The 71,102-nt window shown below is 49.2% G+C and overlaps 1 protein-coding gene and 1 pseudogene across 1 annotated transcript; both read right to left on the bottom strand.

Annotated features, from left to right (window-relative positions):
• Window positions 1-6,654: 6,654 nt before the first annotated feature.
• Window positions 6,655-7,111, bottom strand: LOC140523422 (protein mago nashi homolog pseudogene; annotated as a pseudogene).
• A 14,410-nt stretch (window positions 7,112-21,521) lies between these two features.
• TPCN2 (two pore segment channel 2) lies at window positions 21,522-56,300 on the bottom strand. Its single transcript, XM_072639390.1, has 25 exons — window positions 56,057-56,300; window positions 47,281-47,345; window positions 45,890-45,966; window positions 44,403-44,580; window positions 43,680-43,796; window positions 42,288-42,394; window positions 40,981-41,053; window positions 39,498-39,597; window positions 38,515-38,580; window positions 37,530-37,594; window positions 36,094-36,191; window positions 34,892-34,973; window positions 34,330-34,416; window positions 33,657-33,776; window positions 33,414-33,473; window positions 32,225-32,353; window positions 31,325-31,374; window positions 28,768-28,867; window positions 28,075-28,146; window positions 26,775-26,851; window positions 25,484-25,565; window positions 25,311-25,393; window positions 24,511-24,592; window positions 23,082-23,176; window positions 21,522-22,354 (listed from the first exon to the last, which is right to left on the bottom strand). The coding sequence occupies exons 1-25, from the start codon at window positions 56,184-56,186 to the stop codon at window positions 22,276-22,278; spliced, it is 2,274 nt and encodes a 757-aa protein (XP_072495491.1). The 5' UTR covers window positions 56,187-56,300; the 3' UTR covers window positions 21,522-22,275.
• Window positions 56,301-71,102: the final 14,802 nt, after the last annotated feature.

Here is a 71,102-nt window from a genome sequence, read left to right as displayed (position 1 = left end):
GAAAATATAAGGGTCACAGAGAAAAGACCTTCCGCCTCCCCACGCCACCCCCCTCCCTTCCACCCTCCCTGCCATTATCCTGCATCTTTTCCCCACTTGGCATTTCCTACACCTCTTTTCTGATAACAGCAGTGGGAGAGACAGGAGCAGGCTGGGGATCAGCAGAGCTGGTCAAGTCAGCTGTCAGAGCCTCAGTTTCCTATTCTATCATAGAGGTGGAGAGGAGGGGATTCAGTGATCCCCAGGGTTCCTTCTTACTGTCTCTCTGAACTTGGATAAGTCATTTCCCCTCCAGCTCCTTCTATGTAAAACTACAAGGTTGGCCTGGAAAGTCCCTAACTGCTCTGGACTATCCCTGGGGTTCTCTGGATTATCCTCTGGGCAGCAGAGCAAACTGGGAACATGGATTTAAATTCTAAAGAGGTCTTAGAGGCCAACTTACCTGAACCCTTCATTTTACAGAGAGGAAAATCAAAGCCCGGAAAGAGGAAAGGTCTCCTTCCCACAGAAGGAGGAGAGCTGGATTGGAACGCAGGTCCTCTGACTCCCCCCTGCACCACAAGGCCCCAGTCAAGGACTCCATAGAGGAGCTGGGAGCTCAGCTCCCCTGCCCATCCACCAGCCCCAGCCCACCACAAGAAAGACTTTCCCCCAAGCCCTTCTCCCAGCCCACAGCCCTGACCAAGGAGCTGGGCAGGGATGGCATTTTGCTGCCATCTCCTGGACGCTGCTAGGTACTGCTGGTCAGCTGGTCAGCCTTTCCAGACAAATATTTCCATTTCTTCCATTTCACTCACCAACCATCTCTTGAATTCCATTCTAGAATCACCCTAGATATTGCAGTCAGGCTGACATGCCTATAGTTTGCAGATCCCATTCTCTGCCCCTTTCGGAAAACTGAGGCAATGTTTGTGGTGCCCCTCTCAGGTTCTCTAAGGTCTGCTGGTGATTTAGCAATCATATCCTATCATTGTTTGCCCAAGCTCAATGGGAAGGTTCATCTGGCCCCAGAGACCTGAGTTCCTCCAGGTGCTCTGACTGTGCCCTTCCTCATTTACCATGAGTACCAACTCCTGAGCCATCTTTGTTTTATTCTCTCCACGTCATTTTCTTTGTCAAAGAAAACAGAAGCAAAATACAGATTGAGCTGGAATCAGTTGTCACTCCACTCATCTCAAGCCAAGATGCCATCCCAGTCTTTTTCCATCTGCAATCCTCCTCTTTTCCTCAGTAGAATGTCCTTCATCATCCTCACCAGCTGTGGCTCATTCTTCTTGGTCTTTCTGACGTTCTTCTGAGATTATCGGAACACACTTTGCCTCCATTCCGCTCCCTTCCCTTGCTTCTCTCTTCTTGGTTGGTTAGTGAGTTCCCCACACAACCAGATTAAACAACTCGCATTTTTCCTCATTGGAATTGTTCTCCTCAGTGTCCTCAGAATTCTATCATTGGTTTCTCATCCTACCTCAGCTGCCTTTCCCTACAGAATGCTAATTCTTACTTCCTCCAAAGCCTCTGAAATGTCCTTTCCTAAATCTAGAGTATGTCTGACACTATGCCTGACTTTCCTCTTCTCAGTCACAAACTCTAGGAAAGAATGCTCAGTCACCCCTACACTTCTCCCAGGCAGCCCTCTCCTTGCTTGGTGAGAATCGGATGCAGAAGAGAACCCCCGTTGTTGCTTCCTCCAGCCTTTGGAAGGATGATATTGGCATAAAAGCAGGGTAAGAGACCATTGCTGCTCTGCTTTTTTTTTCCTTACAGAAAGTTTTGAGAAATATCTCTTTAAGTGAAATCTCCCATCACAATTACATCATGCGTCTGTTTCAGGCTCATCACGGAATTTTAATCATAATCTGTAGAGTACGCTAAGGTTCGCAAAGCACTTTAAAAAATATTATCTCACTTGATCCTCACAATAACCCTGGAAGGTAAGTGTGTTATTATCATCCCCATTCTGCAGACGAGAAAATGAGGCAAATAGAGGTTGTGACTTGCCCAGAGTTACACAGCTAGTAAGTCAGGATTATGAACAGAAGTCTTCCTGTCTCCAGCACTCTGTCCACTGAACTCTGCATCTCTTTCCTCTTTCCATCCAGGTGGTCTACTGTAGAGGCTGGTGATAAAACCGTCTCAAGTCCCTCCATTGATCTTTCCCCAAATGTTCCTATCCAGTGTCCCCTTGAAAGTTCCTGGCTTTGCCAGCCAAGTTTCCCCACCCAGTCCTTTCTTTGTTCCTGAATCTTTTAAACAAGAGACGCCCTCCCAGGAGCACGTTCCAGTCATGGGTCACATCCCCTTGGCCTCAGTGATACTTTTTCAGTATTATTGGGCTCCCCGACTCCAGACCCCTGGCTTGCTGCCTAAACTTTGCAAATCTGTAGATGGCCATTTGAGGCCAAACATTCTACTACTGGCTCCTTCCTTGGAGTTTGACTCTTCTGGGTGTCTCAGCAGCTCTTCTTTCTTGCAAAGGGCCCTTCTCTCTCCTTCTTGATGCTAGTGGCTCCCTCTGAGACTACCTTCAACTCACCCTGTATGTCTCTGGTTTGTATGTTGACGTTTGCACTTTGGCTTCCCCCAATAGAATCTAAACTCCCTAAGGGCAGGGATGGATTTTTTTTCTTTCCTCTATGTCCCCAGTGCTTAGCATAGGGCATGACACATAGTAAATACTTAATAAACATTTATTGATTGATTGTATCTATCTCCAGTGCTTGGTACAGATGCATGACAGGCAGTTAAAAAATGCTCACTGACTTGACTTAACGACATTGTAGCTTCTCTCTAGGGAATCAGCTCTAACTTTTCAGGATATTTTTGTCTTCTGGACTTTCATTTTGAAAAACTGTCTTCCATGTTTGCTTTGTTGGGGTTGAGGAATAGGGGGTTTGCTTTTAAGGTTTTTATTATCTCTGAAAACCTGGGTTATAGAGAAGCATTCCTTGAGTTCCTCTACCTTCTCTTGTAGGACAGCAAATATCCTGTTCTTACAGCATAAATTGTGTCCCCTTGACCATTTCCCTGATTCCAGCTAATCATGTGCCCCCATTGGTAGGTTCACTTTTACTAATCAGCCAGAGGACATGGGGACTTCAAAATAAAGCCATTTAGTGAAACAACACAGGTCTCATATATACGAAAATATTTCTAGAAGCTCTGTTTATAGTAGGGGAAAAAAATGGAAAGTAAAGGAGGTGCCTATTATTTGGAGAATGGCTTAATAGATTATGGTATATGGCCAGTGGTAGAACACTATTATGCTGTAGAAAATGATGAAAGGGACTGGTGCTCAAAGAGAAAGACCAAGGCTACGTAGACAGATCTGGGAATCATCTACCTAGAGATAGTCATTGATGAATCCACAGAAGCTGATGAAATCACTAAGTGAAATAGTATAGAGGAAAAAGAGAAAAGGACCCAGGATAGAGTGTAGGGGACACCCACAAAGTATGACCCAGATAAAGGACCATCAAAGAAGACTGGGAAGGAACAATCAGACTTAGAAGAGGAGAAAAAGAAGAACAGCAGTAACATGAAAAAATCCAGTGAGGAGAATGTAGCCAAAAGGAGAAGGTGATCAATGCTTCCAAGGCCAAGAAGGATGAGAGTTGAGAAAAGGTCATCGTATTTGTCAGTGCAGCTGAGTGATGAATTTGCAGAGGGCTTAGAAGAGAGTAAGGGGAAAGAAACCAGAGAACTTTCTCAAGGAGTCTGGTCACCAGAAGAAAAGATCTAGAACCACAATAGCTAGTAGAGGTGGTAGGATCAAGCAAGGGTCTTTTAAGGAGGAAGTCTGGATGTTTTTGTGGGCAGCAAGGAAGGAGCCAGAAAATAGAGAAAGTCTGAAGGTAGGGAGGCAGGTAATAGTGGAGATAAGCTGCTGGAGAAGTCAGAAGTCTCTGTCCCTATTAAGTCTCAACTCCCTATTCACCCCTTTGTTTCACACCTTTTCAGTTCAAAGATTCTTTTCCTTTGGCAGATAGAATAAGGCCAAGATAAATGAGCAGTTCTGTCTCCTTACAGAGCTCAGGTAGCATTGTCCCATGGCAAAGGAAAAAAAATACCCTTTTCTGTCATCCTTAACTTTCTTCAACATCTCCAATTCATTCTTCACTTTAGCAATTCCAAAAGAATGTAAGTCCTGAGGATAGCAATTGCTTTATTTTTGGTTTTGTATCTTCAATGCCTACCATGTACCTAGCATGTGCAGTAAGGGTTCAGCAGATGCTTGGTGATGAACTCATTCTGTGCCAGGCTTGTGATCTGTTTCCTGAATTTCCCACCCAGCTTCTTTCTATCAAAGTAGTCTCTAGTATCTTCTGATGTCACCTCTCCTCAATCACTGTCTCTTTTTAGCTTCACCAAAATGTTCTCCACCACACCTTCCCCTTCTGATTTCTATATGTCCTCACACAAGGAAATGTCTCTGCTAAATACACAAAGGTACTCTGCTAGGCATACACCCTGAGGAGGTCAAAGATGGAAAAAGGGGCCCCCTACACACCAAAAATATTCAGAATAGAATAGCAAAGAGCTGGGAACAAAGGAATTAACCATCAAGAAGGGAATGGCTAAAAAAAAAAAATATGGGACATGAATGTAACAAGATACTATTTGACTGTAAGAAGTGGTGAGTATGAAAAATATTGAGAAGCATGGAAAGGTTTATATGAACTGATGAGGAGCCAGGTAAGCAGAACCAGGAAAACAAGATACACAACTCCTGACTTCAACAAAGGAAATGGAAAGAACCACAACAAAATCATCTAAATTGAACACTGTGCAATTGTAATGACCAAGGTTGGCCCTGAAAAAGAAATACAAGAATTTACTCCTTCTTTTCTTTGCAGAAATGGAGAACTAAGTGTATGGAACACTGAAAGTAGAACAGATCTGGCCAATGTGTTGGTCAGTCTTACTGACCTTTTTATCTTTAATATGTTATCTATAATATTTATTTCTATCTCAGGGGATGGGGTATTAGGGAATGAAGGTGGCATAAATACAAAATGTATCAATAAAAATTGTATGTGAGTTCATACAAATACACCGCTACTCTGTCCCCTCCTCTTTCCTCACTGCCTTTTACCTAATCTGATTCTTCTGGAAAAGCCACATTCCAGGCATGGATTTTCATCTCATCAAATATCAACAATGCCTCTGAGGTCAAATTGTCTGCTTATGTTAGGCCCTCTGGTTTACTTTGCCTGTTTGCCTTATTGATTTTTACGTTTGTTTTTTTCTTTTGTCCAAAATTGCAATTTATTTTCTAAATAGTGTTTTTTAATTGGCAAAAATCTGCCTTCTCTTGCTCCCACCTCCCCCAATATGAGAAAAAAAACTTGTTTCAAACTTATATTAAAGCAAAACAATTTCCTTTATTGTCTATGTCCAAAAATTTATGTCTTGTTCTGCACATTGAACTCTTCACCTCTCTCTCAAGAGGTAGGTAGTATACATCTTCATTAGTTCTCTGGAATCACAGCAGGTCATTACCCTGATCAGATTTCCTAATTCTTTCAAAGTTGTTTGTCTTTATCATACTGTTTGCGCTGTATAAATTTTTCTCCTGGCTCTGCCCACTTCGCTCTGCATCAGTTCATACAAATCTTGCCAGGTTTCTCTGAAACCATCCCCTTCATCATTTCTTAAGGCACAATAGTGTTCCATCACATTTATACCATTCCCCAGTTGATGAGAACTCTTCACTTTCTAATCCTTTGCCACTTTAAAATGCTGCTCTAAAATTTTATACATCCTTAGGTAAGTTTGCTTTACTTAAGCAAAACTTACTTTACTTTCTTCACCAACCATCCTTCCAATTCTTCTCTCCCTCTTCTCCCTTTTTTTCCACCCTGTGTTCTGTTTAGTGAAATGTAATTATGTACTCACCTCTGTGTGTGTATTTTTCTCTCCTTTGACCAGTTTCTTATGAGAAAAAAAATTTTTATTTATTCTTATGAGAATAAGATTCAAGTATCATCCCCTCCCCCAACCTCTTCCTCCTTGTTTGTAAAAACTTCTATTTGTGCATCCCAATTATGTGAGATAATTTTCCCATTTTTCTTCTTCCTTCCCCCACTTACTGTATTCCTCTTCTTCTCCACTCCTGGACCCTCTCATTAGACTCCTTCTATGACCTGTGATGATGATAGAATCCTGTAGGGTCACATGTATCATCTCCCCATATTGGAATGCAAACAGCTCATCCTTCTTTAGTTACTTTGGGTTGTTTACATGTGTTCACCTTTGCATGTTTCTCTTGACTCCTGAATTGCACTTCAAAGTTTCTAGTCTTCTTGCTAAGCAATGTTGGAAGTCTTCTATTTCATTAAACATGCACTTTTTCCTGTGTAGAGAGTTATTAGGTAAGTTATTCTTGGTTGTCCATCAGTAAACATTCAAGAAGTACCTATTATGTGTCAGGCACTTGGAAACTCTGCATTTGAGCTGTAATGTTCCTGGGAATTTTCATTTTAGTTTCTTTCAGGAAGGGACAGAATACTTCCATTTCCACTTTGTCTTCTGGTTCTAAAGGATCTGGGCAGTTTTCTTTCATGATTCTTCGAAATATGTTGTCCAGGCTCTATTCTTGGTCATGGCTTTCAGGTAGACTAATAATTCTTTTTTTGTTTGTTTGTTCACCACATATTTATTAAAGACAATCACTTACACAGCATATAAAGAAATATCTTCCTAGTTTACACAAAAGTCTTCTGAGACTGGGAATGAAAAATGTCACCATGCACACAGAAAAAGTTAAAAACCCTCAGCCTAGATGGGCTTCATCTTGAAATGCAAACCGATAAGACTGAAGACTAAACACTTCAGGTCCTGGACCAGGTAATAAAACACTCGCAGACCTTCAGGATACTTGGTAAAAGAAATGTGTTCGTCTCCAATGACAATTTCAAGCTCCTGCCGGCCCACCCTGTCCGGCGGCGGCCACAAAGCGTCATCTTCCTTTGTAATCTCACTGTCGTCAATGATTCTCTTTAGTTCCTCCATCACACTCTTGGTGGACATAAGCCTCTTTTCTGATCATGAGTCATTTTTGTACTTGCTATTGTTGGCATATCTCAGTTTTCCGTCCGGCCAAAACTCGAACTCCAGGAACTCATGGCCAAACTTGCCCTTGCGCCCCACTTGCGCAGGTGGAAGTCGCTGGCCACGGCCGAGCCTAGCTGGGTCTGAACCTGCCGGACACGCAGACGGACGAGGGGCCGCACGATCGCCCCCAACAACCACCCAGGCACCGCTTCTAGACTAATAATTCTTAAAGTGCCTTTCTTCAGTGTATTTTCCAGATCCATTGTTTTTGCTGTGAGATATCTTACACTTCATTCTAAATTTCTTAGTTTGTTATTTTCCTTTAATACTTCTTGCTATCTCATGGATTTTTGGCATATTATAATTCTCAGGGAGCTTTTCCTTGGGCAAGGTTTCGTACCTCTTGTGCCAAATCGTTAGGTCCATTTCCAGTTCTTTGATAGTTTTTATTTCTGCTCTCTCTCTCTCTCTCTCTCTCTCTCTCTCTCTCTCTCTCTCTCTCTCTCTCTCTCTCACACACACACACACACACACGCATACATGCATGCATATACTCATGCACCCTCACTCTAACACTCTAATTCCATCCTTTAAAATTTTAATTATTATTTCATCAGGGATCTCCCAGTGAGGAAACTCCACCATTAGAAAGAGTATCTGTTCAACAACCTATAACCTTAGAGAGTTTCCTAGAACACTGAAAGGTTAAAGTCTCTTGCCCAGGGTCACACAGCAAGTCAGAAGTCAGACTTGATACTTAGATGTTGAATTGAATTATAAAGCACAATAAAAAATGTGTTATTTTATAAGCTATTGTTGTCATGCATCAAAATGAAGCTGGTACTCGGGGAAGATAGGTCCCTCACTAACCCTGAAGACTAGGAAATTGGTTAGCCCCTGAAACCTCACAATTTGGCCTTGCTCTTTAACTTCGGTGGAAATATTTAAAAAGCCCTCATGTTAGCCCCAGCCATGCTCCTGATGTGAACTTCATCTCCTCTGCTGCCTGGAAACCTGTCAACAAATGTTTTACCTATCTGAATGGGCACAGATCAATGTGAGTGTTAATGTCAAGGGGCAGGGACACGGTCGTTGTTTGCATGCACATGGCCCAGGGAAGGGCAAACATGATGCATGCCCAGGATTTCTGGGCATGGCTGGAGAGGAAAAAGGGAGAGCCTGGCAAGGGCACAGAAACCTAAGGGAATGGGTGGCATGGCACATTGACTGTCCATACACACATGCTCATAGAGGAGCATATAGTTGTACATGTGTGTGCATAAGCATGCATAGCGTCATGGAGATTTTCCTTCTTTCCCCCCTGTCTCCCTCCTTTTCTTCCCTTGCTCTTTCTTCCTTCTTTTCTTTCTTTTTTCTTCTTTCTTTTCTTTCTTTCTTTCTTTTTTCCTTCCTTCTTTTCTTTATTTCTTCCTTCCTTCCCTCCCTCCCTCCTTCCTTCCTTCCTTCCTCATATTCTTACTTTTTTAAGCCCAGCAGACATGGCCTGTTTCCCTCCAACACCAACCATGAGTGTTGAAGTCATGCATTTCAATTAGAAAACTTGCTACTAAATGGAATACAAATCTTTTTTTTCTTCTTTGTCAGGAACAAGATGGCTCAGTATAGTACATAGTCCATCAATAAGAATTTATTCTAGCTACGTCACATGTCTCCTTTGAAGCCAGTCTTAACTACTAAACTGAATTTCCTAGGAATTCCCAGTTTTGATGTCCCTCCAATCAACTCTTCCAGTGGAATGAAAGTTCCTTTTGAGGAGCTTGTCTTCGTGTGCCCAGGACCTGGCACAGTGACCAGCTCTTAGTGGGAGCTTCCTAAATACTTGTTCTCACTTAGTCTCTCTGGACCTGTTTCTTCCTCTGTAAAAATAAAAGGTTTGGACTAAGATTCCTTCCAGTTCTAAAGCCTGTTGAAGTGAAGGGAATTCCTATCACCCATGCCATTGTACAAGCCATCACTCTAGCCTGGAGTGCACTCTGGAATCAGGGCCCTCAGAGTTTAACAATGCTTGTCGATTGACTGATCGATTGACAACTTGACAGAACAAAGGACCATGGGTTAGATAGACACAGACTTAAACCAGAAATGTCCTTTCCCTCTGGAAACCTTACTGCCTCTAGGCAGGACGGTAGAACTCCCCTTCTCCTCCCAACCCCACCCACTTGCTATACTCATTGTCAGAATATCCCAGTTCAGCCTCAATGACTCCCTAGCTTCGACTTCACCAGTCTCCTACCTTTGTAATTCCCTCTCTCAACATGATATCCCTCATTTATCTCCTAACTTTATGTCTCGCTCACTTGATGTTTCTGTATGCTCAATAAGAGGATTGTTCACTTAAACTCAGCCCAGGTAAAGAGTTTGGCTATGACCCCCATGACTATATCTATAAACCAGCTCTTCTCTTGTAACAATGAGTAATGAAAATTATATGATTAAGTCAGAAAATTCAGAATACTTAGTTTTCAACAAAACACTCTCCTCACTTCTGTCTTTCACATTCCTCATATTCCTTCAAACCTCAGCTCAAAGGCCCCCTCCTGTAGAGGAAAGGGAATGTCCCTAATCTTCCTCAAAGGAAAGTATTCCTTCTCTTCTTCCTCCAATTTTCCGAGAGCACTTTGTCTGGGTCTCTCTTTGCTCCCCAGAATTGTAAAGAAATGTTGAAGTGCAAACTCAGGAATCAGAAAAAAATACCCATAAAAATGTAAACGCATATGAACAACCTTAAGCAACTAAACAAGGATAAATTGTTTGCATTTTAATATAGGGAGATGGTACATGTGACCCCTCAGGACTCTCTTATCATCATGGGTGATAAAAAGAGTCAAACACACCTTGTACTCACCCTAATATTAGCCCATTTATGGGGCCATAATAAAATTTCAAAAAAAAGTTTCCCAAGGGCCACATGAGTCCATGTTATCTCAAATCTAGTCCCAACCACGTGAAGACAAATGCAAAAGAGGTACAGTTAGGGAAGAGAGATAGCAAAAGGTAAATAAATAAAATCCCTTCTTAAAAATACTACATTTCATATCCAAAAAGTTGACCTAGAAACAGATCAAGGAGAGATAAATTAAAATGATAGAATTACCTGAAATCCACAATCAGAAAAAGAAATTGGATCTCATTTTTTCAAAGCATCATTAAGGAAAATTGCCCAGGAATATTAGAAGAAGACAAAGTGAAAATAGAAATAACTCACTGATCACCTTCTAAAAGAAAGCCCCAAATTAAAACTCTCAAAAATGTCATTGGCAAAATCCAGAACTAATACTGTAAACAAACAGAAAATTCAAATGCCAAGAAACCACAATCAGGATCACACAAAATTTAGCAACATCACTTTTTTAAAAAGAGGAGAACATGGAACAAGCTATTCCAAAAGGCAAAAGATAAAGTTCTATAACCAAGAATAACTCACTCAGAAAAACTGAGTATCACCCTACAAGGGAAAACATGAACCTTCGGTAAAATCAGAGGATTTTCATACAATCCTGATGAAAAATCTGGGGCTGAAAAGTAACTTTGAAATATAAATATGAAAGTCAAGAGAAAAATGATAAATATAAGAGAACAATCAAAATGAATTTATAAGGATGAACTGTTTACATTCTAAGTGGGAGAGGGGTATGTTTAAAAGAGTTTCTTTCAGAACCCTAATTATACAAGGGGTCATAGTAGTCAACTGAGACAGATCTATAAATATTTGTGTTGTGTCTTGGAGATTCCATAAGAAATAAAGAAAAATGGTGGGACACATTAAGGAGAAATGAGAGGAATAATTGCTCATACATAATTGAGCTGTACAAATAAAACAAAATACAATGAAAAGAAACAAGTATAATAATATACAGTGGAAAGAGTGAAGTCAATCAAATTTCACTTTGATGTAAATTGATCAAAAGAGGGTATGTTGCACACACAGAGAGTTTGGTGTGGGAATGCATTAAACAGAGATACAAAGAGTAACAGGAAAAGGAGGGGAAAGGAGGAGTATAAGAAGGAGGGTAAATTCAAGAAGTGATTAGTCATAAGCAAAACAAATCTTAAACTTGAAGAGGAGATAGGGAAAGAAAGCTAAAAGGAAAAATAAAGGAAAGGGTAAAAAATTGAAATAAATAGCAAGCAAATGCTGTAGAAAAGGGAAAGCATAAGAAAATAGGAGGAAGGGAAATAAGCAATTAAGTAGCAAAACTGAGAATGTGAATGGAATGAACTCACCTATAAAATGAAGAGTTAACAGAATGATTTAGCGTTAGATAGCAAAATCCAACAATATAAAATAAAATATAAAATCCAACACCTAAACATAAAGGTTCACATAGAGTTAAAATAAGGCTTGGGAGAAAAATCTACCATGCCTCAACTGAGCAAAAAAAGAGGAGACAGCAATTATTATTTCAGGTAATGCACTCATATGAATAAATTTAATTAAAGGGGATTAAGAAGGAAATTGTATTTTGCTGAAAGGTAACATAGATAATTAATTTTATTTTAATATTTAATACCTATATAGACCCAATGGCATAACCTCTAAATATTTTCTGGAAAAAAGACTAAATTAAATACAAGTAGAAATAGACTATAAAACTATAATGGGTAGACCACAATTCACCCCTATCAGCCCTAGACAAATCTAGCCAAAACAGTCTCTTGAAAACAAAAGCGCTGATGCCCATCACTCAAACCAGGATCCTTTAAATGTGAGGAACTACCATTATGGAAATCCCCTCTACCAATACAACTTGCCTGTAATTTATAGCATCCAAAAGCTGCCTTGAGGATGGAAATAAACTTTTCCAGGATCGTAAGGCTAGCATGCATCAGAAGGCCAGCCCCCTAGACCCCAGCCCTAACACTGCCTTGTGAACGTTCCTTATCTGACACTTATCACCTGAGTAACATCAGGGACCTCACTTGATCTTCCTGGACCTCAGTTTCATAAACCGTAGAATTAGATTTTATGGCCTCTGAGCTTCCTTCAAACCCTGGAGTTAGGATCCTATGTGCCTATGATTTGGTGACACTTATGATTACCCATATTTTGCAGATGAAGAAACTGAGGCTTAGAGAACATTAATGATTTATCCAGGACCATTCAGCCAGTAAGTGCTACAGATAAGATTAAAACCCAGGTCACCTGAGTCCAGGTCCAAGACCCCACCAGCTCCACTATACTGCCTCTCACTAGATTGATGCAGAGAAATCAAATTACTTCCCCAAATTAATAAAATTAATAAGTATCCAAGGAGGGTCTGAATCTCTGTCCTGACTTTAGAGCCAATGGACCCTTCCCACTGTCCCACAACACTCTTACAATGCTGAATTTGTGATTAATTTTAAAAAGAGCCAAAAATGAAGTTTACCTCCACACTAGCAGTGGGGCGAGAGAAGTCAGAGTGTGAAGATATCTAAAAGCCAAGCTGAAGAATTTTCATTCTTTTCTGAAGGCAATAGGGGGATAATTCATTAAACAGGGGGGGTGCCTCAGTCAGATCTGAGTATTAGAGAGATGACTTTGATAGATGAATGAAGCAGTGATTCTTCATGGATTCCTTTGGCTGTCTAGTGAAGTCTATGGACCCCCTTCTCAGAAACATGTTTTTGCATGCATAAAATAAAATACATGCAGTGAATCAAATAGAAAAGCAAATCTATGGAAATGTAGTGATCCAAATATTTAAGAAGCAAGTTGCTGACCCCTGAATTTGATTGATTAGATAGGATTTTAAATAGTAAAACCAAGTAGGAGACTGTTTTCTAGGGGGTGGAAAGGAGAGGAGTAATCCCAGAGAGGATACAAAGAATCTGAAATGGGAAGGCTTGGAAACTGACTGGGTGGGAGTTGAAGGTCCCCAAGCTGGGTTCCTATACCTTAAAGATACCCTCCTAATAAAGAAGGAAGGTTGGAGCAGGGGAGGTTTGGAGGAGATGGTGAGATCAGCTCAGGGCACATCAGGCTTGAGACTTCATGGGACATGCAAGTGGAGACACCCAGCAGCCAGCTGGTCGTTTGTTCCAGGAGCTCAGGAGAGACTAGAGCAGCATCAAGAGGTGTGGGGACTGTCCTCTGCAGAACTGATGGGACTTTGGACTTTCTCCAAGAAAGGGTCCCTTTCCTACGTCTCAGTTGCCATATCCAGGAGAAGTAGCATGGGATGATGGGTTAAGTCTGGACTTGGAGTCTCAGTGCTTTCACCTGTAAAATGGGAATAATGAGATGTGAGGCACTATGTTTAATATTATAACCAAGGGACCCTCAGAACTTTGCAATAATCAGTGATGTGTCCACAGGAGAAAGGAGGCCTCTGATGACCTAGGCCATCCTGCTTCTTCTATGTCAAGCACACTGGCAAATTCTCCAGGGATAAAGAAATCCTCCTTTTTCATTTCCAAAATAAATCCAAGTCTCCTACACCAGGATGGGAGGTGCTTGAGGGCAAGAGAGATGTCTTCTATTCCCAGGTCTCCCCAAGAGTGTCAGGCGCATTGCTGGGTCCCTAGTAACTATTGCCAGGTGTGTACTGGTCAACTGCTTTAAATAATAGTAATAACCGACATTTGAGCAGAGTTTGCAAAGCACTTTCTATGAGTCATTTCATTCCGAGGTGAAGTGATTTGCCCAAGGTCACATCTGGGAAATAAGAAGTTTGGAGAGGATGACTTCTTGGGTACCTTCCAACTCTGGCTTTCTAAGAAAGCTTGCATACTCATACTTTTCTTTCTTTCTTGAGGCAATCAGGGTCAAGTGACTTGCCCAGGTCACTCACAGCTAAGTGTCAAGTGTCTGAGGCCAGATTTGAACTGAGGTCCTCCTGACTCCAACGACAGTGCTCTATCCACTCTACCACCTAGCTACCTATACTCATACTTTTCAAGGAGTGTCTGCCTTAGGGTGTCTTCAGAGAAATCCATAGTGGGCATTCCTCAGATGACCTCACATTAAAGTTGTCAACAACCTTCAGCATCACCAAGAATTTGAGAAAAGTGCCTGGTGACAATATGATACCTAAACAGCGAAATCCTTCAGCTGGCAGCCAGGTGAGCACAGCCCCCAACATGGTCAAGAACTCTCCAAGCCCTTCCCCTCTTCCCACCCCAACCCCCTCGACTGAGCACCCCAAAGGCACAATCTCAACTATTTGCTGCCAAAGACAATATCCGACAAGTTGCTAAAACCAGCAATAGCTGGGTATTTTCCTGCCAGTGTCTGCATCGAAGCATCCAGAGTCACTGGATCAGCCAGGCATTCAGTCAGTAAGCCCAGGGTGGGCTGAAAACTGTGACAAACAGTGGGGGATGGAGAGGGACAGTAGAGCCAGAAGACAAGGGCCTGATCCCCGTGAGCTCTTGTTCTCTCCAGGGATGCTGTCCTGTAGGGAATCGGAGAAGCTGTTGGATAAAGTCTGGGAAATTTAGGGTCCTTTCTTTTCACCCAGTGCACCATTGAAACAAATGCCACAAGCAGCTAGAGTGGGGACAGCATCGTTCAGTGAACAGTTTGGAATAAGAAGACAAATAGAGAATGTCAGATCCCAGGAATCCTTTAGAACAGAGAATGTCAGTGCTCAAAAGGAATCTTAGAGTGGAGAATGCAGAGTGATGAGTTCTAGAGTTGTATTAGAACACAGAATGTCAGGAATCAGGGGTCCATTAGAACAGAGAATGTCAGAGCTGGGAAGGGACCTTAGACCAGAATGTCAGAGCTCTTATTTTTCAGCCAGAAAGAATGTAGACAGAAGAACCTGTAATCTAGGTTCTGGTAGCAGTGCCTAGACAGGACCAGGGGCATGCGAGGAATGGGGAATCATCACAGACCCTCGCTTTTCCTGAGTCCATCCTGGCAGGCTGGAGCCACTTAGCCACCGTGATCCCACACCAGATGCTTTTGCCCAACAAAACATGGTTTTGCCCTTCTGGGCCCCATGCCAATCTTCGCTCACCACGGACACTTTCCTTTGCTCATGATTTTTTTTTCCTTTAAGAAAAGGTGAGCCCACAGTGTTGGTCCCACTTGCCACAGCAATGAAGTGACGAGCTCACCTGGTTGACAGGTGTTGCTGGGGCCCGGTCCGGCCTTGGATTAGCCAACTGCTGCCAGAACCGAGCATCCTGTCAACAGCAGAGCCGGCTGGCAGGTGCTCTCCTCCCCACCCCGCCCAGGGCCCCCTGATCAGATTACCTCCTGACAGAAGAGCCTCATTTTCTTGAAATCCGAGGAGGGAGAGAGTAAACGAGGTGGCATATCCCAGAAGGTGGCCAAGCACAGAGGCCAATCTGCCGGGCAGCCGGACCGTCTGGTGGCCACTTTGATCTGAGGACCATTGTCTGAGGCACACACCTCCGCTTTTCAGTTCCAAGGTCTGTGGCTTGGGTTTTCTTCACATGCCCCCAGCCTGCTTTTCATTTTGCCAGCCTGGGATTGTTCTAGCCTCTTACTGGAACCAGCAATTATCCATGTAGGAAACTAAATACAGGTGAAAGAGAAGATTATTCTCTGCTGCCTCCGAAGGGTCACAGGCCACATGAAAGACTCCTAATTGACCTGCCGGAGCCGGACCAGAAAGCACTGCCAACAGCTGGGGGCACTGGGCTGAGGGATGCTAAAGGCTCAGGACTGATCAAGACCCGCCCGATGGCGAGCCTTAGTCCTGAGGAGATCCACAGACCTTGGAACCGGACCGACAAAAAACCGACCCTGTTGGCTTGACCAATTCCCCACCAGGACACCCTGAGGCTGCTTCCGGCTCTTCAAAGACTCCGAGGAAATTCCTGAGAATACAGAGGCCGGATTGGCCCAGCCCACCGTCCATGACTGTCATCCCTCTGTCCCTCCACGATGCTCAGTGAGCCCAGTTACCCCAACTACTCAGCCCCTGTAGGGGCTGGTGCCAGGGCCTGCATCTCCCTCTTTTGGGAATGGAAGCAGCGTAATATTTCCCCATTGGAAAGCCCCCAAGCCTTGTCTCCTTGATCCGAAGTCAATCTCCCCCGAGAAGAGGGGACTGAAAGAGCAGGCGTAGAAGCGTCGCCAAAGCGGGGCTTTCAACCATTCTAGTGTGTCTGGTGATTGGAAATTATGGTCTATTCAGGGCTGAAACTTCACCCACCTACTCCTTCCTCTTTATGGTTTGTAAAATACTTTACATTCTCTCGTATTATCCTCACAATATCCCTGAGAAGCCAATGCTATTATCTCATCTCACAGATGAGGAAACTGAGGCAGACGGGGAAATGACTTGCCCCAAGTCACACAGACAAATGCCTGAGGTGGGATTTGAACTTCAGTCTCCTTGATTCTAAGTCTAGCACTCTACATGGCCTGGATCATCTCTAAGGGATCTTCCAACTCTAAAGCTATGAGCTCAGAAGTCACCACCCTTGCTAGGTCTCAAATCCCCCACATGGACACTGACACGGTTGAATGAGATTTGAGGGTTTTTAACGTTTTTTCTGGGTCCTGAGCAAGTCTGGTGAACCTGGAGAACTCTTCTCAGAATCATGTTTTTAAAGGCATAAGATAAAATACTTAGAAATATAAAAGAAATTAGATTGATATACAGTTATCAAAACTTTTTTTTAAGTTTGTGGACCCAAGTTAAGAAACCCTGGAGATTATGAACCTTCCAATTCTAATGCTAGGATCCTATCAGTGTCTTTTCTGGGACTCAGTTTCCTCATCTGTTTAATGGGGAATGGCTCTAGCAGGCCTCAGAGGTGCCTCCCAAGGCCACTTCTATGAGGTCTGACTTCAGAAACCCCGGCCAGGATCCAAGCGTCCTTGACAGTGATCCAGGGGACCTGGGAGTCAGAGAATGAGTAGCAGACAGGATCTGGGGAGGGGCTCCAGACTGCTGCTCTTGGTCAGACTTGGAGGCGGATCGAAGCGGGTGTTCAGTTTCAGGCCAGGCCAGATTCAATCTGAAGACAGCAGAGCTGGTGGGGAGTCTCCCTGACCACTTCAGAGAATCTAGTCCAACCCCACTCCCAGGTATCCCTAGATGACCATTTGTGGTCTTAGAACCTTCCAGACACATACCTAAGGCCCCTAAAGGTTCTAGGATAACAGACTCACAGGCCAACGGGCCAAGCAAAGCTCCAAAGACCTCAGGATATAGATCACCTGCCTAGTCCATACCCCTGGGTCTCAGGGAAGAATCAGACTGTGGGAGCCTTTGAACACTAGGGAAAGGGTTCTGCCCTTTACTCAGGGAACAAAATTCAGGGAATTAGTAAAGGGCTTTAAGTAGAGGGGCATAATGAATAAGAATCAGGCTTTAGAGTCCAGAAGACCTGGGTTCAAATCCTACCTCAGATACATCAGTCATGTGACCCTGGATAAGTCTCTTCCCTGCTGTGAGCCCTTGTGCTGTGAATTCTAATACCTATGTTCCTGGGTTGTCGGGACCAGATGAGATGACCCGTAAAGTGACATATAAATGTCAGCTCTTGGCACAATGTTGTTTAGGGGAACCTGGCTCAATAGATCCTTGCAGCTCAGAGATTCTGTGCCCCAGGGGGAAGTGGGCTTTCCTCTGGTGTTCAGCTAAAAACTCCAGGGTTATTTCTAGCTTTGTAAATCAAACATCAAAAAGAAACTGCTACTTCGTCCCCAGGCTGTTCCCCCTACCACCAACACCACCAGGGAGGAAACCTGGATGAGAGACCTGGGGAAACACATTTCTACCCACAGCCCCCAAACCCACCAGGACAGGAGAGAGAGATGAGTCAATAACCACAGTCAACATCAGTTTCTTCAGCCTTCAAAATAATTTATTCCAGAATCCTGTTTGATATGTAAATAGTACTGGCCACATAATCCCAGCAGCTACCAGCTTTCTGGACAGAGAGGGAGAAAGCTTTGAGTGAAGAGTCTAACTAGTGTTTACATTTTATCATTTAGCCCTGGGCAGACCATGTGCCCAGCTCTGGGCTGGCCACCCTAGGGAGAAGAATACGCATGAGACCCAGATACAATCCTTGCCCTCCAGGAGGTGACCATCCGCAGAGGGCACAGAGACATGGAGCCACCATCCAAAGCAGTGGGTGATCAGAGGCCAGCAGTCCAACCCCTACCTTCCTGATTCCACACCTTTGTCTGTGACCCTCCTCCATGCCAGGGATGCCCTCCCGTTTCAGATTCTATATTGCCAGCAAGGCTCCTCTCAAGGGTCCTTTCCTAAGAGAAGCCTCCCCTGACTATCCAGGGGCTAATGCTCTCTCCTCCCTGCTCCCAAAGGTCATGTCTTACATGCCATGATCAAATGACGTCATCTTTGCAAAGCACTTAGCATGTTGCCTGGCAAATAGGAGGCACTTAAAAAAGGCTTCCCCTCCTCCCCCTCACCCAATGCTGCCCTGGTAGTGTAAGATCCTTACGCCCCTAATGCAAAATATATAAAAATGCAGACATCTGTCTCCTCTGGTACAGTTACTGTCTCCACAGGATGTAAGATCCCTGAGGGAAGGAAACATTTGCCTTGGTAATTAAGCGTTTGAGTTGTCTACAATGTACAGGGCACAGGGCGAAGGACTGAACAGAGGATGGGCAGCCTCTGACCTCCAAGAAGACCATGTTCTGCCTCTGACCCAGAAATGTTTAGCACAACCGATGTATTGTATAGTACAGTGGCTAATGTATAGTAGGTTTCTTCAATTGTCAGAGGGGTCTGCAGTCACTGATCAGAAGGGAAGACGAAGCAGGCAAGAAACATTTGTGAAGCACCTACTATGTGTCAGGCACAAAGTTAAGCCCTGGAAATTCAAAGAAAGACAAAAGACAGTCCCTGCCTTCAGGCCATTTATAATCTAGTGGAGGAGACCATGTGCCAACCAATACTTACAAAGCAAGCTCTCTGCAGGACACAAAGCCTGAAGTCTTGTGATTCTAAATTAAAATGTGTATTATGTTTTTTAAAAAATGCAATCAAAATGGGAATACTTCACATTTAAAGGAGCTGAGGTGGGGCTTCTCCCCCCCCAACACTGGGTTTGATTCTTTATTCATACAAGTCCAATCCTCCTCACCCCAAAGCCTCCTCTTGGTCCCAAGGCAACCCCAGATTTTCAAAGGCTATGTCAGTGAAACTGGGCCACAAGGTGGTGTCACAGTGCATGGAGCACAGGAATCAAGAAGAATCATCTTCCCAAGTTCAAATCCAGCCTCAGACACCCTGGGCAAGTCACTTCACCCTATTTGCCTCAGTTTCCTCATCTATAAAATGGACTGGAGAAGGAAACAGCAAACCAGTCCAGTGTCTTTGCCAAGAAAAACCCAAATAGGGTGACGAAGGGTTAGACTCCACTGAATGTGTCAGCAGAGCATGAGCTCTGGAAGTTTCCTCTACAAGATGGACAGGCTTTGACATAGGCCCCAAGAGTGAGGACTGAGGTGATGAGCACAAGTGGCCCTCCCTCCAGAAGTTCTGGCTGTGAAAGTGAGAGGTGATGGGGATGGCAGGATCAGAAATGGGGGAAGATCTGAGGAAGCTGGTGAAGGAGGAGAGACAGGAAATGAGGGAAACGAGTCTGGAGGATGGAGGGTGAATCACAGCACCCCCTCCCTGCCCAGCCCCAGCCAGAGGAGACACTTAGAAATAAGGAGGAGAGCCAGACATTTCCATGTGTGGCCAGAATTTGCTCTGTTGGCTTTAGAAACCCTGCATCACCTCCCCTTCCTCTGTCTTGTCTCTGTACACCTCACTCTCCAATGTGTTGTCTTCTGTCCAGTGACCACTGCCTCTCTGGCCTCCCACTCTTCGCCCTTCCATCTCTCTGCTTCAGGAATCCTCTCTGACCATCCTTGCTCCTCTGCTCTGACCACTGACCTCACCAGCTTCCTTTAAATCCCAACCCAAATTCCCCCTTGTACAGAAAGCTCTCCCACTTTATCCCAGTGCCCAACCTCTGTTAGCTCCTCTTTATCCTGTATGTAGCTTGCCCTGCAAACCTGTGCCTGTGGTCTCCCCTATTAGCCTGTGAGCTCCCTGAGGGCAGGACTGTCTTTGGCTTCTCTTTGAAGTTCGAGGACTTGCTACATCCTTCGGTATCCTCTCTATCCCCAAACTACATTGTCCAATGGACACTTAGTGTTTAGCAAGGTGCCTGGCATATGTGTTGGCTCTGGAGGGAGGTTCTCCAGATGCTCCTGTTCGCAAATGATATTGTGCCAGTTTCACCTAGCTCTGGCACATTGCTGGGCCTCTGGGAGTGACCTGTTACCTCTTGGAGGAGCTTGACCAGCCACCCACACAGGAAAAACAAAGAGGATGAGGAGGGTCCATCACCAGGCCAGTTAAATGGCCAACACAAAGAACTTGTCCAGAAGCGTGGGTTTACAAACACAAACACACTGACACAACATACCCACATAAATGACCCATGCACCTCACAACATACTCCTTGTGCACACACACCAGAAACAGATTCTCTCTCACACACCCCATAGAGACTCTCGCTCTTTCACAAACATACACCACACAGATTCTCTCTCTCTCTCTCTCACACACACACACACACACACACACACACACACACACACATACACACACACGCACACACAAACATACACACAAATGAGGAAGAGACAAGTCTGGAGGGTGAATCTCTCTCACACACACACATACACACACGCACACACAAACATACACACAAATGAGGAAGAGACAAGTCTGGAGGGTGAATCTCACACACACACACATACACACATACGCACACACAAATGAGGAAGAGACAAGTCTGGAGGGTGAATCTCTCTCTCTCACACACACACACACACACACACACACACACACACACACACATTCTTAGAATAGACAGTGCAGACCATGAGTTGGGCCCAGGAGAGGAGACTGGATGGCATATTCATCGACATATTTGAACATTATTTTTTTTCCATTTAATCAAATGGAAACAACTCAACTTTGAGGGTTCTAAGTGGGAGGCATGTTGATTAGTATTTGTAGTGAATGCTGATTCTCTTTTATACTTTTCTTAAAATCTGTGTCAAGGTTCTTTCCTCCAAAGGGCAGTTTGAAAGGGGGCATTCCCTTGGCATGATGAGAAGCCCCATCACCTGCTGCAGAGATAGGGGCACATTCTGTGATAAGCCAGAGACCCCCTACCAATAGACAACAACTCCACTGCCTTATAGATTCCTCCTTAATGACAGGCTAGAACACACTGGCTAATTCTCCTCTCCCCACTGACTTCTCCTATCCTCAGCTATCATTCTCCCCTCCTTCTCCTCTCCTTCCTCCCCTGCTGGCTAGCACTACCAAACACTGGACATTCCTCAATCACATAAAGGAGAAAGACGGGGTGGGGGGATAGAAGTAAAACAGGTTTGACGCCCAAAGAGCTCAAATTCATACAGTTCTTCCACCTGCCTTTGTTGGAGAGGTGAGGGGCTATGGGTGCAGAATGGTGCACATAGTGGAACAAAATGACTGCCCCAGTGGGTTTTACTTTTAAATTCTCTTGTTACAAAGGCATGTTCAAGGCAGGAGTGATTTCCAGAGAGGACTGGTTGGGATCTGTAATGCTCACGGATGAGAAAGGTCTCCAGCTCCCACTGAGTTCAAGGGCCAAGGCTGAGGAATGATGTACGAGAAGCCTTCCTCAGCAGAAAGGGAGGACTGTCCCTTCTGGGCCACGTGTCCCCAGAGAGATGGGCAGAATACCACCTCCCTCAAGTCCCCATTTACTTAAAGTAGGCACAGCATGGCGGGAATCATCATTCAGGCTAAAAAATAAATCAGGTTCATCTGCATATAAAAAGGCCAGGACTCCCTCCCCAGAAGCCCCAAGGCACTGTCAGAGGTCACCCACAGATCTGGTGTCTCACCCTCTGGCTACTCCCAAGCACATCCCCCTGCACTCCTAAGGGTTTGTGAGGTAAAATGGGACAGGGTCCTTCTGATGGCCTGGAGGCCCAGAGTGGCACACCCCAGTCAGTTAGTGTCCAGAGACTAAGTCCACACCAACATTCACATCATTAGTGGTCCTCTTGGCATGGGGCAGTCGCTCCTCCTTGCACATAGATGGGCATGAGTGGTTTGCGAAATGAAAACAATTCTAAGGTAGGAAGGCCCGTCCTCTCTCTCCTTCCCTTGCAAGGGCCCCACAGGTGACGTCGGAGACCATGACACCACTCTGCAGGTCTGCCACAGCTGAGGACGTGGGCAGGGGACATGTCTGTCACCTACAGAGGTGTAGGTGAGGGTGCTGTACCAACTTCTCTACCAACTCTTCTTCTGTTGGTTCCTCCAAGACATCCCTGCGGAAGGGACAGTGAGAAGGAGGGAGGCACCAGCCCCCAGAAGCCCCCTCCCCTCTCCAAGATGGATAATCCATCCAGCCATCATCAACTGAGCACCTACTATGTGCCAAGTCTGGGTTCAGTGCTGAGGCCATTAAGACATAAGGGTGACGGTTCCTATCCTCAAAGAGCTCATGTTCTCAGCTCTTTAACAGAATGTAAGGTCCCTGGGATCAAGTCTATATCCTCCAGCCTGGCATATAGTAGAAGCATAATGAATATTTGTTGGATTAGATTGAAGGGTCCCCACAGAAGAGCCTCTGGCTGCAGATGAGCAGAAACTTGACCTGTTCTTAGCAGAAGCTGAGCCCCCTGACATCCCACCCGGCTTCTGCCAACCCAGGGACCTTGACTGAGCATTCCCCATTCCCAGCAGTATCTGGAACATAGTTGGCATTTTCTAATGTGGACTGATCCCACGGCCAGTCAAAGGGAAGGACAATTCCCCCTGTCACTCAGAACAACCTTGTTCCTGAGCTTGGCTCCAAAGGAGATCAGGGGGCAGAGGCAAAGAGGGAAGGTGAGTTCAGTGGTCAGAGCCCCTCCAGGCACTGTGCCCACCACCCACTAACTCCCAAAGCAGGGCATCTTTCCCCCTCTGGCATCCCCCTACATGATCATCACCCAGGCACTGACTTTCAGGAGGGAGCAGGCACCAGCACACAAGACTTTCATGCCCTGTTACCTAAACATGAGCTCCACCGTCATCTGGTATGGAGCCTGGCATACCCCAGGGATGGGTTGCTGCTGGCCTCGGCGGTCCCACTTGTGAATGAAGTTCTGAAGGGAGAGAGAAGGAAAGGGAGAGGGGTCTATACCTGACCAAAGGTGAGTGGAACAGTCTTCCTGTCTGACTCAACTTCCCCTACTGCCCCTCAAGGCTGCTCACTTAATTCTCTGGTGAAAAGGATTGGAAGAGACTTGAAAGCACTTCTAGCCCAACCCCCTCATATTTCATATTACAGATGAGGAAACTGAGGCCCTTTCCTCTCCCCTCCCAGTTGTAATCCTAACTCTGGGCTCTCCCAGCCATGAGAAAACAGAAGAGGAGATGGGTGAGGAGGGCCTCTCCCCCCACAGCACTGTCATCTCTTTTGTTTTTGGAGAGGCAATCAGGGTTAAGTGACTTGCCCAAGGTCCCACAGGTAGAAACTGTCAAGAGTCTGAGGCCAGATTTGAACTCAAGTCCTCCTGACTCCAGGACCTGTGCTCGACCCCCACCTCAGTTTTTTTGGGTTTTTTTTTAGTTTTTTCTGAACCTCAGACCACCAAGACTTGACTGAAACCCCAAGCGGTTTTAGTGACTTGCCCAGGGTCACAAAGCTCATCACTGTCAGAGGCAGATTAGAAAACAGGGCTCTGGACTCAAGTGCTCTTTTGTCTGCTGCCCAAAACCATGCTGTTACACACATATACATATGTACATTTGTGCATACAGACCCACATGTCAAAATGATGGGGTTTTCTGACATTTCGTTTCATTCCAATTAAGCTGCCCCTCCCTTTATCACCCCAGCTCTTCTCCGTCTCCCACTCTAGCTATTCCTCTACAATTATTAAGAGGCAGCTTTGGGGTCATGGAAGGGGAGGTGTGGGGCCAATATTGGGAGCCAGACACAGATTTGGGAGGAGGGGTGCCTGGACCTGTGAATTCGCTGGCAATAAGTAGCAGAGCCACCCAGAAGAGGTGGGTAAGGATGGGTTGCTATCTGCATCCCTGGTTGGGGGGAGTCCTCCTGAAAAGCCCAAAGAGCCACACCAGTATTGAGTTTAAGGGGCCATCATGTGGTAAGACAAAGTACAAAATGTGTGGAGGAGTGGGAAGCAGCGTGGCCCTATGTGGGCAGAGAGCTGCCCAGGGCATCAGGAAATCCCACTCTGACATACTCCAGCTATGGGACCCTGAGTAGTCCCTTCACTCCTCAGTGCCCGGTGACTGGCTCTCTAAGGTTAGGGGACTCCCATGCTGGGGCAGACATTCACAAGGATGTCTAGACACATGCTGGGAATCAGCCATGGTCTGACTCAGGCTTCAGACAAGGGTCTGTTGTGGGGGAAATGGCCTGTACTGATTGAGGGTGATCTGGGAATCAGGTGTCTGGCACTGCCCCTACCTCCAGAATCAGAGCCACAAAGAGGTTCATCCAGATGACAGAGGACACCAGCCACCAGGCCACAAAGTAGAGCTTCGACCACCTGCGGGGAGGGGGACAACACGCTTCCTGTGACCCAGCCCCATGCCACCCTCCACCAGGTACTGCCCCAGAAACACCCAGCACAGGTCCCTGTCCTCAGACAGGTCTCTGCCACCTCAGCATCAACTCTAGTCCAGATATGCTTGCCCAAGGCTAGAAGGGTCCTCTGGGCATCTAGTCCAGCCCCTACCTGCTTGAAGACCCCCAGAGAGAGGGAGTTCCCCACCTGCCAAAGTGGTGCAGCCCACTATGGGACAGCTCTGAGTATTGGGGGCTTCTTCCAGATCCCACCCCTCCCAAACTCAAAGCCCTGCCCCCTTGACAAAGCTAATCCTCAGCTGGGGAGGGCCCTCCAGGTGCATCTGAATGCCTCCCTGAGCAGTCTCCTCCTCCAGCCCCATTTCCTTCTGCCCACTTGGACAGGACATGATCTCTGGTTCCCTCCCCACCTCAGGATCCCCTCCAACTCCTCAAAGTCCTTCCCAAAATATGGTCCCCAAACTGCTCTGATGGGCTTCAAATCCAGCTCTGACACACACCCCGAGCTCCCTACAAGTGGCTTTTAAAAGGTGACAAGGAAGAAAACTAGCCACGTGGAAACTCAAGCCGATGGGGAGGTGGAGGACAGCACCATCGGGCCCTTCCCATGCCACACATCCCTAACAATGGGAACTCACCATGGCCCACAGTCTCCCCCAAGCCCCACACCCACTACTTACGGGCTGGAGTACCGCGTGTACACATCCAGGAAAACCTGCCAGTTATTGACGACCATCACGTCCCAGAGAGTCACCAGGGCAGCCTACGGACAGAGGAGACCAGAAGCAATGAGGCAGAGGCAACATGGGGGCAGGAGCCAAGAGAGCAGGGGGTGGGGCAAGGCGGGACTCACCGCAAAGTCATCAAAGTTATTGGGCCAATACTCCAGCTGCTCAAAGGTCCCACATGGTGCAGTGCTGTTGGCATAGACCAGGCTACAGAAACACAAAAAATGAATGCTGAGACTGGCACGGAGCAGTGTAGCTCAGTGGGTATCATTGGGAGCCAGGAAGACCCAGATTCAGATTCTGCCGCTGGCCCTTACTGACTGTGTGACCTGGCCAGCAAACTCATCAGGAGGGCCCAAATCCCAACAGGCCTGCCATGATGATGGATCCCATGATGCATTCATGGCAGAGCCAGACCTCTGCCTGAGGCCTTCCCCTGCTCTCCCCCAGGTCTCCCAGGCCACTTTGGGGCCGCTCCAACATTCAGGAGCTATGCCCTCAGCCTCAGCTGGCCTCAGCCGGCCCCAATATGGGGCGATTCCCCCCCGCTCCTGGGTCCGCCCCTGGGGCCAAGCAGACCAAGGTTGAGGGGCCAGCTCCCTCCTCACCCCAAGCCTCCTTAACATCCTGAGCCTAGGGTCTTTCCTGAGGCTGGCTGCACTCCTCTGGGTCCCCTGGGTCATTCACAGCCTTCTTTACAATGTGGCACCTAGGCCCTGAGCTCCATGTAGTGCAGGATGCCTCTCCTACCTCTCCTGTCCACCCAGGCTTTACTCTCTGAGACTCTCCACCAATAACACTGCCCAGAGCTCATGCACACAGTCCTAACTAGAACGTGAGTGGCCTAGGTGCAGCAAGGCCGGCTTTTGCCTTTCTGTATATCCCCAGCACATAGGAACAACTTATTAAGAGTGTGCTGACTGACTGATGGAGTAGGGCAGAAAACAGACAGCAGGACTGTTCCCTTGTTAGGCCAGGACCATCTCCCTCAAGGAAGCCTCAAAATCAAGTGCAAACTGGCAGATGCCCCATCACAAGCTGGGGTGCCCTAGTAAACGTCATACTTCTCAAGGTCCCACAGGCGGGCATCTGGACCTGGATGGTCAGGGCAGCGAGACCAAGAGCCTCAACCTCTCCAGAAACACTGCCAGTAGCTGCTCCAGGGGAGGTCAGCTTCCAATCTGGGGAGGGGCAATGAACGGAGCAGCCAAGGAGGAGGGGAGAGGGCCAGCGGTGAGCCAGCACCACGGAGAAGGACAAGAGCGTACGCCAGGAAAAACACACACACGTATGCACACATGCACATGTGCACACATGTGCACAGTCACACATGAGCATGCACATGCACACACATGCACGCACACGCACACACACAAAATCCCCAAATCCTCTCCCCACCTCCTCACGCCAGGCTACCTGTTGTTTCCCGGAGGGGATCCAATAGCTCCTTGGAACAGGCTGATCCCGATGATGGCAAAGACGTAGTACACCACCTAGAAAGGAAAAAGCCAAAGGGCTTTCAGAGAGCTGTCACCTACATTTTACAGCAGGGGAAACTGAGGCCCAGAGGTGAAGGCCACACAGGGAGCTTTCAGGCAGCTCATTGATTTTCATCCTCCCCAAGTGTTAAACATGACCAAAGGGCTCTGAGGGACAAGATGGCAGATTCAGGGAAGGCTACTGGGCTCTGCAGTGGAAGGAAGGGGATGACAGAACTCTCCACATTTCCTCTCCAGCTCCAATCCTGGGATCCCGTGTCCCTCCAAAAAGCAGATCCTGCTCATGCCAAGTGAGCCTTGCAGCCAACAGACTCCAGGTAGGAACAGATTGAGTGATAAAGGAGGGTCAAGCCAATGGGAGACCAACACCTTGAATGCAAGCTGGCCCTGGCCTGGGTGGGGCCTTGGTTGTGCCTGCCTCTTCAGGGTCCACTCACCACAATACAACAAGAAGCAGCTGTTTCCTCAGGGGACAAATTCCTCCATCACTGGATATACGTGTAACGTGGTAAAAGGGTTTACTCAGGAGTCAGGGGATCTGAGTTCAAATCTCATCTCGGATGATTACTACCTGTGCAACTGGGCAAACTACTTGATCTGGGCCTCAGTTTCCTCTTTTGTAAGAGGAAAAATTGGACTGAAGGTCTGTGAGGCCCCTTCCTGGTCTAGATGGAGGAGCCTGTAATCTCAGCAGATGGTCTTTTAAATACAGTCTCAAATGTCCCCACAAAGGCCATGTCATGGGGCTTTTTCAGTGTTTAAGCCAAAGGTGGGCTTCCATAGCTGGATCTTTAAAAATAAAAGGTCTGCTATCAATGGAGCAAAAGGAGCCCCAGAGGGCCGGGCTGAGGAGCCCGAGGATCAGGCTGAGAAGGCCCAGAGGACCAGACTGAGGAGCCTCGGAGAGTCAGGTTGAGGAGATCCAGAGGACCAGATTGAGGAGCCCTGGAGGGCCAGGCTGAGGAAGCCCAGAGGATCAGACTGAGGAAGTCTAGAGGGCTGGGCTGAGGAGGCCCGGAGAACTGGACTGAGGAGCCCCAGGCCTTCTCCAGTCAGCCACTGGCTTTCCTGCACAGGAGCGGATGTGATCTCTACCTGGGGCTTTGGAACAACAATTTCCCTCCAACACACACACATACCCCCAGGGAGTCTCCCTAGAGACCAAAGCTGCAGACACCAAGGGGACAGGCTGGGGGCACAGGAAGGGCCTGACTTACCACCAGGATCCCCGCGAAGGCTCTCATGTTTCTGACTAAGTCCAGGAGGGTCCCAGCCACCAAGGACATCAGCTGCAAAGAAGAGACATATCTGCCTGCTCTGGCCCACGGCAGCTAGGAAGGCTAGGAAGGACAGATGTTCAGGTTCTCTTGGCCCTGGGATCTGACCTCTCTCTCAGCAGCCCCTGTGGCATCTGCCCACCCACACTTAGGGGAGGGTCCTCAGTCTCCAGGGGATTCCTGTGCCCCAGGACTATGAGTGTGGAGCCTGGCATTCTCAGGCAAACAGGGATGCTTGGTCAGCTGGTCTTTCTTAACTGTTTTTCTCTGTTACCAGGGGAATGGGGTGGGGGGTGAGCATAAGACATGAAAATGATTGCTATTTAAAACAAAAGGCATTGATGACAGCTTAACAAAAACCACTAGCAGAGGCGTCCCTCATTGATAGCTTTCCCCAGTGTCAGACCAATGAAGGCCAAATAGAGCAGGGTCCCCTCAGGAGGCCAGGGCTGGGCTACCAGAGGGGGCTCCTGCAGGCCTATTTCTAGAGTCAAGCCAACTTCATGATCTGCGTTCCTCTGGGGATGCTGCCACTAGTGTGCACAGGCCAGAGCAGGGCTCTCAACACTATTTAGGGCAGAGTAGCTGAAAAGCCACCAAACCACTTTCGCACGCTCTGCCCCACACACTGACCTTCATGTTGGGGATGATCCTCAAGAACCGAAACACAATGAACATATTCACCAGCCTGGCCATGTCCCACAGAGACAAGAGGCCCAGCATCTCAGGCTTCCTACAAGACACAGGGAGGGAGAGGCTGAAGATAGAGGCCAGGCTCAGGGCCTTGGGAGCTACTCAGGAGGCATGCACAGACGGAGGGGCAGAGCCATACCAGGCGGGAGAAAGCCTGGGCACAAGAGCAGAAATGCCAAGGGTAGGATCCTTGACCCACTGGTCAAACAGAGCCAGCCAGCAGTTCCTGACCTCAACTCGAGGCACCTACTCCAATAGATCAACCTGACCGCCATGTTGAAGCCACATCCAGAGAACCTGAGCTCCTGAGGGAGGGGATGTTCAGTCTTTGTACTGTGTGCCTGGCACACAGTAGGTGCTCATAAATGCTTATACAATTGTATCAAATCAAAGTGGGAATGTTATCATGATAACTCTCTCCTTTGGCCATATCCTGGGTGTCAAAGGGTATTAAGATACAGGAAGGCAACTGTCAAAATTTTCATTAGATTATCAGCTCCCCCCTTAGCACAACATAGTAGGTGCTTAATAAATGATTGTTGACCTGTTAAAGGTGGAGCACCTTGGGTTTGTATTACCGGTAAGGAAGGCATTATCAGTGATTTCTTTACCAGTTAAGGACCACCAGCCAAAGCTGGGCCCAAGCTGAGCTCAATTCCAAAGAACACCAGAATCTCCGAACCTTCTAGTCCAATGCATACATGAATAAGCTACCACAGCACCCTTAATAATTAGCCAACCAGCCTCTCCCTGAAGATTTCCAGTGACAGGGAACTCACTACCCAAATTCTCAGGAAGTTTTTTGTTTGGGGAATTTTTTTGACATCTGGAAATAACACATCTCTACAACTTCCTCCCACCTTCTGCCCTTGGGGCCAAGAAGCCCAAGGCACATGGAGAGAATGCCCTGGGACCATCATGTCCACCCATCTATCCATCTCCAAATCTCCCCTTCCCCATTCCTACTTCATTCACCCATGGCACACGCCTGGTGCTCTGACCAACCTGGGTGACCTCTAGGCTTCACCCAGTTTACCCTTCCTAGAAGGTGGTACCTGGCCCCAAATACAGGACTCGAGCCTGGGCCCAACTGAGGCAGAGGACATGCAGCTTCAAATTATGCCAGGGCTGTACCAGCTCAAGGGTCCACCTGGGGGCCTTTGGCCAAGGAGCAGGTTTTCTCAATGCCTACCCAGGACCTTACGATGCCAAACTGAGGTGCTCAGCAAGGAGGGAGTCAACATGGCGGCCAGAGCAGAATCACCAGACAAAAGATGGTGGCTTGCCCACCAGGAAGGGGGGCCACTCACTCATCAGGGAGCTCTAAGGGAGGGTCCAGCCCAGACAACCACCGGGGCTCCTCCCAACCACAAAGGTCTAGGAGATCATGATAAAGCTTCGTATAGGAATCTGTCATGCTCTTCCTACCAAGAACACAAAACAGGTGAAAGGCACAGGGAAGAGGAAAGAAGCTGCCAGGCTCAGAGGCAGAAGGACCCAAGTTCAGATCCGGCCTCAAGACCTCACTAGCTGTGTGACCCTAGGCCAGTCACTTTCCTTCTTAGTGCCTCAGTTTCTTCCTTGTAAAATGAAGAGATTAGACAGATGACCTTTGACCTCTAAGGTCACCTGGAACTCTGAGATCCTGTGATCAATGACAACAATTGGAAAAGGATCTCCTATGACCCCATCGGGGCAGAGAGGCTGCAATGCCAGGTGAGGAGTTTGGAGGACCTGGGTTCAGATCCCGTCTCAAGAGCTTACTAGCTCTGTGGCCCTGGCCAAGTCATTGTACATTGAGCCTCAGTTTTCTCCTCTGTAAAACAGTGATGATAAGAGCATGAGCTGTCATGAGGACGCCAACATGGCACTGTATAGACACCAGCCTTCTGACTGTTGTCCACACTCACTGAAGCTGGGACAGACCCAGTCTGGAGGCTGTTCTTGAGGCCTCTGCGTTTGAGGTGCTGCCCATGGCTGCACCACTGGGTCAAGGCCATAGCTTTCCAGCACCGAGTCGTGGCTGAAGTGTTGTCTCTGTTGTTGGAGCTGTATTACGTTATTATCCTCTCTCTAATCAAACGGAATCTGAGAATGTCCAAAGAGCTCATCTTACAGAGGGAGAAACTGAGGCACAGGTGGGGGGAGGGATCTGGGGTCCCTGAGCTGGGGAGAAGCCAAAACCCTACACAGCAAAGAGATCCCCAGAGTGAGGGGAGTCCCATGCCATCCAACGAGGGTCATCCAGGCTGGTGGTGGAACCTTTTTCTCCAGCCACACACACAAATGAAGCAAGGCTTGAAGTCCCTGCGGGCAGGACAGGGACCCTGCCCTGACAAGAGCAGGGAGCACAGCTACCGAGCTCAGAAGCCCCCATGTCAGCAGGGCTGAGGCACCAGCACAACCCTGTCGTCCCACACCCTCTAAGGACCTAAGCAAGCAAGCCCCTGGAGAGAACCAGGGCAGAAGAGGCCAGCATCCTACCCGGGTCACCTACCAGCCTGGATGAGGAAACCGGTAGACAGCAAGAGTGGAGATCTCCAAAACCTTTAGTTAAAAAAGAAAAGAAGGCATGACTGCAGTAATGCTAAGCTGGGCCTCACAGCATCCCATCAACGCCCCCAAGGGGGCCTCCTCAGAAGGTTTCTGACTCCAGAAAGTTTACCCTACTAAAAGAGAGTGGTCTCTAATGAAGGCATAGGGGAGGCTGGGGAAGGGAGTCACTAAAGAAACAGGGGAGCAGAGGATGGGGAGGGATCTTTGCTCAGGAAGAGCCCCAGGAAGCCAAGACAGTCAGAGACAGCCCTGCTCCCCCAGGGACCGCAAGAAGATGCCCTAAAAAAGGAGCAGCCTTTGGCTCAGTGAATCGACTGCCACTCGTCTCATGGGACCAGACATCAGGTCAATGCAGGCAGGGGTTTAAGCCTTTGTAAGCCTGAGCCAGGCGTGGTTCTTTCCCCTGGTCACATCACTGACAAGTTTTCCGAACTTCCTGCTCCCGGGCCAAGAAGGGAGAGTTTAGTCCAATTAGAAGCCAGCTTTGGGGGGTTAAAAACAGCACCATGCATGGGGTCAAGAGGAAAGGATGGAAAACTCTCAGCCTGCTACCACTGTGGGATGCTCAGGCCTGCCTGCCTGAAGGGGTCAGTTATCACAACTCCTTCCCCCCAGGTCTTTGGAAAAGGAACTCCCCAACTTCTGCCAGACAGATCATCCCTTCCCCTTGCTCAGCCACAAGCCACCAGGATCACCAAGGGGGGCCATAGATGCAGGCCTCACTAGGTGAGCTGCCCATCCCTGGTCCTGAGGGTTAGACCAAAGCCAACTACCAGGAGGCTGCATCTGGTGGGGGCTCAGGCCTGCCCTCCCTCCCCATCCCATCATTGGTAACCATTACCAGCAGGATCACAGTGAGAATCCCATCGAAGATATTGCTAAAGAATGAGACATAGCCTTTCAGGCCCAGTGCAAACACCTTCAGCAGCATCTCCATCACGTAGTACAGAATGAAGAAACAATTCAGGACCTTAGAGGCATGAAATGGGAAAAATCCAGTCAGTGGAGCCATGGGGAGACATCCCAAAATGCCAGCCTGGGCTCCTGCGGGCCACAAGGGCTTGAGGGAACCAAGGAAAGGGGGAGCCCAAGCAGATCAAACATTCGGGGGAGCACATGAGCTCCGCTACCAAGAAGTATCTCAGCATCCTGTGTAAGAGTCAGCATACGATTAGCATCCTTCAACTTGAAACAATGCTCCATAAAGAGCACTAGCTTAGAGTCAGAAGATTATGACTTCAAATCTCACCTCTGACTTCTTGCCTGTGCCACCTTGAGCAAGTCACATAACTGGTTTCCCTAGGCCTCAGTTTCCTCAAATGTAAAATGAGGTGGTTGGATAACCCCTGAGGTCTCTTTCAGTCCCAGATCTGTGATAGTGACAAAAGGCTATTTGAGTCTGTTAAACACTTCTGGATGATTTTGTACCTCAAATGGCAAAAAAAAAAAAAAAAAGTCTTCTCTCCTGGGAGGCTGCTAACGAAGTCTGGGATGTTTAAAACAGTCAACAACCACAGGATTCACAACATGCATTTTGTTGGTGACACACAAAAGTCCACATGGCATCACCTGGAATGCCCCGTATCTGGCAGACTCCCTGCAATAAGCCTTGAGCCCCTCAAGGTCCAAAGTCCACAGAGTGGGAAGCAGGGATACAGATGGAGGATGAATTACCAACTTCTAAAGCCTGATATAATAAAGTGAAGTTGGCATTGTCATCCTGGGCATCATTTGCCCTAATTCTGCTGGGTCGGGGGCCTCAAGATCATCATTCCGAATTAACTCTCACAGAAGTGAAAACACAGCCCACGAGAAGAGGAGTGTACCAAGGGTTTAGTTAAGAGAATGGCAGAGAAGGGAACTCCCACAAAAAATGCTGCCCATTCCTTCTGATGACTAAGGCACGAGCCACATGCAGGCGTCAAGAGTCTCCCGTTTGGCCTGGGAAGGGAGGGGGACAAATGGCCAGAAGATGCAGACCACTGTCAGTCAGCAAACATAGAAATAGAAGAAGTAACCCCAAAACTTACCCCCAAAATAAAGTCATCCCGCTCACCGGGTAACTTGTCCGCATCTATCACCAAGAACACCTGAGAGACGAGAGCAGAGAGCATGTCATCTGGTGTCACTGTCAGTCATATACACAAGAAGGTCAACCCACCAACTGCTCCCACCCCAACCCCTGATTAAAAAAATCCAGGAAAGACAAGACCACACCCAAAGGGTAGATGGAAAAAGAAGAGGGCACCCGCTCATCAAGAAACAATGCTCACACAAATGGAAACAATGTTTCCAAAGGCAACTAAGTTCCCCAAGTAGTCAAAATAGCGATGGCCAAAGATAGACTGGGCACGCTGCAGGATGGTGGAATGGTACTCGGGCCGGGGTGGACGCTGGGAAAAAAACAAAAACAGACAAGGAGCCTGAAGAAGGTACTTCGGAGGCACTGGAGCCACTTCCTTACACCTCAGTTGGTTTGATTTTTAAACGGGGAGGAGAGAGAGCCCTCCACCAACTCGGCAAGAAAAAAACAGAAAATTTAAAACAAAGTAAAGCGAGCTACGTCCATCACCCTTCACATGAGTTCCCCCAATCCACCCACCCAAAAGCACATCCAGTTTTGTCCAAGACAGCCCCACTCCATCCTCCAACGCTTTTCAAAAGAAAGGTCACTTAGCACTGGTGCTCTTGCATCTGCCAACTGAGGACTTAAGGCTTCGGTCACGATCCCAACAGCAGACAGACACCAGGTTTAAGACCTGACTACTCTCCACCCCAGGCTTTAGGGACTGATTTCAGCTATTAAAGCTAAGCTGGGAAGAGTCATGCTGGTACTTGAAGGGTTTGGGTCCCCTACAGAACATTCTGGCTATGTCAGCGGAGATGAGACAACTAAAAGAAATTCTCCCAAATACCAACGGCCCCAGGTTTCAGCGGGTGACGGACCTCCTTAATAGCATCTTTGTCGAGCTCATCAAAGATGCTCTGAAACTGATCAGCGGACATCAATCCATCAGCATGGGATCCAACGGTCTTCAAACAAGAGAAAAGCCTGAATGAAAATCTATTAAGACCCCCAAGGAGCCCGCATCTGTTCCCAAGGGACATTGGATGATAGCCAGAGAGGGCAAAAATGAAGAGCCGGCTGGGGTTGAGAAAAACACTCTGCGTGGTCTGACAAGTGTCTGTGGGCATGAGTCAACCCACCAGCAGAGGACATAACTCTGCATTTTAAGAGCCATCACAAGAAACCACAAACTTGAGGTCTAGTTGTCCCTTAATAGAAAGGGAAATATCCTGGCTTAATATCATTGAAGCTCAGAGCCACTTGAGGCAGCCCCCTATGATCTAAGAAGAGGTCTGCCCCCAAGAGAGTCCATGACTCCCTGTGGCTGGCTCCCCAAGAAGCCTTTAGGTCGCAGCTGACATGAGGAAGAGGCAAGCCCAGACAAGAGAGACGCCTCATTGGCACAGGGCCTGGCAGAAGTGTATGCAAGCCTCCACTTACCTGGATGATGGCTTCCTTGCAGTAAAGGTTCATTTTCACTTTCTGTATCACCTGGAGGAACGTTTCTGGCTTAACTCCGACTCTGTAAGGAGACCAAGGTCAGAAGTCCCAGTGAGAAGCATCTGCCCAAGCTCTTCAGAAGCACAGCTCCAAGGTTTCTGATCCAAGCCACCCCAAGCCAGGAACTCCTCTGCAACAGCCCCAGTGGGTGGGCATCTAACTTCAGCTTGGAGATGCTGCCAGGGATGAGGAGCTCACTACCTCCGGAGGCCCTCAGGTCACTCCACCAGAGCTTAGAGACTGGATTCTTGGTAGCTCATCCCTGACAAGTCTACATCTGCCTCGGGCTTGCTCCAGGTCCTGTCCACCCCATCCCCTCCCCAAAGTTAAACCAAACAAGTATAATCCTCTTAGAGCTCCTCCTGGGAAATACCGAAAGACAGTTCTCCTTTCTGGCCTCCAGCAGCCAACCAGGCTCTACCTCCCTAAGACACATTCCCTCACTACCTGACCACCCTGCCCTGAGGCTGACCTTTGCCTCTTCCACAAAACCAGGCCTGATCTCCAGCTGGAAGGGGGCTTTCCTCAACTGACCTCACAGCACCTTAACCACCCACCCATGCTATATTTCATAGGCTCGCAGGCCCAGAAGTAAGAATTCTTAACCTCAGTCTGTGAACTCTTTTGCAGTTTCTTCAGCATTTTGAAAACCATATTTCAACATGATTGGTTTCCTTCCTAATCCTACGTATTTTATTTTACGCATTTAAAAACATTATTCTGAGAAGGGTCCACAGGCTTCCCCAGTTTGACTGCCAAAGGTGGGGCTGGGGGAAGCCTGAGGACCCTTGGTCTGGTGCCTGAAGGGATCTCCAAGGCCTCATCGTTTTACTGATTTGGAAGCTGAGGCCCAGGAAGATGAAGCGAATGGCCCAAGGGGGCACGAGGTGCTTTGGTTCTCTATCCATAGGTGTACAGGGCTTATCTTCCCTTAGAGCAGAAGACCCCTGAGGGCAGGGCCAGCCCATGGCTTCAGGGTCTCCCATGCCCCCAGCCCAGGACCGCTAGAAATCTCACTGAGTGAATGAGATCAGACTGAGCCAAAAGGAGAAGGGCTCATTCATCAACGGGATGGGGACTGGGGGCCGTCCATTCTGCCCACCCAGCCTCGCCTAGCAAGTGTCAGCGTTGTCCACACTCACACCAGAGGATGGATTTCTGCTCCTTCCAGGGAGCAGAGGACTTCAAAGGCCGCGCGGATGCCCAATCGTCTCCTAAAGAGAGAGGCCTGGATCGATTCCTGCCAATGAGAAGTGACCACATTCAGCCCCCAGCCCGGAGGGTCAACAAAGGGGTCTGCTCAAATGGGAACCCATGACACCTCCTCACACACATGTGCGCATGTGTACACACACACACACACACACACACACACACACACACACACACACACACACACACACACTGGACAATGCAGGTCTCAGCCTCCAAATAAGCCACAAGGATGAAGGCCCCAAGAAGGAAGGACCAAGAAAGGGACACAAGGAACGTGGGGCGAGGGGAAAAGAGACCCTCCGTTCCATTCCAAAGCTGGCTAAGTGCCTACTATGTGCAAAGCTCTAAGCAAGGCCATGATGGAGGGAGACACAAGCTGAACTAGAACATAGGACATCACACACATTCCTCGGGGACATCTGTCCATCTCACACCCATGCAGGAGGAGGAGGGAGCCCTAGCCTCTGGAGGCAGCCCACTTCCCTGACAACCCCCAACAATCCTCAGCGGCTTCTTCTGGGAGCTAATCTCAGAATCACAGCTGATCTTGGATTCTGGATCCGGCTAACCAAGAGGATGAAGGTCCCATCCCCAAAAATGGGATGCTGGGACAAGGGGGGCAGAGGTAGGGGCAGGGGACAGCCATGGAGAGCTTCAGTGACAAGGGGATGTCCCTGCTGTTTGACCTTGAACAAATGGCTTAACTTCTTAGCGCTCCCAGGCACCCTCAGACTGTAAAGTGCAGAGAGGCAGCTCTAGGTCTGGAGGCCAAAGGACCTGAGTTCAAATCTGTCCCAACACTTATTAGATATGTGACCCTAAGCAAGCCAGCCTCAGTTTCTCCATGTATAACATGGGGCCCTTTCCTCCCAGAGTTGGTGAGTGAATCAGATGATTCAGTATTTGTAAAGTGCTTACCTCCTGGTACACGGTAGGTGCTTAATAAATGCTTCCTTCCTTCCCAAGAGCACTGGTTAGAAGGGTTTTTGTTTTTTTTTTTACGAGGAGAGCTCCCACCCAGTCACCCATCTAGGCCCCTCTACCTACCAAAAAATGCGCACACCCTGCCACACAGGCCTGGGAAACACCCACAGTGGCCCCTTCTGCCTTGATTTCTGTAAGACATCTGTGAACACTCTGGGATCGTGGATGCTTAAGGCATGTTGCCCCAAGGGAGCAAAGAGGGAAACTGAGGTCTAGGGAAGGTGACTCGGCTCCTACACAGCAGAGCCCAGACTGGCTTCCAAGCCAGTCATCAGCATCGCTACATTCTGATCAAGCCTTATGGAGGAGGTCTTCTCCAAGGGCCATTTCACCAACACCATTGATCAGCATCCCGAGGAAGGAGCCAGCCCTGACTCACCATAAGGTAGCCCCTGAACTGGTTGTAGATGATGGCGGTCAGCAGGTTCATCAGAAACAAACTCCCTGTGAGGTAGAAAGCGGGACATGGAGGTCAGGGCACAAAGGTCAGGCTGTGGCAGTCAGGGCACAACAGTCAGGCCAAGGTGGTAAGTACAGGCCAGGACACAGGTCCTGGGCACTTTCTGGCCCATCCCTCCTCTTGGCTTTCCCTCTGCACACTCCCCTTCTTTGCTAAATTAACTACAGCTTTGGAAGCATCTCGAGCATCTTGTCTCCTCTCCAAACTGCACAAAAGCTGAGTGAGCCAGACCCTTGCCAGGATGCCCTGCTCAGGGATGGCATGACCCAGGTCATGTGGATCGAGAGGAGAGTCAGAGACTCGGGTACCAGCCTGGCCTCCATTTCTGTTTTCTCTGCTAGAGTGGAAGTTTCCTGAGGACAGGAACTATCTCACTTTTGCCCTTTTACTCCTAACACTGAGCTCAGGGCTGGCACCAGGCAGGTGCTCAATAAAGGCTGACTGGTTACATGGAGCTAAATGGGAAAGTTACTGCCCTGCTATGGGCCTCAGTTTCCTTATCTGTAAAATGAGGGCTTTGGACTGAACGGTCTCTCAGGCCCCTTCCAGTATTCACCTCTGACTCTAGGATGACCCTAAGACACGGGAGGAGGAGAAGAGAGAGGAAGTAGACTTGAGATTCCACCAGGGTCAGAAACGTCCAGCGTGGAAACTCTCTCCACCAATGCAGATTGAGGATCTGATAATTAACAGTGTCAGGGAATCTGTCTTTCCGTCTCTGGGGCCAGCCCTTTGACCCTGGCCACGATGCACAATAAATCCATAATGGTGAAGCAGGGGGAGTGACTGGGACACAAGGCCCACCGGAGGGCAATGTCAGAGGCAGTGACCCTGGCCCTCTCCTGCCCTCAGGGTCAAGGTCATTAACTGGTTGGCTGAGACTTTATCTCTGGAGCTAACTCACCTATCACAGTGAAGATGATGAAGAAGATGGAATAGGCCCGGTTCTTGGAATAGGCAGGAATCATCACTACATGGAAAAAAATCCAATTAGGAATTCAAATACCCAAAAGAAAAGTACCCCAAACCTTAAAGCTGGCTCAGATTAGAAGGTAGACTTTATAGTGGGGGGCCGAGGGAGCAGGACAAGGAGAGGAGAGATGAGAGGCTCATTCTGAATATAACAAGCAAAGGATCCCGTCATTCTCCCTCCCACCCTGCCCTCCACATATACCCAGCAGTGGCCCAAGAGAAAAGAGTTGAGATTTCTTGCCCACTGGTGACACTGGTACAGTTGATCAGACAGGACCAACCTCTCCCAATGTAAAGTCCTCCAGTGGGACACAAAAAATCAATTGCACAAGAGCTGGACAAGGGTTGGTGTAGAAAAAGGGCTGAAATGGACCGTGAGCTTTCTGCAGATCTGCAGTGAGCTGGCCCCAACAGAGCCCTCGCATCCCCCACACAGGAAGCGAGAGTTCTGAATTCAGGAGATGGGGAGGAAGGTGTGAAAGGAGGAGTGAAGGTGCTGGAAGTAGAAGGTGGTGGTGGGAGATACATTGTTGGATGATGTGGCAGGATTTGGGGTGCAGAGCCAGAAACAGTCATGGTAAGAAGGGGCTCCTGGAGGCTTCTACTCAGCTGGGCATTAGACCCGTCCCCACAAAGCCCAGAGTGTTGTGGAGGACTGACCTGCTCAATAGTTGAGGAGAACCAGGAACAGGGCAGGGGAGGCCCCAGCAGATTTTGGAGATGTCTCTCCAGGAAGGGCACCTTGGTGGGGCAAGGCTTTGCAGGCAGTGAGCATTCTATCTCCGAAGTTCCTAAAGTGGAGGCTGGGCAGTCCTTGGCTGGACTTCTATGCTTGCCATTCTAGGCTCTGGGATGGTCAGGGCCCCCAGAGAGGGTCCTTCAAACACATCTCCTGACAGCAGGTACCTCACTCACCATCGGGGTTGTTGGCCGTGGTCAGCAGCACCAGAAGGGAAGTCAGTGACTCCGGCAAGTTCTGAAAATACAGCCGCCGCTCCTGGTCCTTCCGGTCATCCTAGGCAGGGAAGAATGGGGCATTAGGAGGCCAGACAAGTGAGCAGGGATGCCCTGCCCCCACCACCCTGGTGATCTCCAAACAGCCCTTGGGGGTGGGGGGAATCCTGCATCAGGGACAAGGTGAATTTGAGGGTCTCTGAGATGGGCAAAAAAGCCAAGCCTGGGACCCAGAGCCTCCAACCTGCCCAGGGGCTGAGGACACACATGGATGAGGGGGAAGGAACAAGGCATGAGAGGCTCTGACTGAGCCAAGCTCCATTCCCTGGGGGAAGGAAGGAGAAAGAGGCCTGGCTTCAGATCCAGACCCTGTTTCTCGCTATCTACGTGACACAGGATGAGTCACTTCTTGGGCCTCAGTTTCCCCCTCTGTAAGAGAAGGGGGCTGGTCTCCAGGGCCTCTGAGGTACTTTCAGCCTAGAGCAACGTCCCATCGATCCCCATCTCCCAGGTGGTCTGTGCCTACATCAGCCAGTCAGTCAAAGAATACTTATGAAACTCCTACAATGTGCTAGGTACTATGCTAAGCAGCAAGCAGTCCCTGCCCCTTTAACGGACGACATGCAAACAGCCAGGTACAAAGCAATGCGGTGGGGGCAGATCAGATGCCCTCATCATTCACCCAGCGAGGTTGCTGGGCACATACAGAGCCTTGGGACCAGAAGGAAAGAGCCAGGGTTCAGTTCCCTGGCTGGGGACATCGGACTGCTGGACACGGGCAGAGGTTCCCCAGGTTAGTTCCTTTACCACTGCCTGTCTCAGTTTCTTCAACTGTAAAGCAGGGATAACAATGCCTCTCCCTGCCAGGACTGCTGTGAGGATCTGAGACGTCACAGGTAAAGCCAGTGAGGACTCGCAAATCACAACACGCATGTGGGCCATCTTCATCATCATTAGTATCTCAGGGGGCAGAGCCAATCAGCAGACCAGCCCACTCCATGCCTGGTACTGTGTCAGGTAATCTGGGTTCAGATCCTGCTTCTGACGCTTGCTGGGGGCCCCAGACAAGTCACTGACCTTACCTGGAAGCCTCAGCTTCCTCGTCTGTAAAAGGGGACAAGAGCACCCACGCCAGAGGGCTGCTGGAGGCTCTAAATGAGGAGGCTGAGGGAGTCACAGTTACTGTCCCCGGGTCACACAGCTAGGAAGGGTCGGAGGCAGGAATTGAACCCAGAGAGGCCAAAGCTCGGTCCTCTACCCCAGGCCAACTGGGCTGCGGGCCAGGGACAAGTGGAAGGGAGGGAGAGGGGAGGACCTTGCTAAAGTCGAGGTTTGGCCTTGGGCTCAGAAGCCTGACTGGCTGCTGTGTGACCTCTGGTGGATTTCTACCCTCTCTGGGCCCAGGGATCCCTGCCAGCAGGGGAGGGCACCCTCTCCCCCTTACCTTTTCCCGCATAAACAGCAGCATCCCAAGCATTGTGAAGAGGAACAGGTGCACGGCCAGCAGCAGAGCGACACTGTTGGGGACAGCCGCAAGGGGACACACGTCAGTCGAGGGGAGGCATGTTAGCTGAGGGGACACACGTGCCCCACCTGGCCTGGCTCAGGCCCCTGCTTCCAGGAGCTGAGATGGCCAAAGATGACCACCCCCCTCACCACAGGCCACCCATCAGGGACCCTCCAGGGAAAGGGCAGCAGCCCCAGAAAGAAACAGCCCAACTGCTGGAGACCCCCAAAGAACAGTGAGGGATCAGGGCCCAGCTACGAGGCTGTTGGGCTTGGAGCCAGGAAGACCTGAGTTCAAATTTGGCCTCTGACGCTTCCCAGCGAGGTGACACTGTGCAAGTCAAGTGACCTCTGCCTGCCTCAGTTTCCTCAACTGTATGATAGAGATAATAACAGCGGCTCCCTCCCAGGGTTCTTGTGAAAATTAAATGAGAGTACCTGTAATGTACTTTGTGCAGTGCCTGGCATACAGTAGGCACTGTATACATGCTTAGTTCTTGCCTCCCTATTGTCTCTATTACGTATACAATGGCTGGCAAGTCACTGAAATGTGGGGAGCCTCAGATGCCTCCTTCCTTTTCTCTAAAGATCACCCTGCCTGCCATGACCCTCTGAGGACTGTAACCCCTGGAGGGCAGGGACCCTTCCACATTTGCCTCTGTATTCTCGGTGCCTGATGCACAAAGGAGGTCAGCACCCCTCAATCCGATGGTCCCTGGGGTCCTTTCTGCTCTGCTCCCGTGGGTGCCCGGAGCGCTAAGTCAGGGTACAGTTGTGACAACAGGAGGCACAGCCAGAGGAGTCCCCATAGGGTGGCTCTCCCCAGGGCTGGACCCTCTCGAAGCTAGACGCTCAGGCAGCAGCCCAGCTCCCCAGGCCCTGAGGAGGCCCAAGCCCCCCCAGGCAAGGCAGGGCCGAGATCATCGGGACCACCAGTGCAGGCGCCTGCTCCCCACCTGAGAGCCCCGGATCCAGGTCCTGGGTCCCCACATACAGCATAAGAGCCATTGTTTCCATAATGCTCTAAGGTGTGCAACATGCCTCATCAACATGACCTCATAAAAACCCTGGAGGACGGCATTATTACTGTTGTCTCCATGTTTTTAGTGACTTGTCCGGGGACACCCCGCTAGTATCTGAGGCTGGACTGGGACCCAGGTCTCCCTGGCTCCAGGCCCAGCACATTCAGTGCACACCTACACTGCACTAAAGTACCGAACGCCCCCAGCCAGCCCTCCTGCAGACCTGGCCATCTCCGGCAGCGTCCGTTTGATGCACTTCAGCGTCTTTTTCATCATGGAGGAGTTCTGGAGGAGGAAGAAGGGCCGTACGAGCCGGCGGATTCGCACCGTCTACAAAAGAGGAGGGTCCTGGATCCCAAAGTCCCTTTTTCGACAGGCATGTGAGAACCAGAGGGAGCAGGGACATGCCCCAGGGGTGGGGGGTGATGGAGGAAAGCTCAATCCTGAGGAGCCCAGCCGTGCCATGCTGGGACACATTGTCCCAAGAGGTAGTGAGCTCCCCGGCATCAAAGGCTTCCCATCAGAAGCCAGATGACCACTTGCCTGGACTGTGGCAGGAAGGGAACTGGCCTGGTTCAGCCTCTGGCCCTTCTAGTGTGGGTGCACCCCCTCAAAATCATTCACTGAATTGCCTTCCACCCAATGGCTTCGATGGATCCTGTGGGAATGAGACCCCCATAGCAGGCCCCTTCCCAAGCTGGGGTGGCTTCCAGAAAGCAGAGGGCTGTAGTGAGAAGCAGCTGGAAGGCCAGCCTAGCTGCTCACTCCTGCATCCCCAGGGCACAGAGCACAGCCCCTGCAGAGCTCAGCCAGCAGACCCAGTGCTCCCTGGCAGGGACTCATTTCCTTTGGGTCTGTCTCCTCAGCCCTTAGCACGGTCCCTGGAACATAGTAGGTGCTCAAGTGCTGTCGAATGAATGAATGAAGCAGCCCACAGAGGGCAAAGATGTTTCTGCAGGGCGAGCATGCTGAATGAACTTGTGAAATATGCTTTACTAAACTGGCCTCAGCATCGTTCAGTCCTATTCAGTGGGACAAAAGTTTATAAAGCACCTACTGTAGGCCTGGCAGGGAGCAAAGCCCTGGGAATACAAAGACAGAAACTCAACAGGCCTCGTGCTCAAAAGACTCACATAGTCCAGCGGGGAGCACGGTGCCTGGCACACAATGGGTGCTTTATCAACGTCTGACTTGATGTGAACTGAATTTGTGAAAATAATCAATACAAACAAGGTCGTTGCTTACACTGAGCAAGGTTTCCTTTACAGACCAGTCCTGTGACCCGAGGGAGTGTCTCAGGCACAAGCACTGGTGAAGCATCTACTATGTGTCAGGTCTGTCCAGGGACACAGAATCGTTAGGTATCTGCCAGGGGCCACACAGCCAGGATGTGCCAGAGGTGGGATTAGAATCCAGGTCTTCCTGCCTCTGATGAGAACTCTATTGTATAAGGCCTAAGGGGCCCCTCCTTCTCACCTTCTCATTCTCAAGCCTTTAGAAGACCCCTGGACAGTCAGTGCTCCTCCCCCCAACCCCACCTCTTCTCACCTACCATCCTCAGGGACCTTGTGCACACACTCCATCCCTCCCCAAAAGTCACCCCCAGCCTCCTCACCTCCCGACAGCCGAAGCTCAGGGACACAGTCCAGTCAGCCACAGATACCGCCAGGGCCACAATGTAAGCCAACAGCCAGGGGTTCTTCAGAAATTCTTTCCATCCAATCAGATAGCTCTAGAAGACGGAGGTACACACTGAGATGCTCTCAACACCTCCAGGGAAATCAGGGCTTTTCTCTATCCCGGGAGGCAGCAGGGGAAGCACAGGGGACCATGAGACTCACAGTCCCCCATTTTACAGATGAGGATACTGAGACCCAGAGACATGGAAAGTGGAAAAAGGGGAGGAAAAGGGGGTAGCAGAGAGAGGAGGAGGGGGGAGAGGGGGAAAGAGAGAAAAGAGAAAGGAAGAGAGAAGAAAAGAGAGGAAGAGAGGGAGAGAAAGAAAAAGAGAAAAGGAGGGAGGGAAAGCAGAGAGAGAAGAAGAGACAGAGAGAGAGAATGCAGGCCTCATCTGCAGAGGCAAGGGGCTGCAGGTACAGGACAGTGTACACACAGTCAAGACAAGGTTGGTGTATCAGTTTTTTCCTTCTTCATTTTTTGTTACAAGACATGGAATGTGGAGGAGAAGGACGGAAGTAGACCTCAAGAAGCACAGCTTTAAATGACAGAATATTTCCCAAGTCCCTGTGACAGAGCAGCAGAGGGGCAGTGGGCTACAGGGGAGGGCGGGGGGCAGGCAGGGAGCCCTGGCACATCCCTTCCCTCTCCCCAGGCTCACCTTCATGGACACGTCCGCTATGAACACCAGGAAGCAGAACGCCTCGATGCTCTCGGTCAGGCCGCACGGGGGCTCCCAGGGAGCCTGACGGTAGCGGACATCTGAGGTGATCGTGAGGGAGGAAGGCATCTCAATGAAGGCCAGAGACAGGACCAGGAAAATGGTGAAAGTCAGAACCCTTGGAGAGAAGCCAAAGCTCCATCAAAATGCTGGCTGACCCTCCGCCAGCCCCACCATGAGAGCAGCCTGGCCGCCACCAACCATCGCACAGGCTGTCATGGGGTACCTGTGGATCCCAACAGCTCACATTCAAAAACTGATGGGCTATGAGACCCTGGGTAAGTCCCTCACTCTCTCTGGGGCTCAGCTGCCTCATCTATAAAGTAAGATTGCCCAAGGTCGACCCCAGTCCAGCGTCCAGTGACCCTGCAAGCCTCCATAAGGCCTGCCCTACTTGTCTGTGGTCATGCCATCCACACCAAGGGTCAGGCCTGTTCTAGTATCAAGATCTCTGAAATCCTCCATCAACTGGCCCAGTTCAGACAATACATGACAGCCTGGAGAGCCCACTGCAGCTGCCCTCCAGAGCGAGCACAAGGCTTACCCACAGACTGCCCAGAAGGGACAGGAAGGCTACCCAGGGAGGCCACCCAGGGCAACCCCCCCCAGAGACCTGGTCTGCCTCGAGCCTGAGGCTGGTCAAGCTTCCCAGAAGTTGGGACAGAAGACAAACTCTAGAGCCTCAGATATGGCTGGGGTCAGCCCTCCCAAGCCCAGTGTGGACACGCTCCTGCCCTGCCCCAAACCCTGGGACTCCCCCACACCTTCCTGGGGGAACCTTTCTATAAGTTCCCATGTCTCCCCTCAGAGCATCGGTCCTGGCCCTAGATCAGAGGGTGGTCACTGAGTTGCCCTCAAGTGAAAAGTCAGCTCCATGACCTCAGGCCCCGCTCCTGCCCACTCTGATCCTGCCAGTCTCACAGGGTCCTACATGTCAAGCTAGAAGAGACCTCAGAGGCCAGAGTCCATTTTACAAATGAGGAAACTAAGGCCAAGGGACACAAAGTGATGTGCATGAGGGAGCCCCACAGGTGGAAAGCTTAGCAGCAACCTCTCTGGGTGCCCCCAGCCCCACCCAGGCTCAACTAATCAGTCTGCAGATCCCTTGACATCCCACCCCAGGATCCAATGGCCATCCATCACTCAAGGAGGCATGAGCCCTGAGGATGGGGTCAGCAGGGACCCAGGTTTGAATCTCCTCTCTAGGAGAAGTCAATTAACGTCTTGGAGGCTTGGTTTCTTTATCTCTAAAATGGGCATCCCCCTGCCTGCAGCACAGACCACCCTCCCAGGATCATTCGGGGGAATAAATTCACTTGGCAAACAGGGGGAGTCCCGTGGAACTGCCAGGGGGTATTCCTGTGATTCCTGACAGAATCCAGCAGAGCCCAATGAGAAAACCATGAGCAAAGAGAGGAAATTCTCACCCCTGGCAGATGTGCGAGTAATGCCATCGGTAGAGCGCCAGCGACATGGAGTCCATGCGGTGATTGATGGAACGATACTGGAAGGAGAAGTCAGACACGATGAGGAGATACCCACACGCCGGCATGGAAACAGCTTCTGACACGCTCAGCAGAGAAGATGGGAGAAGAGCAAGGGACTGGGGTCCCCACTCGGCAGCCATCTACTCCCTCCCCTTTAGGGTTGGGTCATCTGCAGGAGGCGGCCAGGTGGGTGTCCAGGTAGGTGCCCAGGTGGGAGCCCAGGTGGGTGCCCAGGTGGATACCCACATGACACAGCCCACAGCTGGGGCACAGCCTCCTGATGTGCTCAACTCTCAGGGGCTTCAGGAAATAGAGACTGAGCAGCCCACACACACACCTCCACACCCTATACCCTAATCCTCAAAGTCAAACTCAGGCCAAAAACCAGGCTGTGCATTAGGAACAGGGACATGGTGACAAGGAGAAGCAGGGGGAGGGACAAGAGACAGACCAGAAGTCCAACCCTGAAGCAGCAGGCCCGCAGTCCTGCCAATCAAGCTGCTGGCAGTCAACATTCACTGATTAGTATTAGCACATCAGACCGAATTCATTCTTGTTAATATTACAGATCCGTCACACCAACTCGGTACCAGGCACTCTGCTGAGCGCTGAAAGTCCTAGGAATCAGTAAGAACTTATTAAACTACACTGCAGAGATTGTATTTAATACTGGGAGGCATATAATGTATATATATATATATATATATATCCCTGCAATTGCCCAGGTAGGGGACAAAGAGTGCAGAATACAGCACATACTCTTAGGTCCCACTAATAGTTTCGCTTTTTTTTCTTCTCTTTTTCCTTTGTGTGAGAAGGGCTGGCTCACAGGGGAGTGGCAGGGCAAGAATATGTTCAGGAACGGATGGGGGTAAGAAGTATAAAAGGCAGTGATTGAAATTAAAATGTTAATTTTTTCAATAAAATAAAATAATTTTAATCAAAATTTAATTTGTGTAAACAGTTGAAAATAAATGAAAGTGCAGTCCCTTAAAAGGACAAGCTTCTGCTTTCACCAAGATTCCCATCATTTGTCCTTTCTGGCCGTGTGCCTGGGAGTGGGGCAGGTCCCCACCTGCGCATGAGAAGAGCCCACCCATGGCGGGAGGGCAAGTGGGCTGGCCCCAACTCACTGGAAATTGAAAACCATTTTTAAAAGCAAATGGCCACATTTCCATGTGTAGCTGTTTCCACCAGGCCCCCAGGGGTCGGGATCGCTGCCTGCTGAGGGAAAGGCACAGGGAAAAAATGATCGGGGGGACTTGTGGGGTTCCTGCTCCCCAGGACCTGACACCACCAATGGGAGGAAGTAAATAGGGCAGCCTCCTTACCTGGATAGCATCCTCGATAAACACCACAGCCTGGTTGATGCAAAGATCCCGGCAGGCATCGGAAACTGGATACAGAGAATTCAAGTCACAGGGTGTAGGAGCTGAAGGACCCCTGAGGGAGGCATCATCCAGACCACCCCAAGCATTTTTATAGAGGGGGAAACTGAGGCTGAGAGAAGTTAAAGATTGTCATGGAAAGAATGCTGGAGATGGAGTTGAGAAGGCTGGATCTGAATCCCTGCTGCAATATGACTAGCTGTGTGACCTAGGACACTTCCCTTCCCCTCTCAAGGACTCAGTTTCTCTCTCTGTAAAATGGGCTGTGAGCCACCTAAGGATCACTGAATCTGAAGCTGAGTGAGATCTTGGGATCATCTGGTCCACTGCCCCTTTTACAGATGAGGAAACTGAGGCCCCAGAGAGGGGAGCGGACACAGAGCCAGAAGTGATTTTAGAGCCCACATAGGCCTCAGTTCGGAGATGATGGAACTGCCTTGTCCAAGGGGTCCAGTCACTTGCCCAAGGTCATGCAAAGAGTACACATCTGTGGCAGGATTTGAATCCGGGTCCTTTGACTGCACTGGCCCATAGCATCCTCTAGTAACACAAGCTGCTGTGGCAACTGCAGCTGCTAAGGGGGAGAGTGAAGACTTGAACTCAGGCCTCCAGATGCCAAGCTTGGGCCTCTTTTCAAAGCGCAGCGCAGCCCAGGACAACTTGCTGAGTTTTTCAAGGGAACTTTCCTGCCTTCATAAGAACTAAAGACCAGCTGGGGCCCAGAGGACTCTGCTTCTCAGACCCAGGGAAGGGGTTCAGAGGTCACTCAAGGCAGGCCAAGGGAGGCAGATGGTCCTCAGAGTGCAGAGACCTCGGACCAGGCCAAAGGAGTCTCTTGGCTCCACTCAGCAGGCTGGCACCCTTGCCCAGGAGGCGCCTGCTCGACGCCACAGGCTGGCTGACACCCAGGAGACAGGCTCAGCCAACAGCTCTGCCCCAAACCAGCATGATTCACTCAAGGGTAGCGTCGACTTTATTGGAATACCTGGCAGAGTCTGCTCAGGAATGGCCTTCCCCCAACCGGGTGGAGGATCCTGGATGCTGCCAGCCTGGGAATCCGGGGTGGCTGGAGGCGCTGGGCAGTTCTCCCCTCTCTGGCCTAGGGCCCAGCTGTCCAACACTCAGCCACGTGGCCCCTGACACTGCCTGGCGCTGCCCAAACCAGATTGCGATGCAATCAGGATGGCTCATCCCTCAGAGCAAGGAGCCTGAACCCCCAGAATGCCCCAACCCTTGGAGACAGTCTGGGAAGTGAGGCGGGGCCGCAAAGGCAGATCATGAAAATAAGAAGGGAGACCCGGAGATGGGGGTGAAGGAGCACCCTGCCCAGCACAAAGCTTTCAGAGGCAGTGAAAGAAGGGCCTGCTCCACACCCATGGCAGTGCGCCGAGGCAGAGCCCATGTCCCGGGCCTGGTACAGCTCAGTGAGCTTCTAAGTACAAAGTCAAGACACCTGAAGCCAGTAGTTTTGAAGATAAAAGAAGGAGGGGGGTGAGACCTAACCAAGAGAACAAAACTATGGGTCAAATGCCAGGAGGGACAGACCCAGAGGAGGCAGGGAAGGAGTCAGATAATTTGGGCAGAACTGGGAAAATCCCTGAAGTCTTCACTTTGGAGAGCTGGGCAGTGGGAGCTGAGGGGCAGCTGTTCCTGGGAGAACCTATCATCTTACTTTGTCCAAAGGTATGTGGAGCTGGGCCCCAGAAACTTGACTCCCCAGTTTCTGGCTGAGGTTAGTGGCTATCCCTGCCCAGGAAGAAAGCTGTCTCTGGAGTGGGGGGACCTAAAACTCCACATGCACAAAGGAGGTTCTTGAGGCTGGGAGGCTATACCCAGGGAGCCCCGTCCACCTCCCAGGCTCCATGGGCTCAGCCCTGGGACCTCCCTTCCTGGACCCACAACACTAGCCAAAAATATCATCCCCCTATGGCTGCTGAAAGTCTGTCACCAGGCCCAGCACTGGAAGCCTTCATGGGGCTCCCCCTCCCTGCTTCTTTCTAAGGATTAGAGGACCAGGAACTTGGGGCTCTGCCATAGGGCTGCAGGTCAGACCCCTGAGGGAGGAGTCATTTGTCCTCTCTCCCTGAAGGTAACAGGGAGCCACAGAGATTCCTTCAGCAGAGAAGAGACTTCAGCACTTAGTGGAGAATGGATTGGAGTAGGGGTAGACAGGCAAGATGATCAGGGGCCAATGCAAGAGTACAGGCAAAAAGGAAAGCAGGCCTGACGTAGGGGTGGCTGTGAATGGAGAGATGGAGACACCAGAGGAGGTCACACCAGCCCACGTGGAAGAATCAGACGAAGAGGTTAGCGGACAAGTCACAACAGCTCGTGACCCATAAAGAGATGCACGCCTAACCCATCACGGACTCACAGATTTGCAGCCAAGAAAGAGCCAAGAGGGAGCCAAGAAGCTCCTACTCCGGAGATAGAGGGGCTCAGCCACGGTCACCGAGGGGAGAAAGGAGCAGGGCCACTGGACCCCAGCTCTGCTCTCCCAAAGTAGTCCCCTTCACAGACTGCACGCTTATTGCAAGTGAGAACATAGTCATTCTGGCCATTGATGAAACAATAAAAGAACAGAGGGGGACACAGGTGAGGACAAAGGGAGAACTGCAGAGTCATTCCCCAATGGATAAACAGCCAGAATGTGAACACACAGCTGCCTGCTTCTGTCCTCCCTCCTTCCCCGCTCCCTCCCCACTCCCTTCCTTCCCTCCCATCTTCGTCCCTTCTTTCCTTTCTTTCCTCTCTCTCTCCCTTTCTTCTTCTCTTCCTTCCTTCCTTTTTCAGAGCCTGGCTCCCCCTTTGTCCCCCAGACTGGAAGCACCATGACCACTCCCAGACCCAATTCCCTGCTGACTGACCCAGAAGTTTTGACCTGGGCTGGTTCTGCCCTCCACCCCAAGAGGCCTGACCACACTGGTAATGACCTGTTTAGTCGGCTTTCACCCTGCTGGCACACAGACCATCTGGGCTCGGGGCTCGGGGCTCCAGAAGCCTCAGCCTCCCCAGCAGCACAGACTCCAGGGGAGCATCGCCATACCCAGCAAACAGGAAGTTTTCAAAGGAAGAAATCCAAGATTTCAACCATGGTTTGTAAAAAAAAAAAAAAGTGTTCTAAAACTCAATTAATTAGGGAAATGAAAATTAAAGCAACTTTGAGGTTCCACGTCACACACATGAGACTAACAGAGAGAACAGAAAAGGGAAATGCCAGATACTAGAGGGGCTTGGCAAGACAGGCCCCGAGTGTTTGTTCCTGGGGAGCTGCGACCTGGTCCAGCTGTCCTGGGAAGTCTTCCAGGACTGAGCAGAAGGCTGCCAGACTATGCCCATAGCCTCTGCCCCGGTTTAACCACCAGTCGACAGCCCACACCCCAAAGAAGCCCAAAGATATGCCCAAAAAGAGTTCCAGCGTCTCTTGTAGGAGCCCCAAATAGGAAGCAAGAGGGTGCCCACCTTGCGGGGACAGCCAAGCCAACTGTGGCATATAGATGTAGATGAATGTTGTTGCACCATAAGAAATGATGAAATGCTCCATGTTGGAGGAAAGAAAGAAGAACTCCGTGCACTGGGGGAACAGTTCATGCCACGACAATAGAGCCACAGAGAGAAACAGTTCCGATAGCTGCTGGAATGCTGACCACGGTAATGCTAAGTCATGGGTGCAGAGGCCCGTAGGCAGAACAGGCCGCTCACTTCCTGCCAGAGTCTAACGAGCCCATGCTGTCAGCTCTGCTCCCCGGGGCCTGTCGTGGCAGGATGAGTGGAGGGCTTTCGGGCTCTGTTTTTTCCCCTTTCTCTAATTTGTTTGTAGTGGGAAAGGAGCAGGAGAGAGAGAATATAAACCCATGCTCGCCGGCCAAAGTCAGCTTCTTTTTCTGTTAAGGGAGAGGAGAGGCGGTGATGACTCAGTTGGGCTGCATGGCCCCTCGCCCACCTCTTGTGGTTTGGGTTCCTGCCCTTTTGGACTGGTCCCAGCACCTGCCTGGTCCAGGGAATGAACCACCTGTTCCCCTTCGGTTTGCTGGGCCCGACAAAGGAGATGGTACCCTCAACATGGGCAGGGACAGTCTTGTCCAAAGTGCCCAAGCCTGAGGTTCCCTGGGGCTTTAGCAAGCCTCACATCAGGTTTCCAGCCCCCTAACACACACACACACACACACACACACACACACACACACGCACACACACGCGCGCACACACACACACACACACACACACACACACACACACACCTTAGTCCACTGTCTGCCCCAAGCTCCCACAGTCCACTGTCTGTACCCTGCCACCCCACACTTAATCCTGCCCTTTCCCCACACACTCCACATTTCCTGTGTCTAAATCTCTCCATCCCATTCAGGTTAGACACACTCAGAGGGCCCCATAGAGGGGCCAGCTTCTTCCTCACATCTACTACAGCCCCTAGAACAAGGCTGACCTGTGAAGGGTGGGAGGCTGTGGGGAGAAGGAGTAGAGGCCATTTCCCACAATACCCCTGGGGGGAGGAGGCAGGAAGGATGTAGAGGGAGAGCCTGAGTGAGGGCTTAAAGCCATTAGGAGAGGGGGTCCTGGCGCTGTGTGTGCCATGGACCAAGGAAGGGCATAGAGAGCCCAGACACCCATCCATGGTCAAAAGTAAGAGGGCAGATGAACTCTGGATGGAGACGCTAGGCCCGGGCCCAGGCTGGGGAGCCCACAGGGCCCCCACTAGCCTGGCATCTGCTCTATGGCACGGACTGCACCATTAGAAATGCAAACAGTGTGTGCCTTATCCATTGCTGGCCCCTAAGAAACATTGTGGAAATGAATGACAGACAGAAGGATGAACAGAAAGACAGAACTGGTGGGAAAAGAGATAAGCCTGACTGTGGGACAGGCAGCAGGAAGGATCGGCAATTACTGAGGCACACAGAGGTGAAGTGACCAGCCCAAGGTCACACAGTCTGGAAGTGCCTGAAGCCACATCTGAACTCAGGTCTTCCTCACTCCAGAATTGATGCAAGAAAACATCAGTAATACAAAGGTTAACGTGATCCTCAGTGTATCCTAAGTTTCTATTCGCTTACACAGCAGGAAATTGACCTCTGCTCACACTGCAGGGGAAGGGGTCTCCTACCCCAACCTGAAGGCAGGGACCAAGCTGACCAGCACACAACCAGCCACCCTCCTTAATCACTCAAGAGCCTCCATCCAAATTATCTCAACCGGAAAGCAGCACCTGCCTATGCATCAGGGACAAAAAGTTAATAACGACCCCACACCCTTCTCTCGTGACAAGCTGGCAGGTGGGCCATGCAGGGATCATTCCTATCTGACAGATGAGGAAACTGAGGCTGTGACAGGGGCGTCCCCCAGCTAGGAAGTGCCTGAGCCAGGGCGTAAGCCCTGGTGTCTCTGCACGCCACACAGCCCTTTCCACTATCTGCCACCATCTCTGCATGTGATGAGGAGGCCTCCTGGGGGAGCTGAGGCACTTGCCTGTGGTCTTCATGGGCACCCAGGCTGGGTCTTGCATGGCCCAACATCCGCCACCTGGCCTGCAGGTCAGCAACAGGCCTCACCTTGTCACCAGGCCCAAGCCCAAGGCCAGCACAAGCCAGCACACACTCCCATCCAGAAGGCCGGAGAGAAGAGGTTCCCAGGGTAGGAACCCTGGCACCTGACTTTTAGGATGCCTTCTCCCTGACTTCCTATGAGGCTGGCACTTGGGAAGGTCCTATGGGGGGACAAAAGAAAACTCCATGGAGCCTACCCTGATTGGGCTGACAGCCAGGCTGGAACCAGGGGACATATCCTGCAAGAGTTGATACAGACTGTCGTGCTCCAGCCCATGGGGTCCAGGTAGAGCATTCTGGGAGGCCAGGAGGGCTTTCTGGAGCAGAGGAGATGGGACTCCAGCTGGACCTGGGGCGGGGGGGCCTGAAGGATTCGTGACTCACAGGACCACAGACTTCAAGCAGGAAGGAGTCTTGGCTGGCATCAGGCCTAACGTCTCAGCTTACAGACAGATGCTCAGAAAGGGGAGGACGCTTGTCCAAGGTCACACATCACCCGGTTGCTAGAGCTAAGATCCCACCAGACCTCTACCTTCTCGCCTCAAAAGACTCTCTGTGCCTTCAGCCCCTTCCTCTGATTTGTCAGTTGGGGTGGGGGGCATCTAGGATTCACTGCTTTCTGCCCTGCTTCAGAGGAAAACCTCAGAACACTGGCTATAAGCTGCAGTGGCAGATTCAGACTAAGAATTTGCTGACCATTAGAACTAGCCAAGAATGGAATGGGGCTGCCTTAAGGGGTAGTGAGCTTCCCACTCATTGGAGGTATTCAGGCAGAGACCAGCTGAGCCATATAGGGGTTGCAGTGAAGAAGGGACACAGGTCCTGGCTGGATAAACACAGGGCATGTCAAGACTACAAGGGAGTGCTCTAAAAACAAGCCTGGGACACCACCCAGCAATCAAACATTTCCACCAAGAATCCCAGGCTGGGCACCCTGACTCAGATCTTTGGGAAAGCCACAATATCATCAGGACAAGTGCTCCTGGGCCGGAGGTAGCAGCAGTTCCAAGCTCCCAGAGACAAAGAGGGGCCTGGACCAGGAGCTTAATTCCTGCCCACCTGCCAGCCAGTCTTTGGGGCATGTTCCGGTTCGGCCTCAAGTCAGTCTGGATCCCAGGCACCCAGGCCCTCACTGACCATTCTGCCCCATGATTCCTGATTGGCAGCCCCAATTCAGACTGGTGATCCCCTGGTACAGTCTCAGGGGCCATGGGTCAGCTCTCAGCTTGAGGAAATATCGGAGGAGTCGCTCAGCACACCCAGGCATACAGAAAGGACTGGGTTAGTGAGAAGGAATAGGTGTGTGACCTTGGACAAGTCTATGTCCTTGACTATAAAATGGTGCTCCCTCTCAGACTCCTCATCCTGCCCCCTCACCTTGATGTACCCCACGGGGCTGCTCTGGCCTCTCTTTCTCCATACCATCTTCTGTGCTGAGGTCATCAGCACCCACAGGTTCAACTATCATCTCTAGGCAGAGCTACATATCCAGATCTAATCCCTCTCCTGAGCTCCAGTGCTGCATCTCCCACTGCCACTGGGGATCTCCAACTGGAGGGAGACATCTTAAATACAATAGTCCAAAGCAGGATTCATGCTTTTGCCCCGGGCCATGCTCCCTCCCAACTTCCCCGCTGCTATCTTGGGCATCTGCAACCTCCTGTATCGAACACTCCCAGGCTCAGTCCTTCTTGACCCCTTACACTTACCCACGGCCCAAGCAGGTGCCACATCTTGCTTTTTCTACCCTCCCCTCCTATCTTTTCTCATACACATCCCATTCTCTGCATTCCCAAATCCATCACCATCCTAGGTCAGGCCCTCATGCCCTGAGGTCTAGACTACTACAATGACCTTCTGCTTGGTCTCCCTGCCTCCAGTCTCTTCCTTCTCCCATCCATCCTCCAGTTAGACAGTTGTCTAAGGTCTATGTCCAGGGCTCCAGACCCATCAAGACGGGAAGTCCTATGCTGAGTACTTAGCTAGTATAAGAAGTATACAGTAAGCACTTAATAAATGTTGCATTTATGGGAGTTCATAGGATAATAATAAACTCATGGATCTAGAACAGAAAGATACCTTACAGATCATCAAATCCCCCTGTCTCATTTTACAGGTCTAGGAAGGGCAAAGGACTCACCCACTGTAACCCAGGTAGAAAGTGTCAGGGCCAGGCTTTGAAAGTTAATTTCTAAGGGCTCCTCCCCCTCAGAAATCATGGAGGCGTGCCATGCCTCAGGGTGGCAAGGTCACCAAGCAAGGTAAGGGTGGGTAGTCCCAAGGCCTTGGTGGGCATAAAGAACAGAGCTGAGACCTGGGCAAACACCAAGCACCTGGAAATAGCCGAGGGGCCAAAGTCTGGGGGGAAGGGACACGACTCAGAGGCCTCCCAGGAAGTCTCGGGGACTCCGCAGAAGGACGAGCCTTCTGGGCCAGAAGCCTCTCCAGCCGTCCTCCGGAGCCTCCAAAGCTAGGGATGCTAAGGTCAAAACTTGGAGGTGACTGTGGTCTGTGTGAACACAGCCGCGGCCTGGAGAGCTGGTCACTGGGGGCACATCCTGGGCATTCCCGCCCTGGTCACTGGGGGACCGGACATACTACTGGGCCTGCAGGGATGTAATTTCCCCAGCTCAGATGCAGAGGTCGGACTGTCCGAGCTGGGGGGCGGGGGGAGGCTGGCTAGCACAGTCGGGTAACCGGAGGACCCGGAGTCCCGGCGTCACATCAGGGGTGGTCAGAATTGCAGCGGACAACGTCCAGGATGGGGGGGCGGGGGCCTCAGGACAAAGAAGAGAGCGAGAGCGGGCGCGGACCTCGGAGCTGACCCAGAGAGAGCCCAACCCCAGGTCCGGCTCCCTAAATGGGGACACGAGGAAGCGCTCAGTCTCCCCCCGCAACTTTGGGTCAGCTCTAGCCGATCTCGGGGCTGGCGCAGGGGACGTCCGGGACCCCCCTCCCCCCACAGAGCTCTGCCGAGGGTCTGGGGTGGGGGAGAAGAGAGGGGCGGGGAGGCCAGGGGGGAGCCGACGTCCGGGCCAGTCCTCCTGCCCCTCCCCCTCCCTTCCAGGGGCTGCAGCCCTTCCGCTCCGCTCAGTCACACAAAGTGGGTCCGAGCTCCCGATCGCCCCCTCCCCGCCTGGGCCCCAGCCCCGGCTCACCTGGTTCGGCTGAGGCACCGTAGGAGCGGGCGGGGCCGGAGCCACGGCTGCCCAGGGCCCCGTCCGGGGGCCCCGAGCCCGAGCTGCGGGGACTGCGAGTCCCGGACAGCAGGGGCTCGTTCTCCTCCATGGGGCCGGCGAGGCCGGGGCAGCCGCCACGCGTGTGCTCGCCGCCGTGTCCCCGCCTCGCCGCCGAGCGCAGTCCCCAGCTGCGCCTCCGCCGCCCTCCCGGGCCCAGCCTGGGGCGGGGCCGGCCCGTGACGCGATGGGGCTCCCCTCCTGGGGCGGCCCAATGAGCGCGAGGGGAATCCCGTGACCCGGGAGGCGGGGCTTCCCGGCCCCGCCCCCAGGCCAGGAGGCGTGCCCTGGAGCCCCCCTAACCCTCGGGATCGAGGTGGACCCGGGCAGCCCCCCTGGACCCCGGCAAAGCCGGAGAGTCGGGCCCCGGCCCTTGGATCCGGAAACTGACTAATTAGTCAATTACTGCCTGCCCGGCCCGAAGCGGGAGGAGGGACACGGGCGTGGTGCGGGGGGTGGGGGGAAAGGGGGGCGGGAGGGAAAGGGGTCCATCCTCCTGGAGCTTCAGGGGTCTTCCCTGCCCCAAGCGCAGAATCTCAGAGCTGAGGGGAGTGCGAGGGGGCTGCCAGAGTCAGGGAGCCGCGGACTCCCAGCCTCAACTATTCTCTGCCTCAACTTCCCCATGTGTAAAATGGCGTGGTGATAGCAGGGCCTCCCTGGTGGAGTCGTGTTTGAGGATGAAATGACATTGGCAAATCTCTAAGTGATACAAAGATGGCATAGTTATTGAGAGTGACACCGGAGAACTCGCTACCTTGAGGAACAATTCATTGGATTCTCATGGTGGGGATGGAGGGGAGAGAGACAGACGCAGAGAGAGGAGAGGAGCGGAGATAAGCAAAACAGTTTATACAGTAACAACAGCTTTGTAAAGACACCTTTGGAAGATGCAAACACTCTGGTCAATGCAATAACCAACCACAGTTCCAGGAGCCCAGTGATGAGCCAAACTGCCCACCTCCTGCCAGGGACGTGAGGGACTTTTGGACATGGCCAGTGCAAGAATTTGTTTTGTTTGACTATACTTATACGTTACAAGGATTCTGTGTTTCTGTTTTTCGGTAAGGGTGGGGAAGGACACAGAACTATACTAGAGGTTTTTGTTCATTGAAAAAAATCATGATTACTTAATTGCTAAATCTGACAGACTTTGCTCAATCCCCATTCTTCTCGATGTCTTTATACTATTGGACACCACTGACCACCCTCTCATCTTGGTTGTTTGTTCCTCTTGCAATATTAGCCTTCTGGCTCTCCCCACGTTAGTCTCTTCAACTGCCAGGAAGAGCTTCCTCAACCTGTAGAGAAGCTAGGTGGAGCTATGTGACCTTGGACAAGTCACTCAATCTGTTTGCCTCAGTTTCCTTTTCTGTAAAAATGGAAATAAGGATAGCACAAAACTTTCAGGATTGTTAGGAGGATCCAATGAGATCTTCCTAAGGTGACTCATCAACCTTTAAGTGCTATGTAAATGATAATGAAGGTCAGACCATGTCAAACCCCCTCCCCACCCCCACCCCCCACACACACACACACAATCAGTAAACTCCAGGGCTCACTCTTCCCTCCATGGTCAAATATGAAATCCTGTGTTTGGCTTTAAAGCCCTGCTATCACATGACCCCTTCCTGCCTACCTTTCTGATCTTCTTACACCTTACCCCCCTCCAAATTGTGATAATTCTGATGCCCCTTAGTCCAATTAATCAGGATTTATTCAGTTGATTGTGATTTCATGAGTATCAGTGATTGTTTCTGTGAATTAAGCAAAATAGAATTAAGTTTGAAGTAATTATGTTAGTTGATGCTGTTAGGATAAGAGTTATGAAGGATTAGTCTACCATGTATTGATGATAATGTTCTTTGTGTTTGATTTATCAACTGGATCCATATTGTTAGTTTGACACACAATAAGAATGTAATTACTTTACTACCTTCCCACCCCCCTCCAATCAGTAACATGCTATAACAAGGTTGATGAGCTGGTGCATACCCCATCACCCCTATGAATCAGTGCCACCCACTCCCTACTGAGCTTTGCTTCAAACCCACAACTTCCTTGGTCTCAAGGATACTGTTGGTCAGACTAAAGTCTTCTGACTTGTAAAAGGCCTTGAGATGTTGAAAGGATCTCAGGACCTTTAGAAAGACCCTCCTGAGATGACTTCTGGAAGTCCAGTTGACAAAGTGGTTCTGATTGATAGGCATTGTCCTTAGCCAGTCATAAGATTTCTGCTGTTCTGGAACTGACCGATGAAACTGTACCACTTCATTCTGGTTTTGGTTCTCCCTCAATGACTATAAAAGCATGTTTTCTTCAAGTTGAGGGGGTCCCTGTAATGAGGAAGAACTTAGACCCAATTAATTAGGAACCCCAGATTCCCTCATAATTAAACATGCTTGGAGACCTCGGTGACTTTCTTCCAACTTTCCTTCTCACTGTCCATTCCCCATGACTGGCATGCCCTCTCCTCTCACCACTAAGCCTCAACTAAAATCTTACCTTCTACAGGAAGCCTGTCCTGTCCGCCTCAATGTCAGGGCCTTCCCTAGGAGATGGCCACCAATTAACCCCACACACACTTGTTTGTTCACAGTTGTCGAATGCTGTCTCCCTATCAGATTGTGAGCTCCTTAAGGGCAGGGACTGTCTTTTGTCTCTTGTATCGACAGCACTTGGCACCATGCCCAGCACATACTAGGCACTTAATAAATGCTTGTTGATTTGACTTGGCTTTGCTCTCTTCCTACCTTCCTGACCCCACCTTCTCAGTCTCCTTTGTTGGGTTGTTAACCACATCCCCTCCCCTGCCTCTGGATGAACCTAAAACTGTCCTGGGCCCTCGACTCTTTTCTCTCTATTATCCCTTAGCTATTTTGTCAACTCTCACAAATTCAATTATCTCTCTGCAGATGATTCCTAGATCCCTGTATCCACTCCCAGTCTCTCTCCTGAGCTCCATTTCTCCATCACCATTTATTTTCTGATTGGACTTTTCAAGCTGTGTGTCCCATAGGCATCTCCAATTTAACATGTCCAAAACCACACTCATGAGCTTTCTTCCCAAATTCACCCTCCTCCTACTGTTCCTGTCTCTGCCGAGTGCACCAGTCTCCTTCCAGTTATCCCCTCTCCCTCCCTCCACTCTGATCTTCACAGCCTCGGGGTCATCCTCGATGCCTCACTCTTCTCATCTTATAAATTCCAATAAGGGCCAGTATTTGTCAATTTTAGATCCCCAAGGGACCTCTTGTATCTCTTCTCTCCACTCACAAAGCCATCACCCAAGTTTGGGCCCTAATTATCTCTCCACTAGATTCTATATACATACATACATACACACACACACACACACACACACACACACACACACATATATATACACATAAATTTATGCATACATACACATATACATACATACATATATAATAGCCTCTTCATTGATCTGAATGAATGAAAACTCTATGGTTGGCAAGTGGTTGGGGTCATAGGCCAATAGAATCTTCCCTTTCCAGAACAGTTTGTAATGTAGGTAGATCTCATCTCCTCCTCTAGATGTCCCCTGCGGCGTGACTCAATGTCCCTCACTCAGAAGTGTTTGGAACCCCTTGAACTGATGGGGAAAGGTCAGTATGGAGAACAGGTTCAGCAGGGCTAGTTGCCTCTGAGGACAGAGTCCAAGAAGCCTCTTCCCAAGCCTGCTTATTTATGGCTCACTCATTAACTAAGGTTAATGGTCTGAATTTATTTCCCTGTATTGGGCACACATGTGAAATAATCTTCAGCAATGCCTCCAACGGCTCCTGACTCTCACGGGGATCTCTGCCAGGGAAGATGCAGCCAGTGGAGACAATGCTCAGTGCCCAGTCTCTAAAGCCCAGATCTGACTTCTGTTCCCTCACTCCCCATCACGTTCCATATCTTCTTTCTTAGTCATGAACCAAGAGTCGCTATCTCTTCATCTCTCCTTGAATCAGGTGCCCAAAGCATCTCTCTCTGAGCCAGGTGTCCCAGGCACCACCTTTGGGATGAAACTTTTCCTGAACTCCTCCACCACTAGGACCCATCAAATTGATAATCAAAATAATAATAGGTAACATTTATATAGCATTTACCCTATACCAGACCCTGGGCTAAGCATCGTATAATTATTTGATCCTCACAATACCCATGGGAGGTAGGTGCTGTTATGATTATCCCCATTTTACAGATGAGGAAACTGAGGCAATCCGTGGTGAGGTGACTTGCCCAGGGTCACACAGCTAGGAAGTGTCTGAGACCAGGTTTGAACTCAGCATTTCTTGACTCCAGGCCTGGCTCTCTACCCACTGTGTCACCTAGCTGCCCCCACTATTAAATTCTCCCTCGTATTTAACTACTTTGTGTTATGTTTATATTTCTTAACTTTACCTCGGGTGAATTTTTGTGTTTACCTATCTTCCCTATTAAAATGTCAGCTCCCCGTGTGGTGAGTGAGGGTTGTTGCATTCTTTATACTTACAGCCCCAGCCCCTGGCCCAATGCCTGGCACATAGTACGTCCTTGATAAATATCTGTGGGTCATTTACCCAGTAATCACCAAACAACCCCGATTCCAGGGATCCGGGGTTTTGTTTTGTTAATTTTTAGTTTCACCTAGGGGTCCTTGCAAATATAAGGGCCAGAAAAATGTACCCAAACTAGCTATGTCCTGAGTGCAAGTGTACTGACTCTTCTGGCTGCTCTGGCAGTTTTATGTGATTTGAAGGAGCCCAGCCTTCCCCAGATACTGCCCCTTGCCAGTCATTGTCTCTGTTTCCTGTTCCTGACATCCTAAAAATTTACCAGACCCTAAAAGGGACCCATCCTTACAGTGTGAAAGACAGGTTCCATTTGTTTTGGTTTAGGGACAATAGACAGTTTACAGCAGAAAACCCCACTGTCCATGGTACAAGACTGAAGATTTTACACAAACAGCACAATGACCCTTCTAAGAGGTAAAATTGAGCTCATGATTTCAAAAGAGCAGAAGTGCTGGAGGAGGGGGGAGACACAGAAGACCCAGGAAGCCTGAGTGACTCATGCAGTCATACATGGTGGAGCTCAGGCTGACCCACAGCTTGGCTGGTGGGCAAAGGAAGGTAAGAGCAGAAGAGAGACAGAAAAAAAAGGGGAGGGAGATCATTATTCCAGATCATTATTAACATTAGGGAAATACAAATTAAAACAGCTCAGGTTTCCCCTTATGTCTCTCAACTTGGGAAAGATAATAAAAGACTAAAACAGTTATTGGTGGCAGAGCTGCAGAAAAAACAGGCATGCACATACATTCTTGGTGGAGCTGCAAATTGGTCCAAGCATTCTGGAAAACCATTTGTAATCAAACAAGAAAAGTCACTGAATTGACTTTGACTCACAGTTGCCATATATCCCACGGAGGAGAAGGAAGAAATGTCTCTTTCATATATAAACATTTGTAGCTACACTTTTGTGGTGGCAAAAACACTGGAAATAAGGTGAGTGCCCATAAACTGGGTAATAATTAAGCAAATTGTTGTATGTGAATGTAATGAAATAAGATGAGAGAGAGAGAGAGAGAGATTGCCTTTCTTTGTATCCCCAGCACTTAGCACAATACTGGAAACACAGTAGGCATGTAATAAATGCTTACAGATAAGGATGATGATGATGATGTGTCAGGGGAAATGCAGAATTTAGAGAGTCACGAGAAGAATCAAACCAACACAAAGAAAAGAAAATGGTTTGAGCAACTGGATCTGGAGTCAGAAGGGCCTGAGTTGAAGTCCAGCCTCAAATACTTACTAGCTGTGTGACCTGGGGCAAGTCACTTAACTGGAAGAAGAAGAAGAAGAAGAAGAAGAAGAAGAAGAAGAAGAAGAAGAAGAAAGGAGGAGGAGAAAAGGAAGAAGAAAGAGAAGGAGGAGAAGAGAAAGAAGGAGAAGAAAAAGAAAGAGGAAGGAGGAGGAGGAGAAGGAAAAGGAGGAGGAGGAGGAGAAGAGGAAGAAGAAGGAGAAAGAGGAAGAAGAAGGAGAAAGAGGAAGAAGAAGGAGGAGAAGAAGAAAAAGAAGGAGAAGAAGAAAAAGAAAGGAAAGAGAAGGAGGAGAAGAAGGAAAAGGAGGAGGAGGAGAAGAGGAAGAAGAAGGAGAAGAAAAAGGAGGAGAAGGAGGAGGAGGAGAAGAAGAAGGAGAAGGAGAAGAATGAAGAAAAGGAAGAAGAGGAAAATGGAGCTGGTAGAACAGAAGAGACAAGGGCCACACTTATTCAGGGTCTCCTTTAGGCCAGGAATCATGCCGAGCTCTGGGTGAAACAGTTTTTAGAGTAGCCCTAACTGGCAGTGGCAGTGTGAACCACTGTAATGGTCACTCTAGATCCTGTGGGGAGATGCTAAGACCAGACTGCTTGCCTGCCTCAGATTGGTGCAGCATGGTGCACATCCTCACTGACATGGACTTGGTTACAAGAGAGAAACAGAAAGGGTAGAAGGAGCACATGGAGAGTGAAAACAAGTCAATGTTAATAGAAGAATACTTAAATAAATTTTTCTAAGAAAAGAGTGAGGAATCTGGAATACACCAGGGAGAAGTGGAAAGAGGAGCACTGGAGAAGAGAGGCCTCTCTTGGTGTCTACCCATGGACCAAGGGATGAAGCGGGAGAGAGGTGAATGTTGGGATAGGAATCCCTTGCTCTGAAGCCCAGGCAGAGAGGTCCTATTTTAGAGAGAGGGTTAGCCTGGGAGTCAGGAGGACTGGATTTCATCGCCAACGTTGCTGTGTGATCTTGGGCAAAGTGGGCCTCAGTTTCCTCACTTGTAAAATTGGGGGATTGGATTAAGACTTTTTCAGTTCCTCCCATTTATGTTCTAGGAAGGAGGGTTCTCTGGGTGTATCCCCAATGGGTCAATGAACAGAGCACCCCAAGAGTTTATCCTTCAGGTGGAGCCACCATGTCCCCAAGACCTAAACTACACACCCTACAACACAGATAGAAGTCAAAAAAAAAACCCTTTAGTGAGTGTCCTGAGAAGGCAGCAGATGGCAGCAGAGGATTCGTTTATTTCCCTCTGGCCTGAGGGTGCCTGACTCATTTCCTTGGAATCCAATTCAATTATTTACAAAAGGTCATTGGAGGGAGTTCTTCTAGAAGGAAGAAAGGCAAAGTATTGAGAGTCCCTTGGGAAAACTGGCCAAATTCTTTCAAAATCAAATGAAATACAACCTCACAAGCAACAGAGCCTAGTGGGTAGAACACTGGGCTTGGGGTCAGGAAGGGCATTTGGATCCTGACTCAGATACTTACCAGTGGCCACGAGGCACTGGCCAAAGCACCACTTTTCTCATCCTCATTTTCCCTATTTGTAAAATGAGGACAATAATAGCACCCACCTCCCAAAGTTGTTGTGGAAATCAAGCGCCATGTTCAATCTCATTGAAAGCATTTGGCAACATGGATGGAAATATCATGTTAAAAAAGCATGGGAACAAGCACACAGCCTTGTTTCACCCCACTGGTGACTGGGAAAGTGTGAACACATCATCCATGATCCAGAACCTGGGCAGGCATGACATCGTGAAACTAGTGTACAATACTGATGACTTCTCTGGGCAACCAAATTTGGACATCATTTTCCATAAGCCCTCATGACTGACTGTATCAAAGACCTTGTTCAGATCTATAAATGTTGTGTACAGACCTCTGTTCTACTCTTGGCATTTCTTCTGGAGGGAAAGAAGGAAGTGGGGTGAGCATTGTTTGAGCCTTAGTTTTCATTTGGCCCAAAGAGAGAGTAACATACATGCTCAGTTGGGTATAGATATCTATCTTACCCAATAGGAAAGTAGAAGGGGAAGAGGAAAAGAAAAGGGGGGCTGATAAAAGGGAGGGCAAATTGAGAGAGATGGTGATCCAAAGCAAAACACTTGTAAGGAGGGACAGAGTGAAAGGAGAGAAAAGGATAAAAGTAGAAAAATCCTCTTGGGCTTCACCCAACCCTGGCCTCCTTATCACAGCAGGTGAGGATCTCACCCTGCAGTCTAAACACAAAAAAATGCACAAAAACTTTTGCAAAGATGCATTCACCATTGGTACATGGACTTTGTGAATGCTTATGAAATTTAGATCTCAAAGATGAACAGCTGTTGTCGAGAGAACTCAGCAGATATCACATCCAAAAGCAGCCCTGAGTGAAACAAGGCTGGCAGTGAAGGCCAGCTTACTGAAGTCAGAGCTGGATACACATTTTTCTGGAGTGGCTGAAGTGAAGGGGAGTGTCATGAAGCTGGCATAGATTTTGCCATCAAAACTAGTCTAGTCAATAAGCTTGTATGCCTCCCAAGACTCATGACTTGGAGGAAAATGTCACGCCGCCATCATCAGTGCCTATGCTCCCACCATGATGAACCCTGATGAGGTCAAAGAAAAATTTACAAAGAAGAACAAGAAAAAAAGAAAAAAACAGTCTGGAGACCCTTATCATCAATGTGGCAAAGGAGGACAAGTTTAGAATTCTGGGAGACTTTGATGTTAGAGTAAGCACAGACTATCAGACATGACAGGGAGTCTTTGGGAGGAACGGAGTCAGAAAAGCAACACTTACTTTTGAAGACTGGTGCATTTCATGACCTCATCACCAACACTTTCATTTACCTAAATATCATAAAACTGTGGATGCATCCTCACAGCGAACACAGACATTTAATAAACTATGTCATTGTAAGGAGATGAGAGACAGGACGCAAGAGTGATGAAGGTCATGTATGTCAATGTGTGGCCACTCTATAGTGATGGACTGGTCATAGATGTATATTGCATTCAACAAAGGTGGCAGCCCCAAGGCAAGCTGAGTACCAGAACCCAGATCAACAAATTAGAGCTCTCCTCTGAGAGTGAACAGTTTGTCACTCACTTGGAGGGGAAGCTGAGCCAGCACACAGCAACAGTGGAACAGAAAAAGAGGGGGTAGCTTTCAGAGATTTGGTGTATAGCTCTGCATTTACTCATCTGGGCCAAAACACTCACAAATTTCAAGAATTGTTTGATGAAAATGGTGGGGAAATTCAGAAGCTGCTAAATGAAAAATGGGAATTCCACAAGATTATCCTATCCACAAGATAGTTCATTTATCTCTAAGAAGGCAGTGTTTAACTCCATGAAAAGTGCCAGCAAATGTTAGAGAGATGTAGGATTCTTGGCAGGTAAAGTTCAGTTTTATTCTGATAGTAGCTATCCAAAGTGATTTTATGATGCCCTGAAGGTTGTTTACAGGCCAGACCTATGGTGCATATCAACTACTCATTGCTGATGGAACCACATTGATTACTGATAAGGATGGAATCCTGGAGCGATGGGCTGAACACTTCTAAGATGTTCTTAACGCACCATCATCAATCAATGTTCAAGCCATTAACCATAAACCTCTGGCTGAAGTCAATCTCTCTCTAGATGAACTTGCAAGTGAAAAAGAGATTTTGAATGCCATTAGAAAATGCCTGGTGCTGCTTCTATTCCTACTGGGTTATATAAGCAAAAGGAGGTTATGTTCCAGGAGTTCAAGTATGCCTCCATTGTCCATCTCTACAAAGGAAAAGGAAATAGGTTGTCCTTAGAACACTAAGAAGTGTTCTCTTTTAGTTAAGATTCTACCAGACTGCTACTTAATAGGCTGATCCTTCATCTGGAGGTCATCTACCTGAGAGCCAGTGTGACTTCAGAAAGGATCAAGGAACAGTCGATATGGTGTTTGCTGCCCAACAACTCCAGGAGAAATGCCAAAAGCAAAACGGCAGTCTATACACAATGCTTGTGGATCTGACCGAGGCCTTTGACATTGTTAGTCATGAGGGCTTTTGGAAAATTATGTCAAAATTTGCTTGCCCAGAGAAGTTCATCAGTATTGTAGGCCAGTTCCAGATAGTATACTTACACAGGCTCTGGATAATGGATAATTCTTTAGTATTTTCCCAATCATCAATGGAGTGAAGCAAGGCTGTGTGCTTGCTCCATTTCCAGCAATGTTGTCAGATGCCTTCAACAAGGACAAAAATGGCATCAAGGTCAGCTACTGCACTGATGGTAAACTATTTAACTTGAAAAGGCTAAAAGCCAAGACTAAAGTCGAGGGAGAGTTGGTATGTGACTTTTTGTTTGAGGATGATCACACACTCAATGTGACCTCTGAGGCTTAGTTACAACAAAGTATTGGTTCTTTACCACTTTTGCTCATTTTAGCCTGACAACACCAAGAAAATAGAAGTTCTCCAGCAGCCAGCACCACACCACCCAAATATGGAACTGTCAGTTACAGCAAATGGAGAAGTTTTGAATGGTATGGAGAAGTTCACTTACCTTGGCAGTGTACTGTCCAGGGATGTACGCATTGATAATGAGCATTGTCAGAGCTAGATCAGTGTTTGGAAGGCTCTGAAGGAAAGTGTGGAAGGGAAGAGGTATTAGACTGACTACCAGACCAAAGGTCTACAGAGCAATGTGCTGACCTCATTGTTGTATGCCTGTGAAGCCTGGCCAATCTACTAGCGCCATGCTAGGACACTGAATCACTTCCATTTGAATTGTCTTAGGAAGATTCTGAAGATCATCTGATAGGACAAGGCATTTGAGGTCCTTTCTTGAGCTAAACTGCCAAGTGTTCAAATTCTGCTTTAGAGAGAGCAGTTTCAATGGGCTGGTCATGTTGTTCAAATGCCAAATGTACTGTTACCTAAAAAACTAGTTTGCAGACAGTTCACTCAAAGCAAGCGCTCACTTGAAAGTCAGAAGAACGTCTTTCTGAGGAACTTTGGAATCAATTGTGAAACATGGGAGACATTGGCACAGGACTGCCCACCATGGCATGCCCACATCAGAGAAAGTGCTGTGCTCTACAGGCAAAGCAGAACAGGAGCTCAACAGAAACGTGAGGTGGGCAATTATGAGGATGAACGTTTGTGTTTGTGCCCAAGCTGTGGTAGACCCTTCCAAGCTCATATTGTTCTGATCAGTCACTGCTGGACACTGTGCCTTGACCCCCACATAGTGATATCATTTTGGTGACATCTTTGAGAATGAAGGACAGCTAACTGACTCCCAAACACCCGAGTGTTGAATAACCAACAGGCTAGGCTGGTATTGTGATCCTCTCTTGTGATGCTTTATATCCTCACTGACTGTACCATTATTGCCTTGGGTTGTGAATGGCTATAAACCATGGAACATGGCGGTCTCAGAGGATAGCCCAAAAGGCCATAATGGGGCATATGGCAAGAAGTGAAGGGGGGGTACAGGAATTACTTGAGGAAAGCCCTTTGAAGGGTGTACAGCTGGGAGAGATGATCCAGGCAGGCAGGGAGGACCAAGGACAAGCAGACAACAGCTTATATGGTCCCCTGTGATCCACACAAGGTCATGAGAACTCATGGAAGGCTGCCCCCCTGCACCTTGGAAGCAGCCCTTAAGGTGATCACATGGGAGCCCTACTCATGGGGTGATAGTCACCCAGGCTGGGCAAACAAGGATGGGTCTAAGGGAGTCAAGAGAGTGACAAGCTTCAAAGCCCGAAGAGACCTTGGTGACTGAGAACAATCCCTATTTTTCAGAGATAGAAAATGAGTTGCCAAATGACGTGGGTAATAGGTGGCCGAGTCAGGGGTTGAGACCTGTGTTTGCTCTGTTAGAGAGCACAATCTTTGGCCCATGGCCTCTCTGGTTACCACTCGAAGCAGGGGGATGTCCAGGAGAGCAGGGTTCTCTGGAAGATGGGAAAGGAGAGAATGTCGGAAAGGGGGAGTAATCAATTTAAAGGCCATTCAGAATAATCCCAGCTGAGAGGTTCACAGATAAGATTATCTGAGGTAATTTGAGGAAAGATGGAGCCTTACAGCTTGGGCTGGGCTCAAAAGAACCCTCCCCCACTCACCATGGAATTGCCTCCATCCATCCCCCACCCCATCCCCAGACCATTTACTAGCCTGCTGACAACTCAAACGCAGCAGTGGTCAGATGCAGAGGCTGTGGGCACTGGGCAGGGCTGGTCCACTTGAGGCAATGTAGAGCTGAATCAAGGTAGGGGTGGGGCATTTGGGGCCCATTCTTGACTTGGTGGGCCCAGAGGGTGCTCAGTCTCAGCCTCACAATGCAGGAGGAGAGAGTTTTCAACATTCAGGGGGAAGTTATCAGATTCAGATAAGAGAGCAAACTATTTGAGCAAACAGGATGTCCCCTAATCTGAAGGGACATCTGATCGCAGATCCAGGGCCAACACTGGCTGGTGGGACTTACCCAGGAAGTCAGAGGGAGCATGAATCCCAGTGATAACCCTCAATGAATCACCAGCCGAGACTGTCAGGCCCGCTCTGCTGCCCCAGGGAGACCTTACCCAAAGAGTTTTACCCTGCCCTGGCCTGGCCTCTCCAGAGCTACAACATCTGGCCCCCAGAGAAGCAGAGGAGGAAGGTGAGCAAGGCATGGGGCAAGAGCACTGAGGAGGGTGGGGGAGAGTTTTCTCCAATTCTGCCTCCAGGGTATCTTCCTTTTGCTTTGTCCTCCCCTCCAGGGATCACGTCTACCTCTCTATCCTCAGCACAGAGACCTCTTCAGGGCTTCCTCTCTACCTTTTCCCTCTGCCTTGCCTTCCTTGTCTGTCTGCCTCTCCATCCCCCCACATCTCTCTGTCACTCTCTGTTTTTCTTTCTCTGTCTCTGTCTCTCTGTGTCTCCCTCAATCTGTCTCTGTCTTTATCTCTTTGTCTCTGTGAATCTCTCTCCTTTCTATCTCTGTCTCTGTCAGATCTGTCTCTTCACTTCTCTTATCTCTCTCTCAATTTCTCTCTTTTCTCTTTGTCTCTGTATTTATCTCTTTGGCTCTCTCAGTCTTTATCTTTCTGTCTCTCTGTATGTCGGTCTCTTCCCTCCCTCGCTATCTCTCTGTCTTTGTTCATTTCTTTGTCTCTTTGTCTCTCATTCTCTCTCAATTTGTCTTTCTCTTGATCTTTGTCTTTCTGTGTGCCTTTCAATCTGTCTTTCTGTCAGTCTCTACCTTTCTTCTGTCTCTCTGTCTGCATGGTGGGCCATCTCCGATCATCCTGATGAATATCTGGCCACTGGACCCAAATGGCTCAGGAGAAGAAAGTGAGTCTGGTGACCTTGCACAGCCCTCCCTCCCTCAAATCAAAGTGAACTTCAGGTCATGTCATCATCTCCCTGATGTCATGGTTCTCTTCTAGAACAAAGGACAAACACAACAACCTGTCTTCCTCCCTCTCTCTGTCTCTCTTTGTCTCTGTGTCTCTCTCTGTCTCTCTCTGTCTCTCTGTCTCTCTGTCTCTCTCTCTCTCTTATTCCCTCTGTTCTCCATGTCTTTCTATGTGTGTTTATGTCTCCCTGCACATGAACCCTCACCCTTCTGTATCAGTCCATCTCTTCCTTCCCCAGCTCTGTCTTTCTCTATCTCTCACCCTCCAGTGCCTGAGAAATGAGAGATCCCCTTTTCCAGAATACTCAACTTCATTCATAACAAATTTCACTCCTATGATGAGAATGACCAGATAACATTTCTATAACCCTTTGAAGCTACTGCAGACAGTATCTCAGTTAATTCTCACAATAACCTCATAGTATAGTGTTATTACCCCCATTTTAGAGATGAGAAAACTAAGGGCCAGAGAGGTTTGCTTTGTCCAGCCAGCATCACATAGCTAATGGGGTGAAATTAATAAGCTAAGCAGCGAGGTGCGGCATCACAGTGGATAGACCACTGGGCAGGAGTCAGAAAGACTCAGCTTCCTGAATTCAAATGTGGCCTCAGATTCTTCCTAGCTGTGTGACCCCAGGCAAGAGACTTCCCCCTGCTTGCCTCAGTTTCCCCATCTGTAAAATGAGCTGGAGAAGGAAATGGCAAACCACTCCAGTATCTTTGCAATGAAAGTCCCAAATGGGGCAAGAAGAGTCAAAAACAACTGAATGACTGAATAACAGCTGGGAGAAAAGATTCATGACTGGCTCCATCAAGTACTTGGTACCCCACAAGGCATTATGAGTCAGTTATAATTCTTCAAGGTCCCATAGCTTTTTAGGAGGCAAACATCAATCCATCAATCAGTAATCAGTTCATAAATACGAAGTACCTATTACGTTCCAGGCCTCCTTCTCACTGCCACAGTAGTTGTGATTGCTTCCATGTGGGAACCCCCAGACCGGACACTCCCTCCGAAGGCCCAGAGGAGTAACTCCCCTGATAGCCCCTGGGAGCTGCCTGGGCCTGGGAAAGGCTGCCTCTGGGGCCCATCTGCTTCTCTTCTCCAGGGAGCCCAGTGTCTGAGCCCATACTCCCAGTTTCTTCCAGGTTCTGTGTCTGCGTGGCCTGCTTTCCTCCCTCTCACCTGTCTCCACAGGCTAGAAAATCTGTGACTACTACTGACCCTCCAAAAGGGGTTGGGATAGAGGATTTTCTTGGATGCTTTGTTTTGCTTTGCTTTCAATAAATCTAGAGATCCTCTTCCTCGTCTAGGGGACCCAGGGGCAAGAACAATGGTAGCGGGAGATCAGAGAGAGGGCAATGTCACACAGGGTGTCACTGGATTGGGGTTGGGGGCAGTACAGGAACATAATGAGGTCAGTTTGGGATATATTGAGGGCAAACATCTACAGGACATTTGATGTGAGATGTTCAGTGGGTAGCTGGAGGGAGAGACCACCAAGTGCAGCCAGATAAGAAGTTCTGAGAAGCATTAGCCGAGAGATAAGAATTAAAGTCATGGAAACTGACGAGATCGGAGACTGAGTTAATGCAGAGGCGGAGAAGAGGGCAGGGTAGAGTTGAACTGGTTCCCAAGGGGTCAAGATGGGGAGGGAGAGAGAGAGGGGAAATAACTGAGCGTTGGAGGGAGTGGTGGAATGACGAGAGACTGTGATGGGGAAAGGGAATGTCCGAGTTCATAAATATGGAAGCAGAAAGGGTGTGAGTGATGCCAGATTAAGA

This window comes from Notamacropus eugenii, chromosome 2, assembly GCF_028372415.1.
Source record: "Notamacropus eugenii isolate mMacEug1 chromosome 2, mMacEug1.pri_v2, whole genome shotgun sequence".
Taxonomy (NCBI): Eukaryota; Metazoa; Chordata; class Mammalia; order Diprotodontia; family Macropodidae; genus Notamacropus; species Notamacropus eugenii.
This window is presented reverse-complemented; position numbering and strand designations above follow the sequence as displayed.

Excerpts from the sequence above, each read along its gene's own strand:
- TPCN2 (XM_072639390.1), bottom strand. The coding sequence starts at position 56,186 with ATGGAGGAGAACGAGCCCCTGCTGTCCGGGACTCGCAGTCCCCGCAGC. Across the intron at positions 43,797-44,402 it reads TAGCGGACGTGTCCATGAAG|AGCTATCTGATTGGATGGAA; the intron begins GTGAGCCTGGGG and ends TCCGTCTTCTAG. Across the intron at positions 25,394-25,483 it reads ATAACTTTGATGACTTTGCG|GCTGCCCTGGTGACTCTCTG; the intron begins GTGAGTCCCGCC and ends CTCTGTCCGTAG.